Consider the following 60,948-nt stretch of genomic DNA (forward strand, 5'->3'; position numbering starts at 1 on the left):
GGGGTTGGAAGACATACATCACACTCACCCACACTTATTACACTTATGCCCTCGCACAGAGGGTCCGAATAAATAGTACAGTCCAAATATTACAGTCCAAATTATACAGTCCAAATATATACAGTCCGAATATAAACAAATTCCTAATTAATTTACAAATTAACTAAGAAGAGCTATATACTGGCATGCAAGCCAGGGACTGCCTTGACTCTGATGGATGATACATGTCTGGGCTGCCTTGCGCGGAAATCCACTGGGATGCCCCGATTAGCCTCTGTTTTGTAATTTTTCTTGGAAAGCGCACCAAACTCCGGAAGGTTGCTAATTCTTGATTTGCTGCAACAGAGAGCAGGAAAGGGGCATAGCAATGTATTTTCACAAATGTATGCATGTCTCGATCTTCGTGCCACCAATCACGCATCTCGATGCATGATGGCCGAAGAGTCGAATTGTGCAACTCAATGTAGAATGAATGCGCATGAAAACTCAACTAAAACCTAACTCCATCATGGATAATCCGGAGTGTCGGTGACTTGGAATTGAGACACGTTCCGTCACTCGGAGTACGAAACGTACCTCGTTTCCCGTGCTCGGGCTAACCCCTATCCCAAGCACAATGCAATATGCATGATATGCATGAAATGCAACAAAGATACAACCTAGCATACACAATGCTATGAAATGGCATACACAATGCACGAGATGTCATGGCATACACAATGCGCTAACATACAACCTAGCATACGCAATGCTATGAAATGAAATGGCATACACAATGCATAATGGACTTACACCAACACAAGTGGACCTCAGCCACACTCGCATAAGAGGCCATCAGATAAAAAACAGACAACTCGGAATGCGTGCACACATGCACGCAAACCGAGGACTGATCCTAAGGCACGAAATGCCACTCTAACGAAGCATGGCGAGGCATGAAATGTGATATGCAAACATGCCAATTTCAGAAGCAAAACATGACCCAAAACAGCCCCGAATCATAGGAATATGGCACCCGATGCATGAAAATGGTCCCGAAATGCAAAACTAGGTACATGAAATGGCTTACAGCTATACAAAGCATGCATAATTGGTACATGGAATGAAAAGACAGAAGCAAGGAAGCCCCAAAATAAGCATTTTTACAGTTCAAAGCATGGCCAAACAGTAAGCAAAAGTGGGACTAAATTATCATACAAAAATGGCTCCGCAAGGGAGGCAATGAAGCAAGTGGTAGATGAAAAGCCCAAAAAGAAAAAGACTCTTCTACAACATTAAAGAGGGACCAAAAATATGACTACTTACAGTTTATGGAAACTCCCAAAACAATATAAAAGTATGCTCAAAATGCCATGCAAGGTAGGGCCCAAAAGAGGTCAAAACACAAAGTATACAAAAAATTTATCAAACAGCCAAAGACCCTTAATGAAACATGACAAGGGGGTCAAAATATGGCCACTTTCAGTTCGGACCAAGGTCCAAAAACAGAAGAAAAATAGGCTAAAAAAACATGCAAAATGAGGCAAAAACATGGATTTCAAAGCAAGTAGCACATGGGGTATCTAAACAGTGATGAGCCCTTCTTCAATGTTGAAGAAGGGCTCAAAACAAGCTCACTTACAGTTTATGACATGCCGCAAAATAGATTACACATAGGCCAAAAATAACATGCAAGATTAGGGCCTAAAGGAGAGATAAAGAAGGAAGTGCAAGATGGGGACCTCAACTGACAAAATTCCCTTAATGAATCATGAAATAGAGCTCAAATAAAGGGTACTTTCAGTTTTGGTCGGAGCTCAAAACAGCAAGCAAAATAGCTAGAAAAATGTTCCAAAATTAAGCTCAAAAAGAGGGAATTGACATTTACCCTTGAAGACCAACCCTTGATTACTTCTTGGCTTGAGAAGTGATGCCTCCTAGCTGCTGGAAAGCTCCCCAAGCTGCTGGAAATGGAGTAGTGGTGGTGATGCTAGGTAGTGATGAAGGAATGGTGCAAGAAACTTGGATGCTTGAGCTTGAAAGATAGAGATGGAGGGAGATGTGTGTACCAGGCTTAAGGCAAATTTTTTCAACCCTCAAGACAGAGCTGGAGGCTCTGTTATGTAGACAAAAATGAGGGAGAAATGGAGGGAAAAAGTGGGGGGAAAATGGATCAAGTTTCCCCCCAAAAGTTGTTCCCCGGATACAGGTTTTTTGGGAGGAAAACAGATATGCAGCTGGAATATACACATTGCAAGGATCATGGCCGGCCAACTTTCAGAGCTGCAGCGGCCGGCCAAGGGTCAAAATGGTCAAAAAGATTTTCTGGCCGGCCACCACAAATTGGTGTCCTCCCAGGTGCCCTCAACACAACCTTGTGGTTCAAAATTGTCAACTGTAAAACATGAGAGAGAATAGGCCATTTTTAGGAAGGGTTCAAAAGGGTCAGGTGGAATTACTGGCCGGCCACGAACTTTTGGTGTCCTCCCATCTGTGTACAACACAAATATGGGGGTTAGGATTGAAGAAAGTGACCCTAGGGTGGTCAACATTGGCTTGGAAGTGAGAAAAACGGGCGTCGGAGGGCGCCGGAGGAATATAACTGGTTGCTGAAACAATTGCTGGCCTCCCACCCTTCTATGGCCTTCCTGGTGATGAAACAGAGGTACCTGCCAAAAATGAACGAAAACCGATGCAAAACGAATGTTCGGGGGCCAGAACGCGCAGTTCGGGGCCCCGAAAACTGCCTGTTAAGCACCGAAAGTGGCATTCGACCATGAAGTGGGTCTCTCAGACCTCAGTGTCCCTCAAAAGGGAGTAAATAAGATGCATGCCAAAAACCGGAGCAATCGGAGATAGTTAGGCGGTCCCGAACCGAGCCACACGGCCTGACGGCTCCGAAAAATTGGGAACCGAGCTCTGAAATGGGCAAACTGGCCTACAGCCACAAAATGTAGCCCACGGCCACTGAGAGATGGTCTATGGGACCTCTCCCTCCCCTCAGGAAAAGAAACAGAGAAAACTGAGTCTGGTTCGCAAACCGAGGCAAGGCACAGAAGAGGGTTCAGAAATCCGGAGGCAGGGCTCACGGCCGCGACTCTGAGACTTCTGAACGAGCACAAAACGCAACATCACCGAGCACTCAATCAGTGACGTCTGAGTCTTAAGGTCGGTCAAAAAATGGGGTGTCTACAGTTGCCCCTCTTTGACAGAACTCGGAAGTCACAAGTGACGGGAGTGAATGTCAAAGCCCAGAGACGACCCATTTTTGATAAGGCCGAAGACTTAGACAAACGTACAAGATAAACAGAGATGTACCCGCAGGCAAGGGGCAAAATGCAAAGCGATATGCACAGAGCCGGAGGTAACTCAATGATCATGCAAATGCAGCAAGCTGTAATGAAGCAAGTATTCGTAAATAGATGCAACAGTTTAAGCGAATGCTAGGCAAGCAAGTAAACTCGAGCCAAACTACACCTCGTGCAGAAAGGATGTAAGAAAATTATGAAATTCTCACTGCGAATACAGTGTGCATGTGTGATAGATACACAGAGCGAACATGTGATTGATACACAAAAGGGTGAGCACAAAGTGTGATAGATGTACTAAGTGAACAAGTATGATAGATACACAAAGCGAGAGTGTGTGATTGATACACAAAAAGGTGAGCACAAAGTATGATAGATGCACTAAGTGAACAAGTATGATAGATACACAAAGCGGGAGTGTGTGATTGATACACAGAGCGAACGCGTGTGATTGATACACAAAGTAGGCATAGTGTGAGCGTGTGTGATTGATACACTATTTGAGCAAAGTGTAATTGATATACAAAGGGTGAAGTGAGCAAAGTGTGATGGATACACTAAAGGTGAATACAAAGTGTAACAAATGCACTTAGTGAACTAAGTATGATTGATATACTAAATGTGAACACGAAGTGTGATAGATGCACTTAGTGAACAGAGTATGATTGATATACTGAAAATGAACACAAAGTGTGATAGATGCACTATGTGAGCAGAGTATGATTGATATACTAAATGTGAACACGAAGTGTGATAGATGCACTTAGTGAACAGAGCATGATTGATACACTAAAAGTGAACACAAAGTGTGATAGATGCACTATGTGAACAGAGTGTGATTGATATACTAAATGTGAACACGAAGTGTGATAGATGCACTTAGTGAACAAGTATGATGGATATACTAAAAGCGAACACAAAGTGTGATAGATGCACTTAGTGAACAGAGTATGATTGATACACTAAAAGTGAACACAAAGTGCGATAGATGCACTAAGTGAACAAGTATGATAGATACACAAAACGGGAGTGTGTGATTGATACACAGAGCGAACGCGTGTGATTGATACACAAAGTAGGCATAGTGTGAGCGTGTGTGATTGATACACAAAGTGGGCAAAGTGAATGTGTAATAGATATACTATTTGAGCAAAGTGTAATTGATATACAAAGAGTGAAGTGAGCAAAGTGTGATTGATACACTAAAGATGAATACAAAGTGTGACAGATGCACTTAGTGAACTAAGTATGATTGATATACTAAATGTGAACACGAAGTGTGATAGATGCACTTAGTGAACAGAGTATGATTGATATACTGAAAATGAACACAAAGTGTGATAGATGCACTATGTGAACAGAGTGTGATTGATACACTAAAAGTGAACACAAAGTGTGATAGATGCACTTAGTGAACAAGTATGATGGATATACTAAAAGCGAACACAAAGTGTGATAGATGCACTATGTGAACAGAGTGTGATTGATACACTAAAAAGGAACATAAAGTGTGATAGATGCACTTAGTGAACAGAGTGTGATTGATACACTAAAAGCGAACACAAAGTGTGATAGATGCACTATGTGAAACAGGGTATGATTGATATACTAAATGTGAACACGAAGTGTGATAGATGCACTTAGTGAACAAGTATGATGGATATACTAAAAGCGAACACAAAGTGTGATAGATGCACTATGTGAACAGAGTGTGATTGATACACTAAAAGGGAACATAAAGTGTGATAGATGCACTTAGTGAACAAGTATGATGGATATACTAAAAGCGAACACAAAGTGTGATAGATGCACTATGTGAATAGAGTGTGATTGATACACTAAAAGCGAACACAAAGTGTGATAGATGCACTATGTGAAATAGAGTGTGATTGATGCACTAAATGAATGAAGTGTGATTGATACACTAAAAACGAACACAAAGTGTGATAGATGCACTATGTGAACAGAGTGTGATTGATACACTAAAAGTGAAAAGAGTGATTGATACACTAGATGAATGAAATGTAATTGATACACTAGATAAATGAAGTGTGATTGATATACTAGATAAATGAAGTGTGATTGATACACTAAATAAATGATCTTAAAACGGAACTTCTTTGAATGAACCGTACATACAATATCGTGCGTTATTGAGGAAGAAACTTGATAGGTACAATGCATTACAATGCATAATGCTTAAGGAAAGCAATAAATGGACAAAGCGGCGCTTTAGAAAGAACCTCATGAGGTGAGTGGCGATGAACCGCTCTACTCTGATGGGGATCTCCCCTCGTGATCTTCGAACACTTACCTTCAACTTACAGTACAAAGGCTCTGAAATGCTAACAAGGGTCCTTCACGTAGAACACTTGGGATGCCACTTTTCTTCCTGACCACATTCACAACTTTCCCTATTCTCCAACGGGGTGACAGACTAGGTTGGCTCAGTATCCAGAATTGAGGTGCATACATGCTATCTCAACCTATGGGGCTTCCATACAGATTTCAAGCCGGGGATACACCCCTGGGTATTTAAACCAGACTTTAGTCCCGGAAATCCCGAACCTTTATGTTCTAGGCATCAGCCATTCGAACTCTAGTTTCCACCGTCGCAGCTGGTCTCTTAGGAACTCATTGCAAGCACGGCCAAGATGTCTCTGGCACGAAACGGTCCTCAAGGAGAGCACTTCTGATTGCCTATTCTGGCTTGAAGCAGACTTGATCTTGAGCTTGAGGTAAAGGTACATTCATACTTCGGAGCATTGGCAAGACCTGAAGAGGTACACACGGAATGTAGTCCTGGAACTTACTAAAGTTGAAACAAACTCAGATACCCGACATTTTCCTCTTTTGCTTTTGCTTTGCAGTCCGGAACCATATATAGCTTCAGATAGGTCCTAGTTCTACTGTTCTCACATGACCTGGGTTAAATCCTGCGATTTTATGAAAGAACAAATCCTGTTTTGTACAAATGTGGAGAACGGCACGGCACTCGGAGCACAAAACGATTTTATTTTTGAAATTGAGAGATGAGTTTTCGACCAAGTATTGAGCCTACGACTGAACACAGCAAAACGACTCAACAAGGAAATAAAAGGCACACAACCTAGACACATCGAGTAACACTCGAAACGACTCAAAACAAGAATTGAGATAAAACAAAAAGACACGTCACTCAGACGCGCACAGGGAGCCTGTTTCACCGGGTAGTGTTTCTCACCCTTTCTCATTTGTGGTTCTCACATCACTCGGCCCTCAAGCTCTGTTTTTCTGAAAATGCCCTCTTCTCACTTTTCCTCTCATCGCACATCTCTCTATTCTTCAATCTCTCATTTTTCATCCCTCCCCTGGGTGGTTGATGGATAAACAGCAAATTGTGGGCTCGTGCCCCTAGCATTTTGCTAGATTCTCTTGCTTCCGCTCACAGCTAGTGAATTCCTCCCACGGAAAGTTGCGCTACAACTGGGTGTGTAGCAAATCTGTAGCTAACATCAGTTGATGATGCTTTGCTGGGGAGTTCGGACGTGATAAGATCTGTCCAGATGATGGAGTGGAATATCTTGCCCCATTCTAGTTCGTGCTTCGCACTTTGCTTGATACCTCGTTGCTTGAAGGACGAGAGAGCTTTCAGCCCTTTTGTTGACAGTTTTAGTTGTGCCATTTTTTGGCAGGTAGAGTGCCCTTCTTGGCAAGTATTGTGGCAATGGGGAAAAGACAGAACACCTGACTCAACTGTGCCCCTAGTTCATCATTTCGACCATTTTTTATTTTTGGCTTTCTACTAAGACAATTTTGACCAAAATAAGAGTTTGATTAACATGCTTATTCGATTTTCTGATTTAAAATCATGCAAGTTAGGCTATGAGCACTGAGAGTTTTCCTTTTTTGGGTCCAAGAAATGGTCCAGTTTTGAAAAATGGAGTACTTTTCGAGAAGATTAGTCAACCTCAGTAAAAATTCTCAAAAACTATTTTTGCAAACGACCACTGCTCAACGAGCACGGAACCTACTCTTAAGATGCACAACCTCAGACCTACAGCAATGGAAAATTGCCCCTTGTCTGAAGAACACTGCATGGCAACGGAAAGTTGCCTCTTGTTTGAAATGACACTGCGGCGTTTTGAATGGCAACGGAAAGTTGCCCCTTGTTTGGATAGCACCGCAGCGCATTGTAGTCAGTCCTCAGAGCGACGAACACAAACAGACTCTCAGATACAGAGAAGACAAAGATGACCAAAACCATCGCATGGACACAATCGAATTTGAAGTGTTTTACGGCTGGACTTCAGAATGAAGTTGCCTACGTATCCCAAAGATGGGAATCAAGCCTTACGTAGTTCGGGGTTAAGGTACACTCGGGTATTTAACCTCTCATTTTTATGCTCTAACTTTTGCCAAGGCCGCCCTTTACGGGTTTTCAACCTTGCGAGCTATGTTTTTCTTTTCTTTTCAATTCTTTTCATTTCATTTCTTTTTTGATTTTCTTTTTTTTTTTTGTTCTTTTCTTTGCATCTTTCTTTTTTTTGTTCTTTTGTTCTTTTCTCTTTTTTTGTTCCTTTTTCTTCTTTTCTTGCTCTAACTTTTGCCTGGGTCGCCCTTCCGGGTTTTCGGCCCAGCGAGCCTCTCAAGGGTAAAAGTATAGCTTTGTCCATGTCAAATGGTTTTGAGATCCCGAAGTCATCTGAATCCAGGAGAATGGCTGTTGTTCACTGACGATGCAAGAGTTCATCCAATGGAGAGCGAATTTGCCCCTAATGTTTGTGGATAGGAACTCGGTTGTCCTTCAACAATGCCTTCTTCTTTCCTCCCTTCTGGGGTTTGGCATTCTTGCCGATCTTCATCTTGGACTCTTCGAGCACATTTGAAATTCTGGCCCCTAGTTCGAGGGGTGCTCCTGATCTAGCTTTGCAAGCTTCTTTTGATGACATCTAATCTTCTTGACCTGACTTTCCTGGCCTCTTGTTCGAGGGCTGCTTCAAATCCGGCCACACAGGCCTCACATCGTAGTTGACCGTTGAACCTTCTGAATTTAAGTTCAAGGTTTGGAAGTGAAGGGATTGAGTCTCGAGGCTGAGAGCGATCCTAGGCTGCACAATCTCAGGAGCGATTCCACACAGGTCTTCGCAGGACCGCGCAAAACATTTTGTTTTTGAAATTTTTTTAAGAAAGCGACAAATCGCTCGCGCTAAAGATAGTGTGAAACCAGTCTGGATCAAGCCAGGGTCCTTCTCAGTACTCACGCTAACAAGCATGATTTCATTCATTAAGGGCTTAGCACGCCTCTCTTTCTCTCAAATGATCAAAGTTTTGCAAATCCCAAGGAATTCCTTCCTCTTCATTTTCACCGCAATGTTCAAAAAAAAGTTTTGAAAACTTAGGTCAATGTGATAATTTCAAGGCACAAGAGAGCAGGTGGAATGCACTGCCGTTTCATTCAGATTCCGACACAACTAGCACACGGCAGAAGCGAACACAGAAGTGCAAAAATTACTGCTGTTTCATTCAAATCTTTTGGTGTTACTGGCTCCCTGGCAGAAACAGACTCAAAAGAAAACAAAAAGACAAATAGAAAACAAGCAAGGGATGCCCGAGGTAACACCCCCGAAATCACCCGACTCTAACAGGACTGACTCGATACAACAAGACAGACCCAACTGACTCAGTACAAAAGACTGACTATATACAAAACAACAGACTGACCCAATACCCAAGTCAGAAAGTACAAAAACTAGCATTCACAAATGCTCGAAACAGTGCATGCCATACGCCACATCAGGAGTAAACTGAGCGCCGCTCGCAGGTGGTTCATCCTTTGATCACATAATCACATTATCCCCCACAAGTTCAACTGATCAAGTGCCGATAGACTTTGTAGGACCTGGTGCGGCAATGACCCCGTTGTCAAACAGATCTTGTACATCATGGCGCAGACGAAAACAACTGTCGGTGTCATGACCGGTTTGTTGATGGTAGGCGCAGTATTTGGTATGATCATGCTTTGCAGGGATAGGATCGGGTAGGGGCCGCTGTTCCAACGGTTTCAGATGCCCTTTCCGGATTAAGACATCTAGAGCCTTTGACAAAGGCATATGAAGTGGGGTAAAAACCCTCTTGACTCGAGGCGGGTATCTGGTTCCTTGTGAGCTACTTCCGGACGCACCGGTGAATGGGGTAGTTATTTTTAATACGGTGGTGGTAACCATGCCTACATCAGAAGATCTTGCAGCTGCATCACCACTGGTGGTCACATTTGAACTGCGGGAAAATGCCCTCCTGGGCTGGTCTTTCTCCTGGTCAAGAAGGCCCTGCTTCATAGCGTCCTCGATCTGTACCCCTATCTCATGCAGATCAGAAAAGGTGGGGAAGGGGAGAACGATCATTTTATGCATAAGCTTGGGCTGGAGATTGCGCACAATCATCCTGATTTGGTCCTTGTCAGTAGGCCTCAGGGTCATCATTGAAGCTTTGGCCCTCCAGCAGGCTACGAAATTAGAAAAACTCTCCTTAGGCTCCTGCCTTGTTGTCTCAAGATCACGAGTTGTAACCTCGATTTGCGTGTTATAGGAGTACTGCGCAACGAAGGCCTCGGCCATCTCATCCCAGTTCCATTTGACATCATCTTTTAATTTTGCATACCAGATGGCCGCCACACTCGACAAGTTCCGGCCGAATAATGAAAGTTTCTGCAGCCTGGTGAGGCCCATCGGCCTTAGTATATCTGAAAACAAACGGAGATGCACCATAGGATCCCCGGATCCATCAAAACGGTCGACTTGTGGCATCTTAAAGCGGTCTGGCAGCGTCACGGCCGCATCGGTATACCCATCCTCAATGTCCGGGATGGACCTGGCGCCCTGAGATTTCTTGAATAGCTTTTCAAGCTTGCTCACCTTCAATGCTGTGGGGTCCACCTCGGACTCAAAGGGAGAATCCGGCGGGTTGGTGGCTGTTTTGGATAATTGGGGTACGATTGGGGGCGGAGCCGGTCCCATTGGAATGTCCGTACCTTCCCGGACATTTGGTGTCTCCCCAGGCGCTGGAGCTCCTGGTGGGGGAGGAGCCTGATGCGAAGCAGATGCTCCGTTTTGCTGTTGCAGCCTGGTGATTAGCTCAGCTTGCTGGGCCATGATTGCAGCCTGCTGTTTGGAAAATTCCGCCTGACGGGCAGCGTCTTGCTGCATGAGTTTCATACTTTCTTGAAGTTGACGCATCATTGCCTCCATCCCTGATGTGTTATGCTGATCCATCTAACTGACTGGTATCTATCCCTGTAGTAGAAATTGAGATCTCAGCCTGACTGTTCACTGGTGGGGTGGATAAGGGCCACTGATCTGGTAACCGCTGAACTGGTGATTTGTGCCTGACTGGCCCTTTTTACCCTGCCTCTGGCGGAGGAACACTGATTGCCCTTGAATTGAATCTCTGACCTAACAAAGTCTATCAGCACAAGTTCGATGAACCTCGGGGGATATCGGAGCCTTCTGAAGCTATGGTTCCTAGACTACCTAGCAAAAGAGAAAACATGCAGCATCTCAGCTCAACTTCACCAAAACAGATACAAGTGTAGCAGGATGACTGTGCCCTTTACTGAATTCTGCCTCCAAAATTCTGCCTCAAATCTAATACCCTTTGGTAAACCGAATCCCAAGATGCTGAACTGGTGCCCGCAGGCCTGATGCCCAAACTTGTAAACTGATACATGCATTCGTATAGAGATGCATTCTAAAGCACATAACAAGCAAGTGAGAGCCAAAACACCCCTATGTCGGGGTAGGGTTTCCCTGTCCTATTTGTCAGGAGCTAGGATTTCACTACGCACGCAGCGGTTTCAAACAACCTAAATCGGGTAAGCAACCTGTCCTAGCTTGGAATGGTCACTATGGATTCCGAATATGCACTAGGTCGAATGGTCAAAAGGGTGCCTCGGTAAAACCGGGGTTTGTGTTCCCATACTGGCAGAGCCCACAACCGGTCAGCCTTATGGTCATGTCTTGACAAGACAAGCCTCCGGCAAACCGTTCAGGAATAGCAGATGGCAAACACGGTGTCCTAGGCGTACCAATGCAAATGCAATGCAAAGAAACACATAAGTGTAGTCAAAACCAGATATCATGAGTTCGAGTCAAGTTCTCTAAGTCCCCAGTAGAATCGCCAGAAACTGTAGACGTCCCCCGAACGCCCCGGGAGGGTGAGCTCCCGTTTTGTTCATTTGGGGTCACTACAGCTCAGGACTCTCAAATTGTCACGATTCTAAGTCTGAACCAAAGAGTCCAAATCCGGCAAATCGTTTTGAGAAAACAGATTTTTAGAAAAGAAGTGCCAAACATGGACTGCTTTTCCAGATACAGAGTCGCCACCTAAATATTTTATTTTGGGGGAAATTTAGGAAACCCTGACTGGTTTGCCTAAGGCCACGTGTCCGTCATCACCAAAGTTGCCTCGGCTCGGGAACTTGGGTACGATTGGGGAAGGTCACTTCGTGAGCACCCCCGCTCGCCCGATCAAAGATCGGCCTCTACTACCCATGATATCTAGTTTTGAAAACATTGTGTGTTCTTATTCCGGTTATTAGCCTAGATTACTATGTGATGCGCACAGCATACAAGTATAGACTGGGTCGCCTGAATTGGAACAAAACATTTCATGTTTGTCTTTGAAAGATGGTTTGCTACTCGCAAGTAGCTTAAAATGCAGATTTTGCCACCCTCGGGTGGGCTTAGAAAAGATGGTTTTGCCACTATCTAGTGGGCTTAAAGCAAACAGTTGATGATTTATTCCAATCCAAGTAGCCCAACCTTCACCCACAGGCATTCAGGCAGTTATATCACACAAGCAATTAGCCTCATGGTAAGCATGCTATTCATGGCAGTCACTCACACGCATGCAAGGATGCTAAAGCAAAAAACTCACCGAGTACTCCAAGCCAAAACAGAAGCTCATTAGAAATCCATGCATGATCCTAATTATACAGAGATGCCTAATGCAACACATGCAAAAATGCAACTATAGCAGGCTCGGCTATTCTAAACATGGCATATGAAATGCTACAACTAACATGTATTCAACTTGGAATTGAAAATACAATGCAGTTAGTATGATGCGCCGAGCCCGGTGCATGCAAAACAGATGAATGATGCAAACATGCTGTCATACTGTATGCTAATTGAAATATGCCCTAATCTAACCATCATAAACAGGTAAATAAAAGGGAAGAAAGACGTGGGGTTGGAAGACATACATCACACTCACCCACACTTATTACACTTATGCCCTCGCACAGAGGGTCCGAATAAATAGTACAGTCCAAATATTACAGTCCAAATTATACAGTCCAAATATATACAGTCCGAATATAAACAAATTCCTAATTAATTTACAAATTAACTAAGAAGAGCTATATACTGGCATGCAAGCCAGGGACTGCCTTGACTCTGATGGATGATACATGTCTGGGCTGCCTTGCGCGGAAATCCACTGGGATGCCCTGATTAGCCTCTGTTTTGTAATTTTTCTTGGAAAGCGCACCAAACTCCGGAAGGTTGCTAATTCTTGATTTGCTGCAACAGAGAGCAGGAAAGGGGCATAGCAATGTATTTTCACAAATGTATGCATGTCTCGATCTTCGTGCCACCAATCACGCATCTCGATGCATGATGGCCGAAGAGTCGAATTGTGCAACTCAATGTAGAATGAATGCGCATGAAAACTCAACTAAAACCTAACTCCATCATGGATAATCCGGAGTGTCGGTGACTTGGAATTGAGACACGTTCCGTCACTCGGAGTACGAAACGTACCTCATTTCCCGTGCTCGGGCTAACCCCTATCCCAAGCACAATGCAATATGCATGATATGCATGAAATGCAACAAAGATACAACATAGCATACACAATGCTATGAAATGGCATACACAATGCACGAGATGTCATGGCATACACAATGCGCTAACATACAACCTAGCATACGCAATGCTATGAAATGAAATGGCATACACAATGCATAATGGACTTACACCAACACAAGTGGACCTCAGCCACACTCGCATAAGAGGCCATCAGATAAAAAACAGACAACTCGGAATGCGTGCACACATGCACGCAAATCGAGGACTAATCCTAAGGCACGAAATGCCACTCTAACGAGGCATGGCGAGGCATGAAATGTGATATGCAAACATGCCAATTTCAGCAGCAAAACATGACCCAAAACAGCCCCGAATCATAGGAATATGGCACCCGATGCATGAAAATGGTCCCGAAATGCAAAACTAGGTACATGAAATGGCTTACAGCTATACAAAGCATGCATAATTGGTACATGGAATGAAAATACAGAAGAAAGAAAGCCCCAAAATAAGCATTTTTACAGTTCAAAGCATGGCCAAACAGTAAGCACAAGTGGGACTAAATTATCATACAAAAATGGCTCCGCAAGGGAGGCAATGAAACAAGTGGTAGATGAAAAGCCCAAACAGAAAAATAATCTTCTACAACACTGAAGAGGGACCAAAAATATGACTACTTACAGTTTATGGCAACCCCCAAAACAATATAAAAGTATGCTCAAAATGCCATGCAAGGTAGGGCCCAAAAGAGGTCAAAACACAAAGTATACAAAAAATTCATCAAACAGCAAAAGACCCTTAATGAAACATGACAAGGGGGTCAAAATATGGCCACTTTCAGTTCGTACCAAGGTCCAAAAACAGAAGAAAAATAGGCTAAAAAAACATGCAAAATGAGGCAAAAACATGGATTTCAAAGCAAGTAGCACATGGGGTATCTAAACAGTGATGAGCCCTTCTTCAATGTTGAATAAGGGCTCAAAACAAGCTCACTTACAGTTTATGACATGCCCCAAAACAGATTACACATAGGCCAAAAATAACATGCAAGATTAGGGCCTAAAGGAGAGATAAAGCAGGAAGTGCAAGATGGGGACCTCAAATGACAAAATTCCCTTAATGAATCATGAAATAGAGCTCAAATAAAGGGTACTTTAAGTTTTGGTCGGAGCTCAAAAAAGCAAGCAAAATAGCTAGAAAAATGTTCCAAAATTAAGCTCAAAAAGAGGGAATTGACATTTACCTTTGAAGACCAACCCTTGGTTGCTTCTTGGCTTGAGAAGTGATGCCTCCTAGCTGCTGGAAAGCTTCCCAAGCTGCTGGAAATGGAGTAGTGGTGGTGATGCTAGGTAGTGATGAAGGAATGGTGCAAGAAACTTGGATGCTTGAGCTTGAAAGAGAGAGATGGAGGGAGATGTGTGTACCAGGCTTAAGGCAAATTTTTTCAACCCTCAAGACAGAGCTGGAGGCTCTGTTATGTAGAAAAAAATGGGGGAGAAATGGAGGGAAAAAGTGGGGGGAAAATGGGTCAAGTTTCCCCCCAAAAGTTGTCCCCCGGATACAGGTTTTTTGGGGGGAAAACAGATATACAGCTGGAATATACACATTGCAAGGATCATGGCCGGCCAAGGATCATTGGAATATACCATGGCCGGCCGGCCAAGGGTCAAAATGGTCAAAAAGATTTTCTGGCCGGCCACCACAAATTGGTGTCCTCCCAGGTGCCCTCAACACAACCTTGTGGTTCAAAATTGTCAACTGTAAAACATGAGAGAGAATAGGCCATTTTTAGGAAGGGTTCAAAAGGGTCAGGTGGAATTACTGGCCGACCACCAACTTTTGGTGTCCTCCCATGTGTGTACAACACAAATATGGGGGTTAGGATTGAAGAAAGTGACCCTAGGGTGGTCAACATTGGCTTGGAAGTGAGAAAAACGGGCGTCGGAGGGCGCCGGAGGAATATAACTGGTTGCTGAAACAATTGCTGGCCTTCCACCCTTCTACGGCCTTCCTGGTGATGAAACAGAGGTACCTGCCAAAAATGAACGAAAACCGATGCAAAACGAATGTTCGGGGGCCAGAACACGCAGTTCGGGGCCCCGAAAACTGCTTGTTAAGCACCGAAAGTGTTATTCAACCACGAAGTAGGTCTCTCAGACCTCAGTGTCCCTCAAAAGGGAGTAAATAAGATGCATGCCAAAAACCGGAGCAATCGGAGATAGTTAGGCGGTCCCGAACCGAGCCACACGGCCTGACGGCTCCGAAAAATCGGGAACCGGGCTCCGAAATAGGCAAAATGGCCTACAGCCACAAAATGTAGCCCACGGCCACTGAGAGATGGTCTACAGGACCTCTCCCTCCCCCTCAGGAAAAGAAACAGAGAAAACCGAGTCTGGTTCGCAAATCGAGGCAAGGCACAGAAGAGGGTTCGGAAATCCGGAAGCAGGGCTCACGGCCGCGACTTTGAGACTTCTGAACGAGCACAAAACGCAACATCACCGAGCCCTTTACGCTTGGCCATGCCCTTTACGCTTTTATTGGAATCACTTGGCCATGCCCATTTTCCAATTCATATTTTCCTGTGTGCTTCGATTTATTACATCAGTTTATTACTTTCCTGTGTGCTTCAGTTTATTAAATCTGTTATTATTTTCTGTGAGCTTTAGTTTTCTTTCCCTCTTCATCTATTTTTTTTTATTTATTTATAAAATAAGTAAAAAAACTTAATTTTCATGACACACCCATCCAATGATTTCTAATATATAAAAGAAGAATATCAGTTGGTGTTATCTTATTTTCACATTGTGTTGATTTTAGTTTAATTCCAGAAATGTTGGATTAGGTATATATATTATTAAAAAAAAAATATTTATGTTAAGTTGTCTTTCTTTAGTTTGTGGAAACAACTGAGATGTTTATATACTTGATCCCTTCGTATAAGAGAAAAATCAGAGCTTAATAAAAAATGAAAATAAAAAATGTATTCTTTTAACCATCCTTGTTGGAAATTGGAGTTTGTCATAAATGCCCTATGGAGATCAAACCATTGTTATTATTTGAGAATTTGAACTTTTGTTGGAATTTTTTAAATTTTGTGAGACTTTTCCATTCATCGAATTTTGCATTTTATAACACTTCACTTGATGCTTCAAATAGAACATATAGTTGCTGAACAAAGCCAATTTTTTTAATTTCTGTTATTGTTTTCTGTGAGGGAAAACAAAATTGTTTTTTTACGAAATCTGTTATGTAAAATTGTTTTTTCACATCAGTTTATTGCTTCCCAAAATAGTTTATTACATTAGTTTATTGTTTTCCTGTATGATCCAAAGATTTAGTTATGGAATTATTGGGATTACATCAGTTTATTACTTCCTCGTCTGCTTCAGTCATGAAAATTTGTTTATTTTGCCTCTCCCTTGTCTGCTAGCTTGTGATTGAATTAGATACTAATGAAAAATTAGAGAAGAAAAATATTAGCTTAGGGATTATTTTTATAGTTCCTTATCTTATGTATTTGCTACTAAGTACTCAGGTAGAATTACATTGTATTGTCCCAAAAAGCACCTAAAGCTACTAAAACTTACCTAAATTTCTTCTATAATGGATTGAAAGTTTCTTTTTAAACGTGTATATAATATATAGACTCTAATTTGACTTGGACTATTTATTTTGGAACTTACAATATAAAACCTATACAAACCTAAACCTCATACATAGAGATCCTTTAACATAATTATGCAAGTCCCAAGTAGGTGTTGCATTGAAGTAGATTAATTCCACCTTTTTCTCTTTTTAAATTTGATTTTTCTCTTGAGCTTCTTATGGCCTAGATTTAGTAGCAAACAATTGAGATCTTGAATTTTTGCTAATTTTTCATTATGACATTGCTTTTATGGGACCATTGAATTATCTTATTAATTTTGGAAATGTTTTGTTGATGTTTTAAAATTTCTTGATCATTTCTTAATACCTCAAGAAATATTTTTTTCCATGAGTCGTTGGTTTTTGTACTTATGTGAAGTTTACTTTGTCATGCAGACAAGAAATGCAACATGATTAGTTGCTCCAGCTATTGCCGCGAGTTTTGGTGCCTTAACACATACATTGGGCATCCTCGTTCCTGTGATAGGAGCAAGTGGATTTGCAACAGTTACAACTGCAACTGCTATAGGAACCGTTGTCAGTAGTTTTAGATAATCTCTTAATAGTAGTTGATATATTTAGAAAGTTAGATATGCATAGTTTTGGATGGTTTAAACTTTTTGTACAATTTAGAACTTAAGGATGTAGTTTTCGAATGTTTAGAATGTATAGACAATTGTTGAATGTTTATAATTTATGGATATAGTTTCCTTTTAATGTTTCAAACAATATTTTTATGGTTGATTGATATTTTGTGATGCATGTTTGTAATATTTGTTAGATTGTACAAAATTGGTCAAATCGAACCTGTTGAATTTAAAAATAAAAAAATAAAAACTGCATATTCTACGGCAGGCATAATAAGTCGTATTACATATTTTACGGCGCGCAATCAGCGTCGTTATTTGTCTCACCAATTAACGGCGTGCAAAAGTAGTCGAAAAAATAACGACGACGTACAAAATCTGTCATTAAATAGTTTTTAATGGCGTACTCTAGCATGTCGTAAAAAAAGTAACGACGACGTACAAAATCTGTCGTTAAATAGTTTTTAACGGCGTACGAAGCATGTCGTTGAAAGTGAATGACTTTCCATGACTGGTCATAATATGACGCGCGTTGCACGTCGTAGAAGGGTTTTTACGGCGTGCATTGCGCGCCGTAGAAACCTTTTTTTGTTGTAGTGTATGTTCCAAATGCAAGACATTTTGAACTTACTTCCCGAATTCAAATCGTTTTGAAAAGTCGTGTTTTGAGTTCTGGTTTGAAATCTTGTTTTGAAAACACGATTTCAAAATTTTTTACAATACGTTGATTAAATCAGTAGATCACAATTCGAAAACATGACTCTGAGTTTGAAGTCGTGTTTTCATGTTATCAAAACACGAGTTCTCAAAACAATAAAGCAAGATAGATTTGAAAAGTAAGTTCAAAACTACTTCAGAGTTTTGGAAATGGCATGAGTTTAGTAAAAATACTCCTGCTATTTGTTATATTGTTTCTGGTCAATGGGCTAAACTGTTTGGTGTAATTAGGGTGGTGCAAAGAAGGTGACCATTTCTGCCCCAAGTAAGGATGCCCCTATGTTTGTTGTGGGTGTTAATGAGAAGGAATACAAGCCCGATCTTGACATCGTCTCCAATGCTAGCTGCACTACAAACTGTATTGCTCCTCTCGCCAAGGTTACACTGACACCAATTTAGAATCGGCTAGAATTGTTGGCTTAGTTAAAATTGGTACATTGCTTTGCTTAAAATTTTCTATTTCAACAATTTTGCCAAGTTATTCATGATAGGTTTGGCATTGTTGAGGGTCTTATGACTACTGTTCACTCCATCACTGGTGAGTGCTTACATGGTTAGGTTGTTGCTTCGGGATATGATTTGTGATATCTTTTTCAATTTTCTCTCTTGTAAATCGTCACCCAGCCACTCAGAAGACTGTTGATGGGCCATCAAGCAAGGATTGGAGGAGTGGAAGAGTTGCTTCCTTCAATATCATTCCAAGCAGCACTGGTGCTGCAAAGGTAGTCAGCAAATTATGTAAATGACGCTGTCCTTATGTGTGAAAATTGTTGCCTGTATTTGATTTGATATCAATATCATTTGAGATGCGGAGTGTCAATGTGGTACTGTATTTTGTTCTGTTTTGTTCACTCCCAATGGGTATTTATTTCATATTCTTATGGTGTTGAGCTTTTTGATTAATTTGCATGTGTGTTTGCTTTCTTCTACTCTAACATGCAGTCGGAAAAGTTCTGCCAGCACTGAATGGCAAGTTGACTGGAATGGCTTTCCGAGTTCCGACAGTGGATGTTTCAGTTGTGGATCTCACTGTGAGGCTTGAGAAAGGAGCTTCTTACCAGCAAATCAAAGATGTGATCAAGTGAGTGTTTATAGTATTCCTTCAAACTAGCTGCATTGTTTTATATATTAGACAATCAAACTGAGATGCCTAATAGATTTGTTTGATTGTATTTATTTGTCAGAACAAGGACACTTTAGTATGAAGTTTCTTTAACTGCCAATTCTCGTTTAGTGGTTGGATTTTACTTCTGTTTTTTTCTGATCTTTGATTCCGTTTCTTGGTTAATTTCAGGGAGGAGTCAGGGGGCAAACTCAAGGGGATTACGGGGTACACTGAAGATGACGTTGTCTCAATAGACTTTGTGGGTGACAGCAGGTAGATTGTCCTACTGTTCTTTCCTTCCTAATGTTCTGGCTGATTAGGTTTGTGGGCAACACTCAGTGGATGTGATCTCATGAAATTGTTATTGAATTTGTGTGTTTTATGTTGGTCATGCATCTTTGATGCCAAGGCTGGGATTGCTTTGAATGAACATTTCGTGAAACTTATTGCTTGGTATGACAATGAATGGGGTTACAGGTAATTTCAGTACTCCATTTTACTCGGGTCGCTTGCACGCAACGTTGCGTCGTCCCTTGACACAATCTTCTATGCTTTTGCAGTTCACGTGTGGTTGTCTTGATTGTGCACATGGCTTCTGTTCAAGCTTGATGCTAATCTCATGAGATGATAGAGGGTGACTTTGTTTTACTTTTGTCGTACTGGTTAGTGTTTTAGGTCCCCTGAGGTTTTGGTTTGGAATAAACTACGCAAGAGTCTTGTGTAGTCTTGTTTTGGATGTTTACTTATGGAGTCTTTGTGTTATCTTTGTTTCCCTTGTGTTCATAGGAAAAATAATCGAAAATTCTGTAATATATGAAAAGTTGGTATAATATATTTGAGGAGTTTTTATTATAATTAATTGTTATTTTCCTGTAAAAGCTTCATTTACTGTAGTTTTAGGATATGAGTTGGGTTTGGAATGATATTGAAATTTTCATATTCAATGATAACAATTTTTTGTGAGCTTTTGTGCCTTTCTGTATGCTCGGCTAGAGGACCACCAAAGGTTAAGCCTTCATATGGAATGTTAAGAAGGTTACAAGCTTATTGATGTATTCTCTGCACATCTAAACTGTTTTTGTATGGTTCTAATGTGTAATCCATACCATCATGTCTTCGGTGGCGTGGTTTTAAGCATAGAAAGGATTGAGTTGGATTTTGTTCGATTTATTAGTTAACTTTTGCTAGTAAAAAAAGCAGGGAAGAAGAGGGAGACTTAATTCAGTTGTGGTCAAAATGTGGTTTTACATTGTGTGAAAAATGTGGTTTTACATTGTGTGAATTGGTTAACAAATTCATTTTCACACCCACCTTACTCTTTATTTTCTTCTTCTGTTTGATTGATGTCCGTGAAGCTGGATGGTGCAAAGGGTCTATTTGGTATAGCTTATAGCTTCTTGTAAGGTGGACGTTGATAATTAAAAAGTAAAGAGCAAAGTTAGAAATATCATTCTCTCATTTTTTTTTTAATAATTAGCTTTTCAAGTTATTTTTACTTAACAAAAATGTTTTAGAGCTCTAATATAGGAGCTCTAATAGCTCTAATGGGAAGGTGGGTCCCACCCTGATGTGATATTTGTGTCTTGTTTTGTTTTATTTTTTTTATTTTTTTGCTTTGACAAATCATTAGAGCTCAAATTAGAGCTCTATATTTAGAACTCTCTATCATTTCCCTTTTACTTAATTGTACAAAGCACTAGAACACAAAGTTTTAAATAAATAAATAAAAAATTACAAGCAGTCTTTGTTGCACCAAATAGAGATTAACATTTTATCAAATAGAAATCAACATTTGTTTGCACGATCATAAAAACGGAAAATTATTTGATACTTTAGGATTGTTATGTGTTAGTGTTTCTAATTAATCATCAATTGTCATGCCTCATGTTACTCTCTTCATTGATAGAAATCAGTGAATTTCACTCTCTCCATCAATCACATTCAATTTAAGGTACCATATAGTGACACTTGAAACACCAAATGACTTCTCACAAGATATTGAATGCAACGTTTTGAAAAATGAATCAAACTAGCCAATTATGGTTATTAAACAAACTTCCCATTGTCCACCTCAGCAGGCTTATCATGGAGAAATCCTTGCCAGCTGGAAAGGCCACACATGCTTTTCAAAAAATATAAAAAAATTTAAGGTAAATTACAAATACAATATCTGAGATTAGATTAAAATACGAATTACTTCTTATAGTTTTAAAAATTACATTCTACCTTCTGAGATTTCTAATTTCATAACAAATTACCCCTTTTATTAATAAATCATCAAGTCAATTAATAGTTTTTAATGGTGTTAAAAATATGTTTCTATTAATAATTCAGGTAATTTTATTATTATACAGGAGAGCAATTATAAATTTTATTTTTTTAATTAATTCTGTTAAATAAAAAATTCTAATAAAGGGGTATTTGTAATTTTTCAAACCACAGGGAACAATTTGTATTTTAAGCAAATTTCAAGAGTGTATTTGTAATTTACCCAAAAATTTAATGTCATAAGAAAAAATTACAAAACTAACTTGTATAAAAACTAACTGTGGTACTACATGTATCAATTAGTGTACTAACCAGTGTACCAACACTAGTTATGACATTATTATTAGCCTCACTCATTATACAGATTACAAATATCAAAAATCTCTTAAATTATGCTACATCATCAATTGGTACATTAATTAGTATACTAATTGATGCATATAGTATTATTCAAAAACTAATGAGGCTGCAGCGAATTTATCAAAGTAAATAATATACCAAGATGATTGTTAATTGTAAAAATATTACCCTATATTATTTTAGTGAGAGATTCTTTATGAATTTTCTATAACAATTTTTTCACTTTTAAAATTTTGCATTCGCTTAATATATCAAAAATGAGACAGTAAAAATTGACAACCCAAAATTATTAATAAAACCGAAATTGTAAGGCTAATTTCAAATTTCATGTAAAAAAAATCAATGGATCAAAAACATTTTTTTATTCTTTTGTTATTTTTACTTTCGATCAATATGCTAATCTCGTTGATTTTGTAATACAATTGATTTGGGAAAAGTCATTTTTTAAGGCCAAATTAATGTTCCTAAATTTTATTGCTTTAAATAGAGCCTTCAATAGTTTGTTATTAGAGCTGCTTAACATAACAATTTTGGTGCAAAAGTGATTCTTCAATAATTTGCCATTGGAGCTGTTAAATTTGGCAAATGCCAAATGTGTCAATTCATCCAAAACTAACTGTTTCCTTCCTTTTTTTTTTTTCTTTCTTCCCTTCCTTTTTCATCCTTCCCAGCAAACCAACCGCGGTTGACAAGCTCTCTGTTTCTGCATAACTCAGCAAAATTTCATCCACCGGTCGACCACCCGGTCTTTCGGTTGATCGACCAGCCAAGACAGTTGTCCAACCTCGGCTTCAGTTGGGATTTGTCAAAATGGCTTTGTATCATTGTAGCACTATTGCTATAATTTGACAATTTGCTATTATAGTATGTCTTTGGAGATGCTATAATAACATTTACCATTAGAGATGCTCTTAGATTTAGTATTTATGTAAAATTGTAAAAAATACAAATTTTTGCACCTTTTTTTTTTCTTTTTATTTATTTATTTATTTTTTGTACTTAGACTTAGGATGGCCAATTATTTTGAGCTTCAAATTGTATGAAATTGTGTGCATTTGCCAAAGTTCATCTCAAATTTAATACGGACTTTTAAATTTTTCTCCAATTATACACAAAATTTGAAAATATGTTATTTAAATTTTAAAAACATTCCATCTGTGTTTGAGTTGCTCGGGTTAGATCTGCCTAAATTTAACTCCTACATGTATAGAATGATTTGCTGGTGATTATTGATATTTTTGCTACCAAAACAAGCTTATAGTATGGGTCGAAAGCTCAGGTTCAACAGGCTGATCTATAATTGGGCCATATTTTTAGCCCAATCTCCTTCCATGTGATTTTGGGAAAAAATGTATTTATAAACTTCTCATTCAATGATCGGTTTTAGAACTCCATTTGTTTATTATTACATGTAATCGGGACGGTTTAATGCGGTTTATCTTAATTGATTATACTTTTTTTTATTCTAAAAATTTTTGACAAATTATTTGATTAAACTTTTGCTTATAATTTATTATGTAAAAATAATTTAAACTAAGGAATGAATACTTTAATTTTTATTTTTGATTATCAATTTTTAATTTATAATAAGTTGCACTGAACAAATTCGTGTTGTTTCATTTTGAGCTCATGTTTGATATATGACATGTCAAAAAAATATATATGGTTTAGAAATATAAAGTATATGAATATATATATGGTTTGATATAAATTTTTTTATTTTTTTATTTTAGGGTTTAGGATTTAGGATTTAATTTTTAAATTTTTTTTATTTTTTTTTATTTTAGACTTTAGGGCTTAGAATTTAGGTTTAATTCTTAAATTATTTATTTATGTTTTAATATTTTAGAGTTTAAAAAAACACAGTGACAACATGAGAGGAAAAAAAAAAAAAAAAAATGGTGAAATCGGCACGGCAGGAACAGCAGGAAGGGGGTGAACTGACTAAGGAAAGGAATCAAATCGCGACGTCGCTGCCGCCAATCACGGTGAAGTCCGCGACGTATGAGGCTTCCTTCCATCTCAGCTTCCCGCTGTCTGGTATGGTTGAGCCATATGGAGGGAATTTTGAATTTTTTTATTTTTTTTTATTTTCTGAGTTTCATCTCCATCTCAGCTTCCCGCATATATAGGGGAGGGGAGGGGAGGGGAGGGGAGGGGAGGCAGCGATTGAAAGGGGAGGGGGAGGGAGCTTTGATACAGAGGGAGGGGGAGGGAGCTTTCATAACAGAGGGGAGGGGGAGGGAGCTTTCATAACAGAGGGAGGGGGAGGGAGCTTTCATAACGCCACCGTCAATACCTCCTCCAACACCACCACCACCACCACCTCCTCCAATAGCACCACCACTACCTACACCACCACTGATACCCCCGCCAGTACCTATACCACCACCAACGGCCTCCTCCAACACCACCACTACCACCTATGCCCCCACCAATACCACCACCGCCACCACCAATACCTCCTCTAACACCACCTATACCACCACCAACGCATCCTCCAACACCACCACCACCACCACCACCACCACCACCACCACCAACACCTCCTCCAACACCACCAACACCTCCCCCTATTCCACCACCAATACCCCTGCCACCACCTATACCACCACCAACACCTCCCCCTATTCCACCACCACCACCACCACCACCACTCAGTGAGGGGAGTGGAGTGAGGGGAGGGGAGTGACGCGAGTGACGGGAGGGGAGGGGAGGGGAGTGACGCGAGTGACGGGAGGGGAGTGACGTGAGGACGCAAGTGAGGGGAGTGAGGGGAGTGACGTGAGGACGCAAGTGAGGGGAGTGACGGGAGGGGAGGGAAGGGGAGTGACGTGAGTGAGGGGAGTGATGGGAGTGGCGTGAGGGGAGTGACGGGAGGGGAGGGGAGTGACGGGAGTGACGTGAGGGGAGGGGAGTGACGGGAGTGACGTGAGGGGAGGGGAGTGACGTGAGTGACGTGAGGGGAGGGGAGTGTCGGGAGTGACGTGAGGGGAGGGGAGTGACGGGTGTGACGTGAGGGGAGTGAGGGGAGAGGAGGGGAGTGACGGGTGTGACGTGAGGGGAGGGGAGTGTTGGGAGTGACGTGAGGGGAGGGGAGTGACAGGTGTGACGTGAGGGGAGTGAGGGGAGAGGAGGGGAGTGACGGGTGTGACGTGAGGGGAGTGACGGGAGTGATGTGAGGGGAGTGACGGGAGGAGAGGGGAGTGACGGGAGTGACGTGAGGGGAGTGACGGGAGTGACGGGAGGGGACGGGAGTGACGTGAGGGGAGTGACGTGAGGGGAGGGGAGTGACGTGAGTGACGAGAGTGACGTGAGGGGAGTGAGAGGAGGGGAGGGGAGTGACGGGTGTGACGTGAGGGGAGTGACGGGAGTGACGTGAGTGACGAGAGGGGAGTGAGGGGAAGGGAGTGACGGGTGTGACGGGAGTGACGTGTGTGACGGGAGTGACGTGTGTGACGTGTGTGACGTGTGTGACGGGTGTGACGGGTGTGACGGGTGTGACGTGTGTGACGGGAGTGACGGGTGTGACGTGTGTGACGGGTGTGACGTGTGTGACGTGAGGGGAGGGGAGGGGGGTGGGGCGGGGGGGGGTTGGGGCGGGGGGGCGGGGCGGGGCGGGGGCGGGGGGCTGGGGGGTTGGGTTGGGGGGGGGCGGGGGGGGGGTTGGGAGGATACAATTAGCAAGGGCAATCTATGGTGATTCAGATGTTTATTTCCTTGATGATCCTTTCAGTGCTGTTGATGCACATACCGGGGCACACTTATTCAAAGGCAAGCAACACCTCTTCATAATAATTGTTTTTAAATTATGTGTGATTTTATATTTTTTGCTTATACATTTAGATCAATTTATTAAGAACTTGAAACTTAATTTGCAGACTTATCTACTGCATCTCTTGTCTGAGAAGACAGTTCTTTTTATAACACATCAGTTGGAATTCTTAGACGCTGCAGATCTTGTCCTGGTAAGTTACTAAGTTGTCGCAACAATTGTGGCCTGCTTCTCTTTTGTTTTTTCTTTAATTCATGTTTTTTTTTTTTTTTAAAATTTAAATTTAATTTAATTTAGGCTTGGTTGGATCCGATTAATTTGCCCTCTGGAAGATCTTGTCACTGTGAAATTTGCGGCGAGCCTTTGCAGTTTTTGCTTCAGGTGTATATCTTTTCATAGTAATTTTAACTGTTTAAACAAAGAGACATGTCCTTTGCAGTTCTTGTACCTATTGTTCTTGCATATTTATATTTGTGCAACCATGAAAAGATCATCAATTCAGTGAAAAGTTGCCATTTTTGTCAATTTATTCCAACTGTTCAGTTATGGTGTGATGATTCTTTCAGCTTTCAACTCATAAGGGAAGGGTGTGTGAAGCCTTCATTCCCACCTCTGCTTTGCATCATCTCATTGAGTGTTGTTAGGTGTGGTGTTATGAGGCGTCTGATGCCAATTTATGAGTGCCTCTCATGATCCAAATGACACAACCTTTTTAAACGTCCCGCTGGTTTGTAGAGTGAAAGCAAATGCCATCAGAGACTTTTTTGAGTCTGAATTGCAAATTGGGAATTAGTGTGGCTATATTTCTCATCAATGGAGAGAGGCCAATGGGTGAGCTGATATTATTGCTAAAGGGAGCGTGTCCTAAATCCTGGATTGCTAAAGAGAGCTGATATTATTGCGCACTTCTAGCGTCTTTCTCAGGTTTCAAGCTGATGTTCAGTGCTTGGCCTGCCCTTGTATGGTTTATATTTAGGTTGGGCTTTAGGCACAAAAACAAAAACAAAAGAAAAATTCCAAAATGGAAACTGTCAGTTTGGGCCTACAAATTATTGCAGCAAATGACTGAACTGAAAGATTAAAATTATCTATTTTATGACTTTCTGTGTCATGTCAATTTTTGGCTCCAAAAGATGGATTAATATGACTTCTGCTTTAGTCCAATGTTTAAGTTACGCATTGCCAAATTCTCATCTCATCCTTCCTTTCACTTTAGCAGTCCCTTTTCAACTCACTTATCTATGCAGCACTAAAAGGAACAGAGGCGTGAGATTGAATTTGATGGTAGTTTTTTTTGGTTCATTGAATTCCCTAGGTTTATGCACCCCTCTCTGAGAAGGAACCTACATTTCATCGCACATTATTTGTATTCATGTGTCTATCGATGACTTGTCTTCTCCAAGATCAACATGAGCAATGGAAACGGCAACCAGAGAAGGCATCTCGAAGGTAATGGTTGGGATTACTCAGTCCTCATAATTTCATCTCTTTTCTTTTTTCTTTTTATAATTTTTTTTTCTCTCTTTTTGGTTTCCCATCAAGGAGAATCAATTTTGAACAAGTTATTCACTTTATCCTTTTTTACTTTGTGTTTCTGATTATGAAACTGTTTTGTTAAGTGTGAAGGTTTTTCGCAGTCAGCTGGCTCGCTTGAATCCTTTTTACTCAAGTGAACCCCCAAAACATGATGGGACTGACAAACCATCTGGCATTGGAGGTATAATATTCTTTCATTGCGCTCTGTAGTTCAGTCTTACTCTTTGGTTTCTGCTAGACTTAGATTTATTGATAGGTCTGATGGCAATCATCAGTATTATCATTATGAACTCAGCTATACAAAACCTTATCCCTGCTCTCTTGGAGTTGCTTCATTAGTTTTTTTGTAATTTACACCCAGTTGTGTCAGATTTTGAAATTGTTGCTGCATTTGTATACTTCTCAACTTTTAACACAGGGCTGTCTGAAGATATTAAGTATTCTAATTCATTGGTTTCTGGGAGCCGAATGGATGAATCAGTCAAGTCATTGTTGGACAACTTTGAGGTATGGATAGCTTGTTTACACAATCTTGAAATTATTTTACAAACCTTTATAGGCTCTGTTTCATTGTTGCTAAACAGGGGGACAGTGACAAGAAGAGTTGGGCCTCCTTCCAAGAGTGTATAGCCAGGGGCCCTGAGCAAGTGTTGAGGTGACTGCTTACCTTTCATACAAGGATACATGTCATCATTTTATGAGCATTTGCACCATATTACATGTGGGGAAAATACACCAACTCAATTTTGAGAAAACAAGATAAGATGTAACAAAAATTTGCAGCCTCTTGCCTTCTTGGGGAAGATCTTTTTAAAATAGTTGTATCCTGTGTTACCTAGCCTAGGTAAAGATTAGTGCTGTGTCTATGTAATTCTTTGATTTCTAAATCTCAATTCTTATTTGACTCTGGGTGCACCTATGTATGTTATATCTTCATTGGGTGCCATTTAGTTTATTCAAAATACAGCTTTAAGAATAAATTATTATAAATATAATTTAGTAGAAGCATGCAGTCAAGAAAATTAAATAAGAATTTAGGATATGATGCATTAATGTCTTTTGCTACAATTCAAGATGCATAGCGAGATCCTTTGATGCTATAAATCCATATACATCAATCTAAATATATAGAATTAGCACTGTGCAATATATGAAGATGAAAATTGTTACTGCAGCTGTAATGTACTTTCTGCATCATTGTAATAATTTAATGATGAGCTGCTATATTTAGCATATGACATAAATTGAAGAAATATTTCAAAATTTTCTTTTGCCAGCATAGATGTTGTAGGCCTATCACCAGTGATTTCTGGCTGTGTGATTTAGAGATTATAGTTTTACTCTGTAAAGTGCTTCCACTCTGATGCCAGATTGATTTCTTGGGCAGCAATTAGACTGATGGTTTTATAAGACCTATGTTATCCTTCCTCTCTCAAGTGGTGTCTACACCTGCATTTTAGTTGATGGGAAATAGGTATTGAATCGCTAATATGGATTACAGGCTTCCTTAATTTCCTAATAATCGTGCAAATTTTGTTTGAGGCACGTAATGGCACTTAAATTGTCATCTTGCTCTAAGCACACTAAACATCAGTGGAATAGCTTTAAGTGTTCCATCGATGGTATAAAATATGTAGATCTGTACATAAATATTTCTGTGCATGAGCATCACTATGTGTGTGCTGTATGCCACATAAAATTTGTTTGCGTCACGTATATATATACCTTTGCATGTCTATAGTTTATGTTTCAGGTGTGTAAAGGCATGGACCCACTTAAGGTGTTGGACTTGGAACATTTCTAATTTAATAACTAGCCAATTCACATCTTGGAATATCATTCATCGTTATTATTATTTTTTTCCCTCTGATAACATTTACCTGTGGCAAATTTACCTCTGAGCTATAATATTATTGATCTAGTTGGTTAATTCAATTCTTTCTTTAAATATAACAGGTATTGTAGGTATGAAAGTGCTAAACCCTTATGGCCCATGTCCAGTGGCCAGCCATCCAAGACTGATATTCCTAAATGCAATTACTGTGGCGGCCCTCGAGCGTTTGAATTTCAGGTATGAAATAATGTTCCTTCAATTTTTTATTTTTCTGTCATTGCTACAGTCTTTCAATTTAATCTGTAGCTCTATGTATGTGCCTATTTATCTGAAATCTGATCTTCCATTCAAACCTTTGGTTTATGTTTGTATTTGGTCATCCCAGATTTTGCCACAGTTGCTTTACTACTTTGGTGTGAAAAATGATGTGGATTCTCTTGATTGGGCAACTATTGTTGTCTATACATGTGAAGCTTCTTGTGAGGAAAACAATGGACCTTACAAGGAGGAATTTTGTTGGGTTCAGCTTGCTTCTCAATCTGCTGCTGCACCTTGACGACACATGAGATTGTGACAAATTCAACATCCATCTCAGTTTTGATTGAAAACTTCTCATTTTTCCAACTTGTTCTCCCGGTTGGGGGCTTATGGAGTTGGGATAAACATAAATCCTTTTTGTTTTTTCTCCTTTTGTTGTATACAAATTCAATGTCTGTCTCAGTTTTGATTGAATGCTTTTTGTTTTTCCAACTTGTTCTCCGAGTTGGGGATTGTGGAGTTGGGATAAAGATTTTTATTTTATTTTATTGTCATTTATATTGCAATTTTCTGTGACTTGTGAAAAGTTGTCACAAATGAGGCAATTCTTTTGCATTATTCCTAATCTAGTGTATATATTAGATGGTCATATTTTACCCTGTTCCATTTCATTTGTTTTGCATCATGTGGCGAAATCGGAGTCTAATTCTGGAAAATTCGAGTGCTTGTTGATTTGTGATGGTTCTAACAATTTCCAAAAAATTGTTGCAGATGATCAGGAGGGAGATATTAAACTTTATTGTCTTCCTTTCAAGAATTATTTTTCATTGCAACATAGGAAATCATTTTTGAAAGCGAGAATTCGCATATCTTGACACCAAATGTGGACATGAACCGGTCCTTGATCCATATTGATCACCAATCATTATAAATCACAAAACAGGACATTATGCAGCATTTAGATGAGGTTTATGCCGTTGAACCTGATGTACTTATGCTGGGATCCCACAAAAATTTCTACAGTTATCAACAACTTAAGAGGGATCTTAATGCAAGAAATACCAAGTAATGCAAATTATTAACAAGTAGCAAGAAAGAGTATGTTGGTAATATCACAAGAACAAAGAAAATTGTATTCAAACATCACTCCCATGAACATCCTTCCCTTGCTCATCAACTACTAACCAATCTCGGTGTCTATCAACAATACACAAATTTACATTGTAAAATAAATAACCAAAAAAACAAAAGAAGAAGTTCAAAAGCAAATTTATTATTAAAAAAAAGGCAAAAGAATCAAACTCAGCAAGCATAGCTTCTATATGTAATGCACTACCAAAAATTTCCTTACACATATGAATGAAGAAAAATGAGGCTGTACATGGGTAATTGGCCAGGATGAGACACCAATCTGGAAGAGTCCAATGCACAATTTGAGAATGCTCAATCGATGAAAGATTCTGAATTTGCAACGTACTAGATGATTTATCCACTTGAATTCAAAGTGGAACCCAGGGAAGCATTTAGTCCCTCGATTACACCAATAAAATGTAGCTTAAGATCTTGGTATCATAAAATCGCTACACGGCTTCTTGAATGCAAAAATAAGAAGCAAGCTGAGGAAGAATTAGAAAATGAGGAGGTTTCGGGACATGGTTCAGGAGACACGTCCTCAGAGTAACCTGACACATTAGAACATACCCATGAAGTAGTCAAAGGGTCAAAATCAATGGAAAATGAAATATTAAATAGGCAAATTGATGTGAATGGAGATTCATAGATTCCCGAAAACATCCCTGCAGTAGTGATGTTTGTGCCAACTATGTCCTTGAATGTGATGAGTTGGACAACTGGAAGTGCATCCGGATCAAATTTCTCATCTGGGTGAGAATCAAATTGATGTGAGCAAGCTGCAGATGACTACGAATTTGTCATCAGACAGCTTGTGAAAACCCGTGTCATCAGTGTATCCGAGATCAGCGACTGCCCCAAGTTCGACCTCATCCTTCTCGGAATGGGCCCGGATGGACATGTTGCCTCATTATTTCCTAATCACTCCGTGCTCAATGAGAAAGACCAATGGGTAACTTTCATCACTGATTCACCCAAGCCCCCACCCGAGAGAATCACTTTCACCATCCCTGTCATCAACTCGGAGTCCAATGTGGCTGTGGTTGTGACAGGTGGCAGCAAAGCGGAGGCTGTACACTTGGCAATTGACGACGTGGGGCCTGACTACCTGTCATTGCCTTCGAGGATGGTTCAGCCAACCAAGGGGAAGTTGGTATGGATTTTGGACATGGCGGCTGCCTCAAAACTCGACGGTGCTCAATTTTCCGACTAGGGCCGAGCTCTTCTTGCCAAAGCGCTTATGTTTGTTGTATGTAGCTGAGGGATCGTACATTTGTCGAAACACCCTCTTCCATTAGTTCTTTTCCTTTTCAAAGTTGGGTTAATCTCTCTCTCTCTCTCTCTCCTTTTTTGGGCTTTTTTCCCTCTCTTTTGTGGGGGTTGTTGGGGAAAGTGTGACTATGCTTTCTTGTAAGAAGAGGTTGAGAAGTTTGGGGCTTTTAAATACTAAGTCCTCTTCTGTTTTTCAGTTCCACATTGATATGAATCTGATCTCATCAATCTGTGGGAAAACAAGCCCTTCTTTTTGTCCATGATGGTGAAATGTAAATAATGGCATTTTGGGTACTACAAAATGCATTCACCAACTTCTCTCTACACCTGCGTGAAGCACAATTTTTGATTTATAAGGTTGTTTGGTATAACTTATATGGTTGTTCCTTTTTCTTTTTTCGTTTTAAATGTGTGCAAGACAGTTTAATATAGTTTTTGCCTTACAAATCAGACAAATAGTTTAAATAAATTAGAAAAAAAAAAAGTGAATATTAGAAAGGTGAGAGAGGGTTGTTTTTGTCTTCTATTTTTTTATTATTATCTTTTAATTTGCAAAAAAAAAAAAAAAAACTATACCGAAGTGACCCATATGGGGAAATTGGGAAAGGTGGGTGAGAAAAGAAATTTAGTTGGTGTTTTCAGTAGTATCCTGGCATTTTCCCCCCTCGTAGATGTTCTATTAAATTGTCATAAAGTTTAGGTTATCTTGAAGTTGTGATTTCTTAGTTCATCTTTTCTTTTCAAAAGAAAAAAGATAACCAAGTTCTTTCCTTGCTTTCTTTTTTTGTTGGTGGTTGTTTTATTTTTTTTCTTTGCTATTGTATTTTATTTTATCTTAAAGGGAGAGAATGATGCGTAAGCATAACAGTTTTGTAATTAAAAATTATCTTAATAATTTTTTTTTTTTGAAAATGATATATGTCTAAGCTCAATCATGTGATTTTGTATTTAATTTCTCAATTTTTTTTTTTAGTTCACAAATTGTTACTATATTCCAAAACTGAAAAGAAATAAAATAATAGATTGATAGTCTTGACAACTTGGTTTTGGCCCCATTCTAGGACCAATAATTACATGTCCTTTTTTCAAAGACAATTGCTACCACCGTAGAGAACTTGACATCACTTCACAAAAATCAAAATTTAGCTGCTTTACCTACTCTATTTTTTATGTTAAAAAAAAACTTCTCTATTTTAAACCCTAAATACATAACTTTGAATGAAGTTACCATTGAAACTTGCTATTGATAAAACTGAAAGCTATTAATAAGAAAGTAAAAGTTAAAAGTATCAATTTTTTAACTTCTTCAAGTAAAATTTGCTTCATAAGCTATAAAACATAAGTTGCACGTAGAAGATATACCAAATACTTTGACACAATTTCTCAAAAAAAAGATTGTAAGTAGTACGTAAACTGCACCAAAAAAACTCAATATATATATATATATATATATACACTATTTTACATTGCTTGGCCATACCCATATGAACACAGTTTTTTTTTTTTTTTTTTTCAAAGAATCAAGAGTTGGGAAGATGGGGAGAAAGAACTTGGACATTACACCAGATAAGGGAGTGTCTCATACACCCAACACTTGGTCTTAAGCACACCAGTTCAAAGAAGAGAAAAACTGAAAAGAATACTCAGTTTTGCATCGCAGGTGATGTTCCAGGTGTTTCTGAAATGTGCATGATAGAATTATGAGCTATAACAGCCAACTCAGTCAAGTATGTCTACAGCCTCATGTGTCTTGGGTTGATCTTAAAAAATAACAATAAACTGAGAAACCCAAGAAAAATTACTATATCCTCTATTCAAAGGACGGAAATTAATCTGGATATAATGCTAATAAATAAATAATACAATAAGAATAATATTTATTAACATCATTGCATATGCTGGCTAAATATTAATTCTCTCTAATTTCAAATTGTATTATGCAATGACTACGATGGATGCAGGCAAAATAGAAATGGAAAATCTTTGTGACTTAAACCTGAAAACTTGCCATTCTCATTCTATGGTAGTAGATAATACCCACACATTGCAAAATTGGTGTTCTCTAAGTTACATTAACAACCTCATGGTTAAAAAAAAAAAAAAAAAACTAAAATCAGTTCACTTTACAGGGATTGGGATAATTGTGGCTCATCAAAGGCAAAAAACACCATAATCCTTATTAATCGGAGAACCGAGTTTGATCAACTCACAGGCTCAGGCTGCAGTGTGCGGTGTTCCCTCTCAGTAATTGATCTTATGCCATTTGGATCGGGCTCAACATTTTCTTCCATACCTTCTTTGGGTGGGAAGCCAACTGTCCGTGCCAACCGCCATTGATCAATCACTCCACAGTTAACGGCATACTTGACTGACTGTTCCAAGTATCCTTTGTCGGTGATAAGATGTGGCTGAACCGTCAACATTCTCATGAGAGCTGCAAAGATGTTGCAAAGAAAATTAGAAAATTAAGGTTGCATCTCAGAAGGAGAACAAGGGTTGTTATGTTTTTCCAGAGAAAATTTTGGTGCAAGGAAGATCCAAAGAAAGAAAGATGTTTATACTTCTGCGTGTATCTAACATTTTCATACTTCTGCATGTATCTAACATTTTCCATACATGAATGCATGCCGCAAATATCATAACAAAATGACAAATTTTCACAAGTGTTACCAAAATACACCAACACCCTAGGTGAACTATGTTTTGGAATGCATATTCTTAAATATGATACACTTCCATTCCAAAACGGTAAATTTACCATTCAAAAATGATCTCAAAGGTTTTTTGCAATAGATTTCACGATGGATTCCTTAAGAGTAAAAAAACTCAAATATACAAACAAAAAGCCAAGGTGGGTGAAGTTTTGACATGGAGAAACGTCAAAACATTGTCATAATGCACATAGAAATGTGTTCCTACATGATTAATTTGGATAAAAAATAAACAATATTATTGGATGTCTAATTGTTAAAAAAATTATTCGAGAAGTATATCTTAATTCGTCCTCAAATTTGCTTCAAAAACCTAATAAATCTATCTCCGAATTCTATCAACCTTGGTTCTACAATCTATTATAGTGTTGGGGGAACTTCCTTTTCTCCAAGACGAATCCATAAAACAATGGCAGAGGCAAACCACTTTCAGTAGGCAGCTTTCTTTTATATTTATGTTTAAATGGGGCATCCCAAGTAGTTCATTCGTATGATTCCATTTTACAAGATGCAAGAGAATATAATACTTCTATAGATGTTATAACAACCAGAAGTAAGAAAATGTACAAAAACAAAATATCAGGTCTTTCAAAAAAGGCATCCACTACAAATTGAAAGGAAAGAAAGAAAATGCAAGCAAATAGATCATAGAGCAGTAACAGCACTCAAAGCCTACACAGAGTGATTTGACAATTAAGAAAGTATGCTAATGCAAACAATGACAGACTGTAAGTTATTGGTGAAAGCCACCGAGAGAAAGGCCAACAATCCTGTGCCAAATTAGTTAAAAGTTATGGAATGAGATACTAAGTAAAATGATAAAAAAGAAAAAAAGAAAAAAGGAAAAAAAATTAAAAATAAGGCCTGTATGGTTCAAAAAACTTTTTTGACCACATGTAAAATTGTAGGCGTCTTTAGGTGTAAATATATGGCTTCGAAACAGAAGTAGGATTCCAGAGGCTCCACAGTACAGTTGACCTCACAAGAATTCTGCTCTTCAGTGATTAGGGGAACATAAATCAGATTTTGCAATTTCTACCTGCAACAATGCCATCTCCAGATGCCGACATATCACCAGTGAACGGGGTGATAGGTGCATCCTCCATCCCGAGAACTGCACTATTGTGCTCCTTGGTGTAGTAGTGTATCTTCGAAGTCCCATTTGTCACAAACAAAACCTTTAGATTTTCATGCCAAAGTTGACCCAATACTTCTGGCGTGTAATGAATGAACTTAGATCTATCATTGTCTCTAGTGTCAAAATTTTCAGAGGGCTTGATCCCACATAGAAACTCGAGTTCTTGTTTGGTAACCTCGATAACATCTGCAAGGTTCCACACTTCTTGTATGAACATTTTGGTTTCTTCACAAGACTGCCATAGTGGCAATGGAAGGTTAAGATCATAAAATATAATTCCTCCTAATTTCTTGGAGATCTTGATGGCTCGCAACATAGTAGATCTCATGTTCCGGTCAAGCATGGAGAATGTGTTGAAGTAAAACATCTTTGCCTGCATGTGACGTTCACAGAATCGATAAATAGATGATAACAATGTTGCTTGTATGACAGCTCGCACTGAAATCTTGAGCAAGCTGCTTGTACTGTGCACAAAACGAAAGAATAATACATCTAACAGGCATTCATCTAATTCCCGTTAAGTTATTCTTCTTGTAGTTCAATTTTATGCATTGGGACATTTCTTGTGTAAAGATGCACATACAAATGAGAGAGAAGTGTGCCAAATTCTCATATTTCAACTGAATCCTATCCTTCTTGAAGCTTATATCAATACATCAGAAAATATAAGGGTGTTATCGACCAATAATATAAGGGTGCTATCGAAAAATGTATAGAAAATATAAGGGTGCTATCGATCAATAATGCCCAAATGAAAACATTTCATGTTGTGATAGTGCACGAAATTGATGATGGCAAACAAAATAAAACCAATAGAAATCAATGTCACAATTCAACAACCGACATTGAAAATTACCACAATAAATAAGAACCGTTTTCCATAAAATTTAAATCCCTTACCTCCTTCAACACATCAATATTGATCTCAGACCTTGATAAAGAATCCTCCGCACATGGTTTGACACATGTCATTTTTAATCCACCCCTCTTACCAATTTTCATCTGTGATGCTGCTGTTGCTCTTTTGCTGTCAATACGCATGGATCGGGTTTGAACATTGTTCACATTTAAGTAATATAACAAGGACTGACCATAGTCATCATCCCCAATTTTTCCCATTAGCGCAACTTTACCACCCAAGATTGCAAGAGCCACCGCAACATTACTTGCACATCCTCCGGGTGCCCTCACAAATTTTTCTGGTGTCCACAACGCATCCTTCATTCTTTCTTGCAGTTCATAGTCTATAAGTCTGTTGGCTGGCCTTCCTGACGGCACAAATGCGTGTTGAGTAGCACCAAAGCAACAGACCAGAGGAGGCCATCCATAAGTAAAGCTAACTTCCTCGTCCCCATCTTTTCCAAGTTCCAGGCCTTCGTCATATTCATCCTCCACATTCACAATGAATGAATCCCCCTCCCGATCACTAAGTTCCATCTCACTCACTTCATTTTCTGTATCATCAATCTTTTTCTTGATCCTTCCCCGCCTCGTTATCTTTTTTTTAACTTTTTCCTCCCCCAGCACACTAGAAGTAGATTCAGCCATGAGCCATGAAGTTGAAGATTATATTAAGAAGTAAACGAAAGGGTCTTGCTAACAAGTGCCCTGGGGCACTAAAAAAAAATAAAAAATGAGTAGATTCCGAGACATTTATCACTAAATTTAAAACATTTTATGAATTTTAAAACAATTTTTTAATTATTTTACACTTTTCCAAAACACTTTATATCACATTTTCGATTTTAACAAGTGCCCTTGTTAGCATTTGGCATACAAAATATGAGCGCAGATTGTATTGACAATGCAAAATCCAAAAGCATGCCCCTTATATGATAAAATGTATACCTTTCCTTCGAGTTCTTCTTCGGGTTTTCTTTGAATCTTCACCTGATGCTGGGGGCTTATTGATTTCCTCATCTGTAAAATCAGCATTCACCATTGACACAAAATCATCCTCTGGACTATCCTCTATTACCTTCTTCCTACTTCTAGCGGGTGAGCGTCAGGATGTTCTAGGTGTTTTCTTTTCTACAACAATCCCTTCTTCGCCTGATAACTCTTGAACTAAGGACTCTTTAACTTTTTTCCTAGAAATTGCCATAAGACCCCATCTCTTATGTGATAGAGGATCATGAAGTTGCACAACGCTCGATGACGGGAAGAAAGGCCACTTTGAGTGCCACCTGCTCATCAAAACATGAAAATTGGAGTTGTTAGCAACAGGGTTTCACTTTTTCCTCCTAAACCTCAATTGGGTCAGCAACCTAATCAAACCAGTCAAGTCTCCAAGAGCTCTGTTTGGTTTCATTTTCAGAATCATGTTTTGAATTTTTTTTTGGAACAATAAAACTAGTCTGACAAAAAGAAAAAAAAAAAACACCAAAAAATATATTTTCAAAATTCTAAAATTATTCAGCCAAAACCATATAAAAATGACGAGTTTATTGATTTTTATCCCCCCCCCCCCAAAAAAAAAAAAATCACCAAATTAAGTTTTAAGTTTTTTTGAATATCTTTAAGAAAACAAAATCTGAAAACAAAATGTCTGCACCATAAAATACAGGATTTTTACTAACACAAACCTATGCCTAATTTAGATATCAGAACAACAAAACGGGTCTCAAATTCAGAACCTTTATCTTGTTTCTCTATCATTAACCCTCAAAGAATATATATTTTCTGTTCAAATTCACAAGATATATGGAACTAAAGATGGGTATAAAGGGATAATTGAGGGAAGAGAAAGAACCTGGGCAATGATAGGAACTGGGTGAGAGAGGTAGACGCCATTGCCAGATAGCTCCAAGACTGGGTTTTTGTCTAAACCCAGAAAGGGTTTATCAGAGTGAAACTGGTGAGAGGATGAGGAGAGAGAAAAACCCCATTTGGCTTTGGTGCTAGCCCATTTGATTATTATTTTGGAATTTTTTTAGAAAGTTATCAAAATGCCACTAGGGTTTTTCACCATCAAAATTCCACTGAAGCTCTGTCTGTCTCTCTCTGTCTCTCTCTCTAACCCAGAATGCAATTCGGTAGATTTGAGCTATTTCAGCAGTAGACAGCTCGTTTTCTTGCAAATCAGTCAAATGGGTTACTTCTATTTTATCGATTTCTTCAGCATATTCATTAGTTTTGTTGGATTGCTTTATTAGAAACTGGCATTCTCAGACCCTATGAATGCTAAATGTTCTAATTATAATGGTATAATTTTTTTATTTTTATTTATATTTATTTTTTGTTAAATTCTAGTCATATTTGCTGTGATGTTCATGAATGGTTTAGAATATTACAAGGATTTTACTTTTTGGACAATCGGAGATGGAATCACCTGAATGGTTTGTGCAAGTATTTTTTTGTTTCACTAATTACTTCAATTTTATGTATGACTACTGTGTCTGCAGTGCTCTTGAAATTGTGGTGAACTGAAAGGAATTCTGACTTGCAAGTTTGTGTTGAAGAAAGACCAGTCCTAAGATGAACATTTTCAAACAATTAGCACCCATCAAATGTGGGTTTAGAGGTGCTGCCATAAAATCTTGTAGAGGTAGTCTCCACTCCTTATTTTATTGGATCATTGATTTTTAGTGTAATTTTTATAGGGTATGGACTTTCTTGAATCATATTGTTATTGGATGCCAAGAAATCATGAAACCACAATGCTTTTGTTCAAGTTCTGATCCATAAAATGTATGTATAATATAAATCGGTTTCCAAGTTCCGAGAAAGATTAGGTTTATGATTGTGTGACGGTAAAAATGTAGTTGGATAGAGTTAATTTAAAAGCTTGTGACATGTTTAGAGCTATGTCATTTGAAGGGATCAGGTCTGGATTTAAAATTAGGAAGTTCCATTGAAGAAATTTTTATTTTCTTCTGATCATCTTCTTCAAGAAGAACAATACCCCCAAAAATAATTAGAAGCTTCAGTTTGTAAAATTCAACCCTAAAAGACGATCTTTGCCTGGAAGATCAGAACCGTAAACTTGATGTTTAATGGTTTAACCAGGAAAGAACTGGATACGAACACAAAACTTTCTCAATTTCTAGCTTTGAAATGACATTTTGTTTCGGATGCCTAAATGTTGCATAACATATATATAATATAATTGCGTATCTCCTGAAATATTATGGGAGGGTTTGGTTACTTTCTTGATACTTGTTTCTTTTCTTTATGGCAGCGTGCCTTTCTTTATTCCATTCGTCTCCAGACACTTCTGTGGCAGTTCATGTACAAGAACATGAAATAGTAATAACTTTAGGAAGCAATGTGGGGGATAGACTTCATAACTTTAATGAAGCATTGCAGTTGATGAAGAAATCAGGCATACACATTGCAAGGCATGCCTGTTTATATGAGACGGAGCCTGCTTATGTGACGGATCAACCTCGCTTCCTCAATTCTGCTGTTAGAGGTGTTACAAAACTCGGGCCTCATGAACTGTTGGGAGTACTTAAGAAGATTGAGAAGGACTTGGGGCGTACTGATGGGATAAGGTATGGTCCAAGACCAATTGACTTGGACATACTGTTTTATGGGAAATTCAAAATTTCTTCCGAGATTCTTACAGTACCCCATGAAAGAATTTGGGAGAGACCGTTTGTAATGGCTCCAATGATGGATTTGATCGGATCATCTATCGACAGTGATACTGTTGCACGATGGCATGATTTGTCAGTCCATTCGGGTGGACTTTTTGAATCATGGGAGAAACTTGGCGGTGAATCCCTTATTGGGAAGGATGGATTAAAAAGGGTTTTGCTTGTTGGAAATCGCTTGTGGGACTGGTCGGAAAGAACATTTGTCATGGGTATCCTTAATCTGACCCCAGATAGTTTCAGTGACAGAGGGAAGTTTCAGTCTGTGGACGCTGCAGTCTCTCAGGCCCATTTCATGATTTCCGAGGGTGCAGATATAATTGATCTTGGTGCACAATCCACACGCCCAATGGCACCTAGCGTTTCTGCTGAGGAAGAATTGGATAGACTAATCCCCGTTTTAGAAGCTGTTCTGAAAATGCCGGAGGCTGAAGGGAAACTCTTATCTGTGGATACTTTTTATTCCGAGGTTGCTTCAGAAGCGGTCAGCAAAGGGGCTCATCTCATAAATGATGTGTCTGGTGGACAATTAGACTCCAAAATGCATAGTGTCGTGGCACGCCTTCAGGTACCTTATGTCACAATGCACATGAGGGGGGATCCGTCTACAATGCAAAATAGCAAAAACCTGCAATATGACGATGTTTGCAAACAGGTTGGGTCAGAGTTATACTTGCGGGCTAGAGATGCTGAAATAGCGGGTATCCCAGCTTGGAGGGTTATTATTGACCCAGGAATTGGATTCTCAAAAAATACTGAACAAAATTTGGACATTCTCATGGGCTTATCAACCATTCGAGCAGAGATTGCGAGGAAGAGTTCAGGTTTGTCTCATGCTCCGCTATTGATCGGACCTTCGAGGAAGAGATTTTTAGGTGATGTTTGCAGTCAACCTGACGCAGTTGATAGAGATCCGGCAACTGTTGCATCTGTCACAGCTGGGGTTTTGGGTGGAGCAAATATTGTGAGAGTACATAACATTAGAGATAATCTTGATGCTGTGAAGCTTTGTGATGCAATGCTGAAAAGGAGATAGATCTTTTGCATGATGAGAAACAAACAATCATGCAAATTTCAAATTTTGTATGTCATTGGTTACACCCAAATGAATCTAGTCCATCTGTTTCATGTTCTTCATTTTTTAGTCAGTTTTTTTCGAGCTACTTTTTCTGTAACAATGTTGATTTTATGTGCCCTCACCCCCCCCCCCCCCCCAAAAAAAAAAAAAAAAAACTTTGATTCAAAAGATAGAAAAAAAAATATGAATATTCCAAGATTGATGATGGAAACCCCCCCAGAACGAAGTTTACTGAATTATTTATTTATTTAAATAAAAAATGACAAAAAATTGATTTGAGTACAGTATTCTCATCGTTTAGTTCTTGTTTAACAAAGCAGGTTTTGAAGATTACATAAGAATAGAAAGAACAATCAATACAAACATATCTATAACACCAACTTCTATAACTACCCACATTCATAAGAGATCAAAAGTGTATTTATCTGTATGTGCTATAAAAATGGCTGCTGAGTATTTCTCTCCCTTCAAGGCTGCAGAAGAGGTAATCGCTATCGAATATCTTCTTGATTCTTATCACCAAATCTCTTGTAGCTGCTGGAAGGCTTGTGGAAATGAAACTTTTAGGCCATTTCGATGAAATAAAAAAAAATAAAAAACAAAAATTATTCAGTGTGTTTAGTTTGAGTTTTCTGGATTAAGTTTTTTGAAAACAGACTTTTTTTGTTTTCGTGTTTTTTTGTTTTTAGTGAATATTTTTTAAGTTTTAAACATTTTTTTTTACTTTTTTAGATGCACCTTACTTAGATGTAACAAAAAAGTAAAAAAATTGTGAAAAAATATTTAAAAAAATTAATAAATACATAAAAATAAAAAAAATGTACTGAATTCTTATATTTTTTTGTATTTTTGATATTTAGTGAATTTTTAAAAGATTTTTTTTACAATTTTTTTATTAGGTGTATTTATGTTAGGTGTGTCTAAAAAGTAAAAAAAAAAAATGCTTAAAATATTAAAAAAATTCAATAAAAACAAAAAAATACAAAAAATAAGAAAGTAGAATTTTCTGAAAAATATTTTTTGAAAAGTGGAAACAAGCAATATTCTTTTGATAAGAAAAATTTTCGTAGATAAAACTAGAAGAGGGCACGGGCTATCTATAATTGATTTCAAAATAACAATAATGATACGGGTGAATAACATATGTAAGTTAAGGATCAGCGTAGTGTAAAACCATTTAAAGTAGTAGGTTAACAAAGAACATTGTTATCTGTACAATACTGCAAGCATTTGTTCCACTAGAATGAAGTCATCAGAGTTGGAAAAAAAAAAACACAACAGTAGACACGCAAACCAAAAAATGGTTTACATTGTAAAGAGTATTTTCTGCAAAAAATGGTTTAGGACATTGAAACAGTTTCTCCATTGAATGCTTATTACTAAGAACTATCCTGTTTCAAAACTTCGGCTTCAGCCCTCGCCATTGGGTCGTCCTTGGTATCTGTTTCTTCTTCCTTTTCCCCTTCTCGCTCTTGGGCCATTTTCTTTCTATGCAACTCCTCTGCTGCCTCCATTGTAGCCCGATTCTCTGCCTGAATACGCTGCATCTCTTCTTCTTGTTGCTGCCGTTCAAACCATGTGTCCGCATCCGCCCAAACTGAGAAATTGAGGAAAAAAATGAAAATGTTAAACACTTCTTCTAAACTGTTACCCACAAGAGCAATACAACTGTCCAATGGCAAACCTGAAACTGATATTTCCGCGCCACCAGAATATATTTGAGAAAGCAATTATAATCTTAAAATTCGTGCCTCTTGCCGAAGTCAATATAATATATAAGTGAAATCAACTAGAAATAAAAACGGGGAAAAATCATAATGTTGGAAACCTCTATCCAAACAGAATGGATTGGATAAATAAGACAACCATCTAAGAAAGATAGGTAAAGAATCAAACTAAAAACAAAAATGCACTTGAGAACTTGAATTCTTTCATGAGAGCAGTAATTCAGTGACAAATAGAGGAAAAATATGCAATGCTGTACATGAGATTAAACTGTAGAAGCACAGCTATATGCAGATATGACCACGTGAGGGAAAAATGAGTAGATGATCTTGTTTCCAAATTTTTTCTTTCATTCTTGTGGACATTAACATATTTGTTTTGGACATTAGCTTTCCGCGCCACAAGAAAGCTATTCTTTTTTCAACATGCACCAACGCATGCTGAGAAGCGAGCTACACTGCATAAAAAACATATTTAAGATTGGGTTTGAGTACTTTAGTCATGGACCGGAATTGAAACAAGTTCCGTTCCCAAGGCTTCATCCAACTAGTAAATGGCCAAGAGAAGGGCTTATTATTGACAGGGCCACTTAGACAAGATGTTTTGTTCATAACATTCTATTCGCTTTGAAAGTCATGTATCTGAACAAAACGTGCACCAATTATGAAGCGTGAATACTTATACAAGGGAGTCATATCCGTATCATACAAGGTACCGACACTCCTCCTATATTTATCAAATACTTTCTAAACTTATCCGCAATTATAAATTAATTTTCTTTAATTTTGAATAAGTATCGGATAAAAAACATACTTAAGATTGGGTTTGAGTACTTCAGTCATGGACTGGAATTGAAACAAGTTTTGATCCCAAGGGTTCATCGAACTAGTAAATGGCCAAGGCAAGGGCTTATTATCGACAGGGCCACTTAGGCAAGGTGTTTTGTTCATAACATTCTATTCGCTTTGAAAGTCATGTATCTGAACAAAGCGTGCACCAATTACAAAGTGCGAATACTTATACAAGGGAGTCATATCCGTATCATACCGGGTACCGACACTCCTCCAATATTTATCAAATACTTTCTAAACTTATCCACAATTATAAATTAATTTTCTTTAATTTTGAATAAGTATCGGATAAAAAACATACTTAAGATTGGGTTTGAGTACTTCAGTCATGGACTGGAATTGAAACAAGTTCTGATCCCAAGGGTTCATCGAACTAGTAAATGGCCAAGGCAAGGGCTTATTATCGACAGGGCCACTTAGGCAAGGTGTTTTGTTCATAACATTCTATTCGCTTTGAAAGTCATGTATCTGAACAAAACGTGCACCAATTACAAAGTGTGAATACTTATACAAGGGAGTCATATCCGTATCATACCGGGTACCGACACTCCTCCAATATTTATCAAATACTTTCTAAACTTATCCACAATTATAAATTAATTTTCTTTAATTTTGAATAAGTATCAGATATTTTGGGAACTCTTAAGATACCGAACTATCTTGAAATTAAGACGTGACATTTTTTATGTAAAATTAGAACTATTTTTAGAATAATGCAAGGATAGTTTTCAATATTTTTGCATACTCCTTGCATGAGAAAATTTGAGAAATAGTGTGGTTAAAGCATGTCAAATTTGGGCTAAATTCGTGTCCACATAACAAAAACCCTAATCTTTATTTATTTTATGTGCATACATTACAAATTTGAAAGTGCAAACATTTTATAGAAAACTAATGACATAGTGTGTTACAAATATGTTTTGACATAATTACTTTTTTATACCATTTATCCTCAATGTATCTGTAGCTCACATTGTTAGAAAATTTCCATATTCAATGCATCCATGCTTCATAATGCACAAATAAGCATGTTGAGACAAATATTTTATGCCTTCAAAGGTTTTCAATAACTTGCATTCTGAGACCATTAAAGGACTTTACACATGGTTTGTGTGTTGTACGGAAATCATACTTACTTTCGTTAATAAATGAAACTTCTAACCCATTCAATACTACCATATAAGGTGGAAGCAGATCCAGTTTATACTGAATGCGAAATGAGGCTACTAACTCACACATGCTTTCCTTAACATTCTTTTTGGTGTTCTTGCTCAAGAAAATTAAATTTGCAACAGTTTGAGCTTTGAAAGCCAAAAAGTAGTCTGAAAATGATAATCAAACAGTATGTGAGTCAATTTCAAAGAAAGGAGAAGAATTGTTCCATTTTTACCCTTTCTTTAGTCTTGGAACCAGCCAGAAAAGTGTTGGAGTTCGGAATCTTCTAATTCTGAGCTATTCATGCCCTTTCAAAGGTTAAAGCAAGTGCCCTTCCAAAGTTTTGCCCCATCTTTTTTCATTTCCCCTAATCTGCATTTTCAGCATCCTCTGTTCAATTCCCTCTAGTTCATACATTTTATATCAACTCTAGAAAGTCTTAAACTAACTGTCTTAGCTATGTGGATCCTTTTGGCTTTCAACTCTATTGGTGGCTACCATGTCCTCCTCCAATTCTAATCTCATAACATAAAACCCTAAAAGTGTCACCAAATTATATGGAACACTACAAATACATCCATTTTGATAAGCACGTGCATGCCAAGGAAGGATATTCCAAAATGAATTCTCAAAATATTCTATCGATTTTATCAAAGAGTCTTAGACTACTCATTAAACATCTTCTAGGTAGCATAGGCATCTTTGATCATCCATTTAAACAACAGGAAACGCTTTTTGAGGAATCAAAGGTTTCACCATAACATTAAAAAATAGCATACATCAAACCTTTTACTTAAACTAGTGTTCACTATCTATGATTTTTTTATATTATGGAATGCTGTATTTTGTGACATACACACTTAACCTGCATATGCCAATATGTAATCACTTTCTTTGGATGGTATTTTATCCTGTGAGGTACTGAGACAAAAGTGAAGATAGTTTTCTGAGCAATTTTAAGATTGTCTTCAAGATATTGAAGGTGTAATCTTTCTCCCCCAATTCTCATTGTTATTTCTGATAATGTACCATGATCTTCTAGTGTCCCTGTGTGTCAGTTCCAAATTCTAACTCAAGAGTCTATTAGACAACACACCAGTTACTCCAAACTCTTTTTGTCAAATTTTTAGTTTAGTTTCCTTTTAATCTCTATTGTGATATTAGAATGGCCTTCACTAAATTCTAAAACCCTTAAAGCTCCTCTACATCAAAGAAAATCAAGATTCAAGAGTTAGACAAACCAAACCAAGCCATCTTTTCCAGTGGGATTGACTACCTGAATCATTTTTGATCATTCTACTCTGTCAAGAGCTATATACTTAGTTAAATTCAATAAATTTATATATGTTTTTTACTACCACATATTCAATAAATTTATATATGTTTTTTACTACCACATTTCACGTCAGTTTAAGTCTTTCACTCCTCTAACATTGTCATGTCATTTATGGTAATTATATATCACTTTCTACCGGACATTGTTGTAGATAACTAAACCACCTGAACATGTTGTCTCTAAACTTATCATCAATTAATATTTTTCACGAATAAATTCATTTTTAATTCAAGAGTAAGATAACTAAATAAAAATCAAACTTGTTAGTAGGAAACATAAACCTGATTAAAATTCAAACACAAAATGACATTGAAACATGAATTTTAGGGTTTTAAGTGGTAGAAAAAAGGAGTGGGAATTGATAGATACATACTTGGCTGAGCGGCCCAACCCTGTTCACCACCCTTGATGCGCTCAGGGAGGGCATAGTTGACGGTGAGGACACGGACCGTCCATGGCGGCGGAGGCGTCTTCTTTCTCCAGAAACGTCACGAATCCGAATGACCTGTGCTTCTGAGTCGCCTGATCTAATGGCGTCTTCACATCTTTTATGTCCCCGAACGGTATGAACGCAGCGTGAAGTATCGATTCATTCACCTCCTCCGCCAAACCCCCTAAATTCAAATTCCCACCACCATTACTATACTATACATACACAGATATACACACATATATATAGATTTAGATGTATCGATTGCCTACCTACGTACAGAGTGTTCTTCTGAACAGGTTGATTCATTGGATTGTTGTTTCTCTCTCTCCCTCTGAGCTCAGTGTCTCCGAAGAACAAGAACAACTGCGATGGGCTTTTTGTGACAATGGTGATTATTAGGTCAGTCCACTTCGATCTGGAAGTGTGTCCACAAAAATTGATCCAGCCTACTTAATTCTCAACTTATTATTTGGCATTCCCTAAAATAGCGCATATATATATAGATATATATTTTAATTATATTTTTTGAATTATATCATTTTTTATATATATATATATATATATATTTATTTATTTGTTTATTTATTTATTTATAGGAAGTCTCAAATAATCTATTAATTAGTTATGGTAATTACCAATACACCTTAGCTTTATGAAAAGTATATTTGATTTCATGAGGTTTTTTCGGATTGTTATGTATTATTTTTCTTCATTAAAAAAATAAATAAAAATTTAAGACCAATTGGCCTACATTTTGGTCTGGTCTCCCAGGAAAAAGTTTGTTGGACAAATCTTGTGAGTAGGTTGGACATGTTTTTCACAAGTTAGGCGAAGTTGGCGTTACGCGGATTGTTTCTATTTGATACTTTATGATAATATAATTGGTAAAAAAGACGTAATATTAATTATTTATATTAGTGATTGAGAAACATAGTAATTGGTGAGAGAGTTTAATCACATAATACTACAGAACTATTATATAATTTTTTGTAAAGGAATTGGTTTGGTTTGGTTTGGTTTGGATTAGTAATAATCTAATCGTGATTGGTTTCAAATTTAAACTTAAGACCAAATTAATCATGGACTAGATTTAAATCAAACGGACTTGTGAATTAGAACTATACTAGAATAACTCAATGTAACTTGGTTTAATTCGGATCAAAATTATGATTTTATTACATTAAAAATGAATAAATTAATAAATAATTAAAATAAACAATATAACACAAATAAAAAAAATACAAACAAAGAAGAATGAAATACGGTGAACAATTTGAACGGAGACGGAGATCATAAAAAAGACCAAGATTGAATCAACAATCACATATTTGTAGTAGAGTGTATTGGCAATGATTAGGTTCCATCAAATTCCCTTGACTAATTAGCTCAAGATATTAATATAGATAAAGGGTAATGATTGAGACGTTCATCTCACAAGATCTTTATAAATTTAAACGACTCATTATGTGAACTCTATACATATATGGAAGATTAAGATCATTTTAAGGATGTGAGGATCATCTCAAAAGGTTCAAACATTTTCCTATAAATAAATTTTTATAAGTAATACTAGGTATCATGAAAAAAATATCATGAAAATGATCATGAAAGATTCTCCACCGTTAGATTACACATACAAAAAAACACCGCATACTAATCAAAATAGGAGAAATCTTCATGAAAGATTTCATGATATTTTTTTCATAATTCTTAATATCATTCAATTTTTATTTGTGCATTTTGGGTTTAAAACCTGACTTTTGACTTTGAGAGCTATCCTTGTAAATTATTGGTATGTGATTGTGACGATGCCAAGTTCGTAGAAGAAAAGAGTGAAAATTTTTCATAAAAAACAAAAAAACAATGCCGTTGCCGGGGATCGAACCCGGGTCACCCGCGTGACAGGCAAGAATACTCACCACTATACTACAACGACTTTGTTGATTGCCAGCTTACAAATTTACACATATATATATCGTTTGTTTTTCTTAATTTCATTCCTTCAAATAATTTAACACCCACACAAATAAAATTTGAATAAATAAATCCAAACTCATAGAAAATCACCCCCAAATTTATATTTTTTGTGGTTTGTTCAATATAAGTTCTTTTATTTATTTATTTATTTTTATTTTATTTTATAAAAAAAATTGTTTGAATGGAATAATTTTCTTAGATATAGAAACGCCTACCTATTAATTTTGTATAGCATAGTATTGGTGGTTCGTCTTGAGGTAATCCTGGGTCTACTGGGATATGAGTAGTATTTCATGATCACCCAGTGTTATTTTTGGAAGCTCACTGATTTTTTAATTCCAAAATATGAAAAAAATCTATTTTCACACACCAATTTTTCTTACTCTACACACTCAATAAATTTTTTTAGAATCACAATTTTATCCTTAATTAAAGTACAATTTAGGACAAAATCCTAAATCTATTACACACTAACCACCCTCTCTCTCTCTCTCTCTCTCTCTCTCACAGATTTTGAACTTTCTCTTTTATAACAAAATCTTAAACTGTTCACTTGCTTATACTATTTTCTATCATGCTTTTTTTTTTTCAGTTCAGTTAATGCAATTTTTTTAATAAAAAAGGACTTGTTAATTTGTATAAAAGAAAGTAGAGAAAAGTGATATCGATATAATGTATCAACACCCCTTGGCTCTGTCTTTAGACTTCATGATCAAATAATGCATGCTTTGTATAGCTATAAGTTTTGAGTTTCGGGGTTCATCTCATGCACCGAGTGCCTTTTTTCCATGTTTCGTGGCTGTTTAGCATCATATTTCAGTGCTGGAAATTACATGCCTGTATGCCATATTTCATGCCTTGCCATGCCTTATTAGAGTTGCATGTTATGCCTAGGATCGGTCATCGATTTGCGTGCATGTGCGCACGCATTTTGATAGTCCCATTCTCACCTAATGGCTACTGATGTGAGTGTAGCTGAGGTCCACTCATGTTGGTGTAAGTCCATCGTGCATGGTGTATGCCATTTCATTTCATAACATTGTGTATGCTAGGTTGTATGTTAGAGCATTGTGTATGCCTCGTTACATCGTGCATTGTGTATGCCATTTTATAGCATTGTGTATGCTAGGTTGTATGTTAGGGTTGCATTCATGCATATCATGCATATTGCATAGTGTTTGGGAGAGGAGTTAGCCCAAGCACGGGAAACGAGGGACGTTTCGTACTACGAGTGACGGAACGTGTCTCAATTCCCTGTCGCCGACACTCCGGATTACCCATGATGAAGTTTAGGCCTTGTTGTGTCCATATGTGCATTCATTTCATATTGAGTCGTGCAAATCGACTCCTCGGCCATCATGCATCGAGACGCGTGATTGGTGGCACGAGGATCGAGGACTACACTCCCTGAAGAGTAGTCATGCATACATATGTGAAAATACTTTGCCATGCCCCTGTGTTGCTCTCTGTTGCAGCAAATCAAAAATCGGCAGCCTTCCGGAGCTTGGCATGCATCTCGAGAACAATTGCAAATAGAGGCGAACCGGGGCATCGCAATGGATTTCCGCGCAAGGCAACTTGAGTATGCATCATCCATCATTTGGAACAGAGCTGAAGCGGTCCACAGATTTGCATGTAATTTACTGCTTTCCTAGATTAATTTGCTAATTAATTAGGATTTTGTACTTATTCGGACTGTACTATTTATTTGGGACTGTATATTATTTATTCGGACCCTCCGAGTGAGGGCACAACTGTAATAAGTGTGCGTGTATGTGATGTATGTCTTCCAACCCCACGTCTTTCTCCCTTTTATTTACCCTCTTATGATGGTTAGATTAGGGCATGTTTCAATTAGTATACAGTATGATAGCATGTTTGCATTCATTCATCTGTTTTGCATGCACCGGGCTCCGCGCATCATACTAACTGCATTATATTTCAATTCCAAGTTGAATACTTGTTAGTTGTAGCATTTCGCATGCCATCTTTAGAATAGCCGAGCCTTCTATAGTTGCATTTTTGCATGTGTTGCATTAGCCATTTCTGTATAGTTAGGATCATGCATGGATTTCTAATTAGCTTCTGTTTTGGCTTGGAGTACTCGGTAAGTTTTATTCTTTAGCATCCTTGCATGTGTGTGAGTGACTGCCATGATAGCATGCTTACCATGAGGCTATATGCTTATATGATATAATTGCCTGAATGCCTGTGGGTGAAGGTTGGGTTATTTGAATTGGAACAATTAATTAATTGTGAGTTTTAAGCCCACTAGATAGTGGCAAAATCATGTTTTCTAAAGCCCATCCGAGGGTGGCAAATCCACGTCTTAGCCTACTTACGGGTAGCACCATCAAACCATTTTCAAATAAACAAATATGAAATGTTTTGTTCCAATTCAGGCGGCTCAGTCTATACTTGTATGCTGTGCGCATCACATAGTAAATCTAGGCTAATAACCGGAATAAGAACGTATAATGTTTTCAAAAATAGATATCATGGTTAGTAGAGGCCGATCTTTGATCGGGCGAGCAGAGGTGCTCACAAAGTGACCTTCCCCAATCGTACCCAAGTTCCCGAGCCGAGGCAACTTTGGTGATGACGGACACGTGGCCTTAGGCAAACGAGTCAGGGTTTCCTAAATTTCCCCAAAATAAAACATTTAGGTGGCGACTCTGTATCTGGCAAAGCAGTCCATGTTTGGCACTTCTTTCAAAATCTATTTTCTCAAAACGATTTGCCGGATTTGGACTCTTTGGTTCAGATTTAGAACCGTGACAATTTGAGGAAATCCGAACATGTAGTGAGCCAAAATGAACAGAACGGGACTCACCCTCCCGGGGCGTTCGGGGACGTATACACAAAGCTTCATTGATTTGTAGGCTTTATGTAATAGAATATATGTATGACTGCTAAGTGCGATTTTGTTATTGTGATATGTGCAGACATACATGTTCAAGTATGACAGTGTTCATGGCCACTGGAAGCATTCTGATGTTAAGGTTAAGGATTCAAAAACCCTTCTTTTCGGGGAGAAACCAGTCACTGTTTTCGGCATCAGGTATTTATGCCATTTCTAGCACCACTTAACTTTCCTGCATTTGAATCATAATGAAATTAGGGTCATTCTCGGCATATTTTGCATGAATTTTCAAGAACCCTGAAAAAATCCCCTGTAGGGAAACTGGTGAAGAGTTTGTTATGGAGTCCACTAGAGTGTTCACTGACAAGGAAAAGGCTGCTGTCCACTTGAAGGTTCAATTTTGATTGCCTTTTTTGTTTATTGATTTTTATGCATCAGTTGGATTGTATGATTCTTTTGATTTTGTTCGCTGTATACGAAGATCTGTGACTAAAGTTTGATTGGTGTATATGTAATAAAAAATACATGAACATGCTCTTCAAATGATTGTTAATCAGGTCAACTTATTTGTGTTTTTTTTACCAAACCTGAGTTATAACAAAAAGTTTGATTGGTGTATATGTAATAAAAAAATACATGAAAATGCTCTTCAATGATTGTTAATCAGATCAACTTATTTGTGTTTTTTACCAAACTTGAGTTATAACAAAATTTATCACTACAACAAAACTGACTTTTTACGGCACCACATCAACGGCATACAATAAATGCACGCCGTAGTTTCTCACTTTTACGACTTGCTTTTTTTGCATGTCGTAAATACTTTTCTAATTACGGCGTGTCTGTTGCGTAGGCCGTGAATGGTAATAACGATGATTTTTTTACGGTTTGCAATGCACGCCGTAAATAATAAAAATTTCTACGACATGCATATAGCGTGCCGTTAATACATTAATTATACAAGACGCATACAACGCCCGCCGTTAAAAGTATTACACTTTTTACGGCGCACACATCGCCTGCTGTTAAAAGTATTTCCTTTTTACGACGCACAATGTATGTCGTGAATTGTATGATTACATAATTTTAAAAAAAGCGCCAAAATGAAATTTGCGGCGCCAATTTTTTTCCCCCCAAAATAACTATACCCAGCTGACTCTGTTCCCATGTTTCTTTTTTCAAACCCATTCTTTGTTCTCATATTCCTCTTATAATCTCTTCCATTTCTCATGCGAATTGATCGAATCCCAAATCTCGCTAGGCCTTTCTTGCTAGGTGAGCTCTTCCCAAATATCTCAGCTATCTCTTCCCATCTCACAGGTATATGTATCGTCAAAGAAAACATGGAAGCAAGAAGCAATGGGATAACTAGACGCTTCAAAGCTGATATCTAATTCCATCTAATTTTCTTACAAATTCAAAGGTGAAGAACATTTTTCTCAAAACTTTAGGCTTCATGCTTTGTTTGAATTTGAAACCCTAATGAAACACTTAAACGTAATTTTTTTTTTTTTTTTTACTGTCTATTAGGTGAAACAAAAATGAAGAGCTTCTTGACTATGAAGAAGAGGAAGAGAAAGTCCTTGAATTCGTCACCACCAAAGCCAGTTTTCTTTGCATTAAGGTAATTATTTTTATTTTTTTTTACGCTTTAAGGGTTTAGTTTGTGGATTTAACATTTACCATGTCTTATTTTCAATTGTGTGTGTGTGTGTGTTTTTTTTTTTAAATTTATTTATTATTATTTTCGTTTCTATCGCTGGAATGCAGCACATGCAAGTAATAATTTTCAATAATCCTTTGCATATGGCAGGTCTGAAAGGCTTAAATTTGGCCACAACAGTTAGTTTATTAAGGTTATGATAATTTTCTGTGTTTAATCTTACCACCCTTCAAAGTTGCACACCATGTATTTGAAAATTTGTTCCAGTCATGAGATGTATCAGAAAATTATATCCACATGTGATTGTGAAACTGGCAGTCAGATGTCCCTAAATGTGAATTCAATCAGTGAAATTTCTTGGTCTTTTTTTTACAGTCTCTTAGACTATTTAAGAAAGTTGGATGTATAATGTATTATGTTTCTTTGGTTATATATGGTGGCAGTAGGTGGAGTTTGGAGCCTATGGCTATGGTCGTAAAGTGCTTTGAAAATTTATGAAACTACCCAAAGGAGGAGGAGGACCAATCCAGTTTGGAAAGTAATTCAAACAGTTTCTGTTTGTTTCTTTTTCCCTTTTCTTCAGTTTGTTTTGAATTTTTTGGATGGGCTTTTAAGTGATGACTCTGAACATTCTTTTTTTTTGTTTTTATTATTAGGTTTATCTCTGGTTTTCCTCCCTTCTTCTGTAAAAAATAAAAAATAAAAATTGGTATTTTGTTTTGATTTTCTATAATTTTAGTTGGTTCCACTGTAGTTCAAGTTAAGGTCATTTGTGGATACTTTGCTCAGGATTACAAAGTTAATTATAGTTTTTATTAACTCAAATTCACGTTCCTTTGTGAATTTATTTGGTGGTGGTGTTATGGTTATGTTGTCTTTTGTATTCATCATGTCCATACCTTCCTTTGCTCTATGATTGAATTAATTTAATTGATAAGTACTTGTTCAAGGGCTTGCAGGCTTTGGATTCATTTTCTTTCTTTTCAACAGAGTAATTTAGTTTGTTGTGGGTTTGGTATTTGAGAATGGGTGATCACTTTGTATTGTTGGTTGATCGTTTGCTTATTGAATCGACTTTGGAAGCTGCAATCGAGAGCTTGAACTTGTCGAGGCAGACAACAACCTTAGGAACTGAAAAATCAAAATTGATATCTCTTCACGTGACATACATTCAATAGATTGTTCAATCCCAAGGAAGATTGTAGAATGCAGGATATGCCAGGATGAGGATGAAGATTCAAATATGGAGACACGTTGCTCTTGTTGTGGCAGCTTGAAGGTTAGCTGCATATGAATTGTTATGAAACTTTCTAATTGTTTTAAAATTTTGACCTCATCATTTTGTGAATTGACATATCATTTTGTCCTTTTAAACTGTTTTGTAATTATTTGTACAAAATCATGTTATACTTCTCATGAATCTTTGTCTGATCTGATTTGATTAAACTGGTCTTGATGAGCCTCAGTGGAACCTTTTGGCTTTATTTAATTATTTTGTGAATTTATTGTTTAAAATGATGCTATCATCACCTGTGAACCCTATAGCATTTGATTATAGATGTGATCCTCAAATGGATTATGGATTTCACTTTCCCATTTGTTATTGAAGGTATGGCGATGAACGAGAAGAGTCTAGTAGAGTATTGAGTTGTTCAAGCTTTATCTGGAAACATAACGAGCTTCAAAAATATGTTCAAGTTTGGTTTGTTTATTCTCAAATGAGCTTCAATCAAGCCCATCATAACCTGAGCTTGAACAGATTTGGTTTTTTATACAATTTAATAGTGCATATATGTTTATCGAGTCGAGTATGAGCCAAACCCAAAAATTAACAAGTTCAAAATTTTGTTCAAGCTTGACTTGTTTACATAATAGTCAACCTCGAACAAGCTTTTGATGAGTTGAACATAAGTCGAGCGCGAGTAGCTTGGTTCGTTTTACAGCTCTAGTTGAAGGTTACTATTGGGGGAAATAGATTTTTTGTTCCCTTTTCATTCAATGCATTACCTAATAGTACCCTCAATTTCTCTGTTGAGCAATTCTGCTTGATTTTTGCAATATGTTCATCGCAGATGCATACAAAGATGGTGTAACAAGAAAGGTGACAGTGTGTGTGAGATATGTCACAAAGTGGGTTAATTCCGTTTTAATTCTGCTTTTAATCTTATGAATGTGTTTTTTCTTTTTATAAAACTATTTTGAGTTTACATTGGGAACTATTTCTTTATACAATTGTTTCCTCTGTCAAATTGGAATTTTTTTTTAACAGAGTCTTTGTTCATTTTTTGCTAGTTTATTTATTGCCAAATGTATGTTCATTGCAGCCATTCGAACCAGGCTATACAGCACCTCCTCCTATGTTTCAACTTGGGAGTATTCCAATGAACTTTAGGTACTTTTGTGATTCAAGTTTCTTTTTTTGTTTTTAATATTTTATTTTCATATGCTTTTGTTAGATATAGTTTTTGATTTGAATGTTTTTATCAAAGGAAATTGGGAGATCTCCAGAAGGGACCCGAATAACCCTTGCTTTATAGCTATGGTGACAACTGAGCCTAATTTTGTTGATCCAGATTATGATGAGTATGCTGCTTTTGAATCAAGAAGCCTGTTTTGCTGTCATTCTGTTGCTGCAATTGTGATTAATCTCTCTCTCTCTCTCTCTGGGTGTGTGAGCGCTTGTGTATGTTTTGTTCATAGCAATATCTAAAGCAGGGAAATATGTCTCCTTGTCTACTTGGTTTTGACGTTAGCATTTTGACAACTTCTCTCATTTCTTGTCTGCAGTTCATGGTTCTTCTGATCTTACGGCATACTCTTCCCATATTAGTTAATGGGGCACAGGACTACTCTTTCCCATTGTTCTTGGTAAGACAATACTTAGTTCATATTTACACACACACAAAGTAGAATATTGACAGTTATGAGACTCATTGTGATATAAAACTCACACTGTTGCATTCTATGGCAGTTGTTGCTTTTGCGAACTACTGGAATTATTGTGCCAATAAACATTATGGTAAAGGCAGTGAATGTCATCAAATGTTGCCAACGCCAACGGGTGAGTACATAGTTTTTTTATATTACAGTAGTACCTTTTCTCACCTTCTCGCCAATTAGGTTCCGTTTAGTTGTCAAGAATTTTGTATGAAAAAGTTATTCCCAAAAAATTTTGTATGGAACTCCATTTCATACTGTAACTGCTAACTGATGTTCTCATTAATTTAAAAAAAAATTAACCAAATTTCCCTTTTAATAAATATGGGGCTATAAAATATGAATTTCTTTTTATTCCAATAACAAGATAAGCTAATTTGTTATTTTTATGTGACAGATTAATTCTGTGGCTACAATTCCACAATTCACACGTCAATCATTGAACGATAATACTACAGCTGACAAAAGTGACTATCTTTGGTATTCACTAAAGCATTAAAAACCTTTTGTTATAAAAATTTGTGATATGAATCCAATGGCTTTGATATGTTTGATATCTTAATAACAATTCCTAGATACCTTTGCAGCACTAACATTCAAAGTGGGTCCGAAACAGTTCTTCATGTGGAATCACTTGGTGTAGACGTCCCCCGAACGCCCTGGGAGGGTAAGCTCCCGTTCTGTTCATATGGGGTCACTACAGCTCAGGACTCTCAAATGGTCACGGTTCTAAGTCTGAACCAAAGAGTCCAAATCCGGCAAATCGTTTTGAGAAAACAGATTTTTAGAAAAGAAATGCCAAACATGGACTGCTTTGCCAGATACAGAGTCGCCACCTAAATATTTTATTTTGGGGGAAATTTAGGAAACCCTGACTGGTTTGCCTAAGGCCACGTGTCCGTCATCACCAAAGTTGCCTCGGCTCGGGAACTTGGGTACGATTGGGGAAGGTCACTTTGTGAGCACCCCCGCTCGCCCGATCAAAGATCGGCCTCTACTAACCATGATATCTAGTTTTGAAAACATTGTGTGTTCTTATTCCGGTTATTAGCCTAGATTACTATGTGATGCGCACAGCATACAAGTATAGACTGGGTCGCCTGACTTGGAACAAAACATTTCATGTTTGTCTTTGAAAGATGGTTTGCTACTCGCAAGTAGCTTAAAATGCAGATTTTGCCACCCTCGGGTGGGCTTAGAAAAGATGGTTTTGCCACTATCTAGTGGGCTTAAAGCAAACAGTTGATGATTTATTCCAATCCAAGTAGCCCAACCTTCACCCACAGGCATTCAGGCAGTTATATCACACAAGCAATTAGCCTCATGGTAAGCATGCTATTCATGGCAGTCACTCACACGCATGCAAGGATGCTAAAGCAAAAAACTCACCGAGTACTCCAAGCCAAAACAGAAGCTCATTAGAAATCCATGCATGATCCTAATTATACAGAGATGCCTAATGCAACACATGCAAAAATGCAACTATAGCAGGCTCGGCTATTCTAAACATGGCATATGAAATGCTGCAACTAACACGTATTCAACTTGGAATTGAAAATACAATGCAGTTAGTATGATGCGCCGAGCCCGGTGCATGCAAAACAGATGAATGATGCAAACATGCTGTCATACTGTATCTGTAACAACCCTCATACTGTTTACTGATTAAGGACTGATTGATTACCGATAATCACCGATTACTGCTAAACGGAACTGATAACTGACTGATAATTGAACTGATTAAAAGTACTGAACTGACTGACTGAAATTGGAAACCGAACTGATCCAGTATATGTTAGTTAATTGCATTTTATCTGTTTGACCGTATGATTATCTGTTCATGCTTATACGTATAAACTGCTAATTGAGGGCCTTATCGGCGGCCGAATCAGAAACCGATTAGTGTTCTATGATCGTCAGAATTAATGTGATTTTATGGTATAATTATCTGAAAACTGATTAGGTATGATTAAATTAGATTAAAATGAGTTAATTGCAGAGTTTGCCATAACTACCAACTTGCCACTAAGTGGGCCACTCACACACACACACACATGAGCCTTGTAAACACTCCACGTATTGATTAAACCCACATTTCTTCTCACATTTTGAGCCTCAACCGACCCTAGAGAGAGAGAGACTTGAGGAGTTGGTTTTCATCTTGAATTGCTTGGAATTGCTTGAGGATTGAAGTGTTGATTGCTACTTTGAGCTCCTAGACCTTAAGCACAAGACTAAGGTAGGACATCCATCTCCTTGTTGTTGTCTTAGAACTCATTCTTGCACAATTCATGCTTCAATTGTAGAGCAAGGCCACGTTTTGGTGCATACATGTTGTTATAGAGTGTAATTCATGCATGCATGTTGGAATTAATGAGTTTGGAGTTGAATTCATGGTAATTGGTGCATGCATGTTCATGTTTATGTTAAATCCATGATTTCACCATGTTTTGAAAAGAATTGGCTCCTTAGAGCATCAAGTTGGAGCTTTGAATTGATTTGAATTCATGCATGTTTGCATGTTCTTCATGTTCTTGAAAATGGTTTGAAATTGAGTTTGAATTAAACACCCTTGGGCTTTGATTTCTCAAATTGAGCTTTAAAACATGTTGTGCTATGTGTTTATAAATGTTTTCCAGAAAATGAGCCCAAGAGGATCGGTTTTGATGCATTTTAGCTTGAGTTTGAGCTTGGAGGTGCAATCTGGAATTCCCAGATTTCGCACTCCCGCTCGAGCGGGGAACTTGGCGCTCGAGCGTGGAATCCGAGCATCCAGCATCTCTCTGCACTGTTTTACAGTCCGCTCGAGCTGAGGATTGGGCGCTCGAGCGGAGTCTTGTCTCAAGCTCGAGCGGGCGTCGAGCGGAGATTTCACCCATCCAGTACTTTTACAGTACGCTCGAGCGGGGAAGTTTACGCTCGAGCGTGTACCTTTGTTGCATGACCGCTCGAGCGGGGAAACGTGCGCTCGAGCGGGACTCTGTTTTTCTGAAAATGCTTTTAAATGTGCATTTTTGCATCCTCATCCCATCCTAGGCATTCTTAGGCCTAGTTTAAGACATTTAGATGAGGATATCGTTGTAGAACACACCAAGGCAAATTAGGGATTAAGTTATGATATTTCCCAACTGTGTAACTTAGTGTGTGTTCAACCTGTGAACTGTGTAGGGTTGGCGACTGGGGGACACGCTCTAGCATACTGTAGCCCAAACTCTGTGAGTAACAATTGTGTAAAGATATGTTCAACTGATATCTTTTGAATACTGAACTGAACTGTTTACTGAACTGGTATTACTGAATGAATGTATGTCCTTTATTTCTGAACTGTACTGTGGCATCCTTAGTACCTACGGTTTACTGTTACTGTTACTGTTACAGAGATCTCTGTCGGTTCCCTCGTGGAACCACTACTGTTTACTGATTGATGGCCATCATTACTGTTCGGTCTTTCAAGACCTACTGTTACTGTTATGCTAATGGATGTACCACATATGACTGTTTACTGTACTGAACAACTGAATGACTGATTGAAATGAACTGTTTTCATACTGTAAGGACATTCATTCTTAACCCCTTTACATATTGTGTTATTCACTGGGCTTTAGCTCACTGCTCATATATATATGTAGGTGTACAGGCACCAGACCGCAGCTAGAGGCGTCAGGGTTACTCCAGTTTTGTCAAGCCAGCCTTTGTGCCTCACTGCGAGGTTCCGAGTTGCCATGCTATGGCTTGGGGGTGTTTTGTTTGTTTTTCCCCCTTCTGTACTGTTTTACTGTTCTGTATAGACCGGGTGTTACTGTACTGTTACATAGGGTTGAGTCCCTAGTCTGAATGATTGTAAATATTGTGTATACTGCTCTGTACTGTTTATGTGTAAATGTATGAAAAGCCTTTTTGCATACAGAATGTCACAGCTCAATGGACACTATTTACTTACTGTATTGGCTTCCGCCAGGCCCTGTACTCTGTTTTACTGTACTACTGTTAAGCAGGCCTTCGGTAATCCTGGATTACTGGCCGGTTACGGTGCTAAACCCATAGGGCCGGGTTTGGGTCGTGACAGTATGCTAATTGAAATATGCCCTAATCTAACCATCATAAACAGGTAAATAAAAGGGAAGAAAGACGTGGGGTTGGAAGACATACATCACACTCACCCACACTTATTACACTTATGCCCTCGCACAGAGGGTCCGAATAAATAGTACAGTCCAAATATTACAGTCCAAATTATACAGTCCAAATATATACAGTCCGAATATAAACAAATTCCTAATTAATTTACAAATTAACTAAGAAAAACTATATACTGGCATGCAAGCCAGGGACTGCCTTGACTCTGATGGATGATACATGTCTGGGCTGCCTTGCGCGAAAATCCACTGGGATGCCCCGATTAGCCTCTGTTTTGTAATTTTTCTTGGAAAGCGCACCAAACTCCGGAAGGTTGCTAATTCTTGATTTGCTGCAACAGAGAGCAGGAAAGGGGCATAGCAATGTATTTTCACAAATGTATGCATGTCTCGATCTTCGTGCCACCAATCACGCATCTCGATGCATGATGGCCGAAGAGTCGAATTGTGCAACTCAATGTAGAATGAATGCGCATGAAAACTCAACTAAAACCTAACTCCATCATGGATAATCCGGAGTGTCGGTGACTTGGAATTGAGACACGTTCCGTCACTCGGAGTACGAAACGTACCTCGTTTCCCGTGCTCGGGCTAACCCCTATCCCAAGCACAATGCAATATGCATGATATGCATGAAATGCAACAAAGATACAACCTAGCATACACAATGCTATGAAATGGCATACACAATGCACGAGATGTCATGGCATACACAATGCGCTAA

At 38.1% G+C, this 60,948-nt stretch overlaps 2 protein-coding genes, 1 non-coding gene and 2 pseudogenes across 5 annotated transcripts; 2 read left to right on the forward strand and 3 right to left on the reverse strand.

Moving 5' to 3' along the window:
- The first annotated feature begins 25,475 nt into the window (after positions 1 to 25,475).
- On the forward strand, positions 25,476 to 29,886 carry LOC145790389 (uncharacterized). The gene is made up of 10 exons (XM_082868120.1): positions 25,476 to 25,591; positions 25,699 to 25,785; positions 25,890 to 25,973; positions 26,908 to 27,041; positions 27,212 to 27,337; positions 27,424 to 27,443; positions 27,490 to 27,635; positions 27,713 to 27,783; positions 29,085 to 29,199; positions 29,348 to 29,886. The coding sequence occupies exons 1-10, from the start codon at positions 25,514 to 25,516 to the stop codon at positions 29,516 to 29,518; spliced, it is 1,032 nt and encodes a 343-aa protein (XP_082724246.1). The 5' UTR covers positions 25,476 to 25,513; the 3' UTR covers positions 29,519 to 29,886.
- Positions 29,887 to 33,610: 3,724 nt separating this feature from the next.
- LOC145791132 (fructokinase-like 2, chloroplastic) lies at positions 33,611 to 38,361 on the reverse strand (annotated as a pseudogene). The gene is made up of 5 exons (XR_014330847.1): positions 38,225 to 38,361; positions 37,323 to 37,658; positions 36,373 to 37,018; positions 35,374 to 35,845; positions 33,611 to 34,057 (listed from the first exon to the last, which is right to left on the reverse strand). The product of XR_014330847.1 is annotated as a fructokinase-like 2, chloroplastic (transcript).
- On the forward strand, positions 38,352 to 41,154 carry LOC114309557 (folate synthesis bifunctional protein, mitochondrial-like). Its single transcript, XM_028255329.2, has 3 exons — positions 38,352 to 38,676; positions 38,877 to 39,019; positions 39,653 to 41,154. Exons 2-3 carry the CDS (start codon positions 38,950 to 38,952, stop codon positions 41,104 to 41,106), a joined length of 1,524 nt encoding a protein of 507 aa, XP_028111130.1. The 5' UTR covers positions 38,352 to 38,676; positions 38,877 to 38,949; the 3' UTR covers positions 41,107 to 41,154.
- Positions 41,155 to 42,294: 1,140 nt separating this feature from the next.
- Positions 42,295 to 47,127, reverse strand: LOC114309559 (uncharacterized; annotated as a pseudogene). The gene is made up of 3 exons (XR_014330846.1): positions 46,918 to 47,127; positions 46,589 to 46,829; positions 42,295 to 42,745 (listed from the first exon to the last, which is right to left on the reverse strand). The product of XR_014330846.1 is annotated as an uncharacterized LOC114309559 (transcript).
- Positions 47,128 to 48,512: 1,385 nt separating this feature from the next.
- TRNAD-GUC (transfer RNA aspartic acid (anticodon GUC)) lies at positions 48,513 to 48,584 on the reverse strand. Its single transcript has one exon. It is a non-coding gene; the product is annotated as a tRNA-Asp (tRNA).
- Positions 48,585 to 60,948: the final 12,364 nt, after the last annotated feature.

This window comes from Camellia sinensis, chromosome 5 (genome assembly GCF_055761805.1).
Source record: "Camellia sinensis isolate YWXY chromosome 5, ASM5576180v1, whole genome shotgun sequence".
In the NCBI taxonomy this organism is placed as follows: Eukaryota; Viridiplantae; Streptophyta; class Magnoliopsida; order Ericales; family Theaceae; genus Camellia; species Camellia sinensis.

What these genes read in the sequence shown, in the direction of transcription:
- LOC145790389 (XM_082868120.1), top strand. Translation starts at nt 25,514, where the DNA reads ATGGTGATTCAGATGTTTATTTCCTTGATGATCCTTTCAGTGCTGTTG. An exon ending in TTCTTTCATTGCGCTCTGTA is followed by an intron (nt 27,338 to 27,423) that starts GTTCAGTCTTAC and finishes TTATGAACTCAG; the next exon opens with CTATACAAAACCTTATCCCT. An exon ending in GGCCCTGAGCAAGTGTTGAG is followed by an intron (nt 27,784 to 29,084) that starts GTGACTGCTTAC and finishes TAAATATAACAG; the next exon opens with GTATTGTAGGTATGAAAGTG.
- LOC114309557 (XM_028255329.2), top strand. Translation starts at nt 38,950, where the DNA reads ATGAACATTTTCAAACAATTAGCACCCATCAAATGTGGGTTTAGAGGT. An exon ending in TGCCATAAAATCTTGTAGAG is followed by an intron (nt 39,020 to 39,652) that starts GTAGTCTCCACT and finishes TCTTTATGGCAG; the next exon opens with CGTGCCTTTCTTTATTCCAT.